The sequence below is a fragment of the Chamaea fasciata genome, unplaced genomic scaffold (genome assembly GCF_029207755.1).
Source record: "Chamaea fasciata isolate MVZ Bird 193981 ecotype frontalis unplaced genomic scaffold, bChaFas1.0.hap1 SCAF_1, whole genome shotgun sequence".
Lineage (NCBI taxonomy): Eukaryota > Metazoa > Chordata > Aves > Passeriformes > Sylviidae > Chamaea > Chamaea fasciata.
The window spans coordinates 86,617,327-86,678,031 of NW_027094086.1; the positions used below are offsets into that span (position 1 = coordinate 86,617,327).

At 43.5% G+C, this 60,705-nt stretch overlaps 1 protein-coding gene across 3 annotated transcripts; it reads left to right on the forward strand.

Annotated features, from left to right (window-relative positions):
* The first annotated feature begins 307 nt into the window (after positions 1-307).
* DSP (desmoplakin) lies at positions 308-39,523 on the forward strand. Of its 3 annotated transcripts, none has more exons than XM_066187800.1 (24): positions 308-788; positions 9,704-9,806; positions 11,464-11,612; positions 11,957-12,131; positions 14,735-14,863; positions 16,016-16,066; positions 17,023-17,184; positions 18,097-18,201; positions 19,407-19,502; positions 19,707-19,832; positions 20,599-20,751; positions 21,787-21,941; positions 22,344-22,470; positions 22,988-23,192; positions 23,702-23,919; positions 24,671-24,837; positions 25,146-25,284; positions 27,288-27,481; positions 28,355-28,517; positions 29,113-29,196; positions 30,096-30,203; positions 30,878-30,976; positions 31,817-34,108; positions 35,632-39,523. In XM_066187800.1, exons 1-24 carry the CDS (start codon positions 580-582, stop codon positions 38,824-38,826), a joined length of 8,604 nt encoding a protein of 2,867 aa, XP_066043897.1. In that variant the 5' UTR covers positions 308-579; the 3' UTR covers positions 38,827-39,523. The 3 variants fall into 3 exon arrangements, with proteins under 3 accessions (XP_066043897.1, XP_066043906.1, XP_066043915.1); XM_066187809.1 differs by having other exon boundaries at positions 31,817-32,782; XM_066187818.1 differs by having other exon boundaries at positions 31,817-32,314.
* The last annotated feature ends 21,182 nt before the right edge of the window (positions 39,524-60,705 follow it).

Sequence of the window (60,705 nt, forward strand, 5' to 3'; positions counted from 1 at the left end):
AGGCAAGGAAGTTTCAGGTGGACTCCAACCTCCGCCGGCGACTCCTGAGGGCAGCACACGCACCGGGAAAAGCGGTGGAAACACCGGTGCGACGGTGACAGAGGCCGTGCGGTGCCCGGGCGGCCACCGGGGAGCGACACCGCGGCCGCCGGGCGCGGCGGGGCGGCGGCCGGGGCCCAGCAGGAACCCGGGGCGGCCGCCGAAGAGGCGCGGAGGAGGCAGGCGAGGCGCGGCTCCACGCCCAGGAGCGCCGCTTAAAACCACCACGGAAAGGTGTGGCCTCGCCTTTCCTCTACCGGCGGGGAGAGGACGGGACGGGACCTCCGCGATTTGCCGCCGCCGCCAGCAGCCCTCGCCGCCCGCCCGGCTCCGCACCGCGCTCCTGCCCTGCCCTCACCTGCGGGCCGCCTCGACCCCCGGCTCCCGGTCTTTCCTCGGCCCTCGGCGGACTGCGAGGGAGCGGCGGCACCGCGGCGGGCGCTGCCGGCCGTGAATGCCTTTCCTGCCGTCGGGTCCGGCTGAGTGTCCCCGTCGCTTTGCCCCTCGCCCCGCGTCGCCCCGGGCGGCTCCCCCGCTGCCATGAGCATCAACGGCGGCTCCCACCCGCGCATCAACACCCTGGGCCGCATGGCGCGGGCAGAGTCCGGCACCGACCTGCGCTACGAGATGAGCTCCCATGTCGTGGGGGGCGGCGGCGGCGGTGGCGGCGGCGGCGGCACCACCCACACCCACAAGACCTACTACTACCAGAAGACTTACGGGGGGGACTACGCCTCCGACGGATACGGGTAGGTTCGGGTCCACCCGGCCCCCCGGCCCCGCTCCCTCGGGGCCTCCTTCGGACAGCTGCCGTGAGCCCGCTCGCGGTGGGATTCCCTAGGTGCGAGCTTGCAAGTTTCTTTCTCCTGTTCTTCCCTGAGGCGTCTTTACTTCTAAAAGGCTTTTAAATGCAAGCGAAGAACTTATTTTCAAAAAGCCGCTTTTGGTGTGACTCTCCTTGAAGAGAGTAGCCGGAATAAAAACAATGTCTCCCATTTGCACTGAGGGCTGTAAATGGGTCTGTGCTGGCTGTATTGACCCAACAGTTCTGTGCTGATAAACACCCGCTTTGCTCAGTGACGCAAAACAAGCTGAAGTGAATTGCTTTATACCCCATACACCCAGGCGCTGCCTTCCCCGACTAGTTGCATAGCTAGGGCTATAAAACCATTTTAACTAGTGGGAAATGTTCTCTTGTTAATTTTTGCGTTTGTTTCTAGCTTGTGGGAGGCCTGGGAGTTTAAGTAATGATCTTTTCTAGAGCGATCCCTGACATTTGGTGGCAGGGGGCAGAGATACATGACAAGCAGCATCGGTCTGCTCTCCTCGCCTCTTATCTTTTTAACTTTCTGCTTACCCTGGTGCTGTGAGCACAGTCAAGATCTTGCAGGCAGGGTGTGAATCCAGCTGTGACTCCTTGTTTGGGGAGTACTTGTTCTGATGGATGCAGCTGTACCAGCAATCTGTGCACATGAAGTCTAACAAGGACCTTCTGCAGAGTGCAGTGATCATGAAGACTTCTCCATTTATCTCCTTGTCTGGGAGTTCACAGGACTGAAAAGGAGTTATGGTCACTGAAGGAAGCAGTGCTGATGTATGGTGTGTGCTACACCATCAAAAAGCACAGCTGATGATGGCTGGTTTGCGTGTGTGGAATGGCTGTATTAAATCTATTGGTCTAATTATGGATGCTACTGACTCAGGAATTGATGCAGAAGCCCTGTCATGTATTTAGTGTTAGAATTTAAGCCCTAATTTTATGGATATGAGAATTAAACATACATAGTAAATAAGCAGCGTACACAGTAAATAAACAGATGAGAAAAGGCAGGCTTTTTTATATCAAGCAGATCTATGAGTGGCCGTAGAGAATGAGGGTTATCCTAGAAAGCACAGTGTGCTTTGCTTAGGTATGTCAGACCAGTTGCTTGAGGACCACTGAATGAATGACTAGACTTGCTTTCTATGGATTTTTTGTTTGTAACTTTTCCCAGTTCTTTGTTTTAGTTCTTTGTTTGACTTTTGGTTTGTTGTGTGCATAGGTAAGTTAGATACAATGAATTGCAGCTAGAACACATCTAGTTGCCAATATAATAGTCTGAGAATATCTATTTATTGCTAAATAATAAGAACAATTCAGTACTGTAGCATTGGGGAGTACACACACTAGGACTCCCAAATGCCATTGCTGCGCTGCCTGTCTGAGGATTTGTCTTGCTAGTGGTGCTTCATTGCAAATACCTTTACTGTTTACAAGAGACAGTCATGAAAAATGAATGGCAGCGCGTGTTACTTCCTGGCCATTCTCTTTTTCCTCACTTTACACCGGTGCAACTCTGTTTGGATTCATTGGAGTGATTTCCATATCATTCCAAACTTTCACTAGAGCACAAATGCTTTCCTTTAATTTAGCATTAGTTACATATTTTAAGCCTGTCTGTAGTTTGTTAGGCTCTTCTTTCTGTAGCATTCAGTGGCGGTGTAGCAAGAGTGGAAAGGACAGACCTGATCAAGAGGTTAACAACCTTATATCAAAATTCTTTCATTTTCTTTTTAGAGTGTAATATTCATATCTCCTTTCTGGGAAGGTATGTCTGGCAAGGAGGTTGCAATGAAAGTTCCTCTTGACTTTATTGTGAGACTTCCGAGTGGAACTAAAGACAATTATTATCAAGATCAAAAAAAAAAATATATATATATATAGCATGAATTTACATATTTTTTTATGTGAAAAAATCTGACCACAACAAATACTTTAAATATTTTTTTTGCTACAGAGCATGTGTGTTTGCCAACTTCCTGAGTTGCATAGGTTTATTTTTAAGCAGTGCTGATAGGAGTTAAAATGTATCTCAAAACAAGTGGTTTATTGTCAGTTAATGAAACAAACAGTTTTGCCTGATTTTGCAGAAAATCCACTAAATGCTCTGCATGTTGTGCTGTTCGGATCAGTGCCATCGTCTGTGGAACTGGTTTTATTAATTGCATTTAGCCTGACATATTCAGTGTCAAAGTTTAGTGGCATCTACTGGACTGAGAAAACTGAGGCTTCTTTTTTCCATGGGGAAGATCACTCTACCCTAATTTTTAAATGCAGCAGGATTCAAGTTAGGGTCTAGTCTTGTAAGGTTTGGGGCGTATTCTGCCGAACAAGTCTGTGCTGAGTATTACATTACTCACAGAGCAATATGAGACGCTCCCTACCCTTAGGGCTCAGCAAGGTGCTTTTACAACATTCCCGGTTTCTTCTGGCTTGGGAACTCAGGATGAGCTTGGCCCGGAGTACAGATACTCAGCTTGACAGTGACTCACACTCTGCTAAACTGCCAATTCATCAGTCAAATATTTTTCAATGTCTTTGCTATGGAGATAGAAAATCTGATAAACCATGAGAGAAAAGAAAAAAAAATGCAAAGATGTGCAGTTTTATTTGTCATTGCTGAGATTAAGGAAAAAAAAATAGCCTAGGATTCACGGTCACGGAGTGACATGAACATTAATTTACACAGTTCTACTTAAGGATTGATATAACTTCTGTGCTTCCAGTTAGAAAATGAGTTAGAAATTTACCTCCCCTGCCCTGACACTTCTTTGAGGAACCAAGAAACAAAGTAAACGTGGAGAAAACCGACTCAAAGCCACACTTTTGCCTTTCCCATCAGTCTCGCAAGGATCTGTAGAGTCCTGGCTAAGCGGAGTGGTGGTAACTTTAAGCTGCTCAGACGGCGAGGGAGGAATGCGAATGGCTGCGGAATACCTGCCCTGCCGGCAGAGCCTGCACCCTGCTCTGGCTGGCGGGGAAATGGTGACGCTGCCACGCCGTGAGAAGGGACTTAGGTTGGCTGTGTCTTTCCAAGCTCTCTGTTCCGTAGGGGCGTGCAGGTGTGAAAGCCTCCGTCAGGAGAAGGGGGTTTGCTGCGTTTTGAGCGGCTGCTCTCCAGCAGAGCTGTGTTTCCATGGTACAGGCTAGAGCCAGTGTTTGGCACCTCCCTCTCCCAGAGGCGGGGGTGGGAGACGCAGCGTGTGAGCAGCCTGCTGCATGGGGCAGGTACGGCCTTTGGGAACAGTTACGGCCTTTGGGAACGGTTCTGTTGCTCCTGGTGATTCATACCAGTGGGAGAAAAGCATGAGGATTCCTGTGAACAGGTGTGGTACGATCCCTTGTGAAACCCTGCATGCTGCGAAGGCACTAAGCCTTGGGGGTCCTAATAATTCAATAATTCAGTAGTGACTACTGGATTTTTGCACATTTTTAATGGTATTTAGAGCGTGATTGTGCCAGATGCAGAGGTCTTTTGAGGTTTCCACCCATCACGGAAACCCTAGTCTATGTGCACACTTGGCAGATAGGACTAGTTTGGTGAGCCTGTGGTGTGCCAAAACTGGTCCTAGTTAGAGCAGCGACATATGGGGAGAACTCCTGATGATTTGACAGTTTGTATTCACCTTCTTTGAGGCGGGAGGGGGAAAACTGGACTACAGCATTTAAACTCCTGGTTATATTCTTATGGATCTCATGATTCATCACCTTCGTGCCGTTGCGTTTTCCAGCATACTCACACCCAGCTGGCAGGTGGTGGCGGATGGGCGGTGGTATGTGCAGGCTCTGTGCTGGGAATGCAGATTCCAGGTCGGGTTTTTCTTCTGACTTGCCTACCCTGGGCATTCCAGGTAATCCCTTTATGAATCTTCTGCTTGTTCAAACAAGTTTGTGTGGAGGGGGGTGGGAATTGTGAAGAAAAAGAAGCGCCTTTTTTTTTTGCTCTTGTTGAGTTATGGGAATCATTCAATATTCTGGATCTGCTAAAAGACTTCCTTTTAAAGCTTCCTCCATTTTTGAAGGAATTAAAAAAATTAAAATGTTTTGAATTTTTAAAAGGCTAGAAGTTTTGTGGAGGGCTTGGAAAATTTAACAAGGGTTATTCTAATTTGTTTTAAATAGTATCTTTGGGACAAGAGCAACCTCTTTGTGCTCCCAAAGCTTTAGGGAGCTGTGAAGCAGTGGGAAGGCTCCTCAGAATTGGTGGATATGTTTCTGTGTTCCCTTTGCCCTGCTTCTCTGGGCACTGATTACACCCTGGATAACCCAGCAGCCTCTGGATGTGCAGTGGCAAAGGTAGACACCAGCGCAGCCCCCACGGTCCAGGTGTTGTGCTGGGGGTGTGCAGGTCTTGTAGTAGCAGGAGGGAAATGGGAAAGCAGAAGGTAGCTGGCTTCCTTGCCCCTTGGGTCCTGCAGTGATGACATCAGCTCCCCCAGTGGGCCTGTGAGGGTGCAAGCTGTGTTTTTAGAGAAGATATTTGGTTTATTCAAAACACATCACTTGGGATAATTTTTTGACTGCTTGAATAAGTCAGTGCCAGCAGTACTCAGCCCTGCTGTGTTCTGGGGATGTGGGCACTGCTGACATGTCTGTCTCTACTCTCATAACTCATCATATAGCATGTTTCTCAGTCCCTTTTAGGAAAAAAACAGGACTAGTTCTGTCTTGTTTCAGTAGAGCTGGGCATCTTGTAAGGATCATGGGTACTGCTCATCAGTTAAGCACAAATCCTAGTTTGGACACTGAGGATTCAGTAGTGAAGTAATGGCTGGATTTAGCTCAGTTGGGGCATATTCCAGCAGGAAGGTGTTGCCTGCGCTGCTATCCTGCCCAAATCCCAGTGGCAGCAGGGGTTGGGCTGTCCTCTCGTTTCTCAGGGAGAGCAGGAGGGTACTGTAGCAAGGGAGCAATGTGTTCTGCCTTGACATGCACTGGAAAGGGTGGCTCCTGTACAGAATGACGACGGGGAGATGCTATGCCTTTCCTAGGGCTCTCCTGACAGTGGAGAGCAACAGGCCTACATTTCAACATCCTAAGTAAAAGCAATTCACCTGTGTTTTGAAGTGTTTTCGTAATTTTAAAACAAAGACGCTGCCCCCTTTTGTTTTCCTTTGTTCCTTTAATAGTTAATGACTGTTAAAATTAAATTATTTTAATAAAGAACTCTGCTTAATAGGACCTTTTTGAAATTAATGAGTTGCCTTCCAAATAAGTGCCATGGTCTAAAATGAGTTGTAGGGACAAATACATAGTTAAGGTCAGAAGCAGTCCAGTCTGTTCACTCAGCAAGGTTCTGCAGGGTTTACAAAACAAAAGCAGCACAGCAAATAGTCAGGTTATTGCAAATATATGTATTTATTAGTAGTAGACCCTGCCCTCTTTTGTTATGAGTCCTGCTAAAGGACCAGCCTCCAGTTCTTTCCATATCTGCTGGAAAAAGATATGTATATATTTATATCTTGCATTTGCAGGGATGCAGTAAAACAAATGAAAAATCTCCCCATATTTTCACTGCATGGTGTGCCTCCAGTGTTGGATACAACAGGATCCTATTCATAGGTTCGAGGTTTAGATCCTGCCAGAGTTAAATCAAATTGTCACAGCAGCAGTAGGTGTTACAATGATCTAACTCATTCTAAACTCGTACAGTTTCATGTAAACAAGGTCAGACAAAACAAGAGACTCACTGACAAAATACTGTGTAAACTAACCCACTTAATCTGTGTTTTCTGAGGGTTGTTGGTATCCTACATTTTTCTAAGGGACATAAATACATTTTTAAGTAGCATGTAGGTTACATGTTTTTACTTTAAATATCCAGCTTTGTTCTTGCCTCCATGCTGTGATACTGTCCAGTATGTTCAGGGTTTGCCTCAGTTTCTTTGGCCCAGTATTTTCTGTGTTGGGCATGATTTTACTTTGGCTGTCTGTTTCCTACTGCCTCAAGGTTGGTTGTTTTATTACTCTGGAGTTTTTTGATCTGCTGATCCCCATTAAAGGCCTGTTGGCTTCATTAAGAGGTAGATAATACTGAGGGACTTTGAAACTGTTAATGAAGTACTTTCCTGTCACATGGGTGAAAAGTATTGAAGATGTGTCCCTGTGAGATTGTGCTAGTGGCATCGTATGTATCAACACTGGTAGATGTCTGCTGAGGTATTGTCTTACTAAGTATTTTTATTTTTTAAGTTCAGAGATTGATTTGTGCCCTTGGGCATGTTTGTACAGCTAAATCCTCTTCAGATTTGAAATTCTTGATTCCTGTTGGCTTGGTGGAGCTATGCCATCAAGCATCAGCTCCTATGCTGGCATCTGCTGTTTCTGATTGTGCCCCAATAACCCCATGTAGCTCTGATTGGTCTTCTGACAGATTTGAAGGCCAGTGCCTCTAACAGGTCATGACCTTTTTATTGTTACATAGGATTGATCTCTGTATTTTTGCTGGCAGAACTGGTTAGATTTTTAACGACAAAGAAAGCATTTATAAAATAGTGTGCCCTTTTCTGCTTTCAGTTTGTATAGCTTCAGCTTCTGCCATTATTTTGGTTATATCTTTATCTATTGCATTGGAGAGCCTTAAATATGTCCCGCTTTCTTATTGTGAAGGTCCCCGTGAACTGTAAACTAGTAATTTGTTGTTACTCTATTTGAAGACCTAGATAGGGTGTACTTAAGCCTCTCATTTCAAGGCCTCTGTTCCTGCTTTTGAAAGAGTTTTGTGCATCTATATTTAGCCATCTTCAGGTTTTCAATTTTTAAAATTATTTGGACAATAATTATGGCTGTGGCATTCAAACATCATTAGAATGAATGCAAAATGCTTGTGTTTCTACTTCTTTATAATTTAATTTAATTGTTTGATTTATTTGAAAACTGCTTTTCTTCACAATTTCTTACCATGTTAACTATAATAGCTATTGTTTAGACCTCTTGTCAGGGTGGAGTAATGTCTTTGAGCTCAGTGAAGTTACCCTGAAGCCAGTGGAGATAGACTGACTGGTTACAGTGTAAATCTGGTCACCATCTATACTTCATTTGGCTTTAATGGATATCTAGCATTTGCCAGAACATGGTGGAAAAGAGTGATTCAAGAAAAAAGTACTCTTCAGTGTTCTAAAAAGAGAAAATTGCTCGGAAGGTTCCTCTCTCTTCTTTATTATGTTTCATTCATGAGAATAATTGTGGGTGTAATTAAATGTAAACTTCAGATGCAGTTAGATATTTCTGTATCTAAACACAGCAGTGATGCCTAAGGAGAAGGAATGATTTAGAGAAGGAAGCTGGCACAAAATCAGACCCATGTGTTATTTTTCATAATTGTTTTCTTTAAGCTGTTTCCAAGATACACAGGGGTGCATTGCACAGTGGGGCGCAGTGTTTGTGCAGCCAAAGGGTCACAGTACAAGCTGGGGGCTGCATGTGTACAGCTTGTTTTATGTCACCAGTGACTCTGCAGTCTTGTCTCTACACCTCTGAGGGTCTGTTTCCTGGTATGAAAAGTTGCTCAAACCTTTTCTAGTTGTTCCAGATGAGCTGACAGAACAGCAGGCTGCTGGTGCATCAAAAGCACATGCTGCAGAAGCGCTCTTAAAAATATTGAATGTTTCTCACCACTCCAGTGATTTTGCCAAGGACAGTTCCGCTTTTTCATTGTCACAGTTCCTTTTGTGCAGATGGTCAGAGTCTGTTCAAGTCAGTGGAAAGATTTCCATTGAATCCAGATTGCTTGCTGGCTGGCTCTGAGTTTGACAGGTTCGCACTGGTACTCTTGTTGGCATTAGTGTTGTAGAGACTGTTTGTCTCTTCAGTGATTTGTAATGGAAAAAGTGACCTACTCTGAGCACAGGAGTTAGAAAACTAGGCAAGGCTCGGAAACATCTTAGCTCTTACTGTCTGTTAGTGGTTTAGTTTCACTGGCAAGTGTTTGGGTTTAGGAGCTGCCTGGGCTTGCTTGGGAGGTCTGATCCCATCACCGAGCAATGGTTCCTCACTTGAAGCACCTCACCCCCATTCAACTACAGTGGCTCACTTTGATGGCTCAATCCTAAATGCTGGAAAAGCAACATTCTGCTGGTATGGATGAAGTAGATTATGTGCAAGACAATAGTAATGACCCTGTTACCTACCTTGTTTTTTTCTCCCACTAGTGATTTTAGTTCTGGGGTTTAATTTGGAGACTCCAAACTCACACTTTATATATTTGTAAGAAAGCACGTCCTCTGACTCCAGGCCCTACATCTATTTTTGTAGTAGCTTGTGTATCTTGCAATTCATTCCTAAGACAGTGCACTAGCTTTGGGTGTTTCTGCTGATAAAAGGGCCCTTCTTACACTTATGTGGACTTGGTGTGCTCCTGTGCTTGCCTAGCTGAGGATCCTGCTTTCCTTGTGTGCCCTGACATTTGATGTCTGGTGTGATAACATGTACAATTACATCACACAAAAGCTATGCTCTGATGTGTTGACTTCAACAAAGACTGTGAGTAATTCGTTCTTGCTGTAACGCTGCCAAAGTTTTGTCTATCATAGCTACAAATACCTATGCTGGAGGAAAAACTTTCTCCTTTATGGCATGCCACTTTCCACGTTCTACCCTATCCCGCAGCAAAATCAGTCCATGCCTGCTGTTGCAGGACTATAAAGTGGTTCTGCCATTGTGGAATTGTCATTAAAATTTCACAATGCAGTTAATGTGTGTGTGTGTGTGTGTGTGTCTGTGAGCCTACATGAGGTGGATTATTCCATGTAACTTCTCTGAACTCTTCTGCATTTGTGTTTCTTGTATTTCTTCAAAATGTGCAATTTCTCTGTATTTACTTCATCTTCTTCTCCCCCACAACAGCCAGAATGGGACCTGTACCATGTCCAGACGCCAGAACACCATCCAGGAGCTTTTGCAAAACTGTTCAGATTGCCTGACGCGAGCTGAGCTCATAGTACAGCCTGTGAGTGCTTCTTGTTCTTCCTATCTAAAGTGATTATGAGTATGACATACATACTCTGTGTTGTTATCTGGGCTCACAGGCTCTGCTTCTTCATCTCCTTTCTTCCTTTTTAGCTGTTCGTGTGAGGCAACTGGGAGTGGAATGACATACCTCCTTCTTAGGTCTTCTTCCCTCTGTATCTGGTTAATAAAAGGGGTCTTCTTGATTTTTTATTCTAAAAAAACAAACCCACCCTCAAGCAGATTCTACAGCGTCTTATTTTTCAGTTTTAGATCAGGACCACTGTCAGTGTTAACACCTGTTACTAATGACTACTTAGTAACAGTAAGTTACTAAGCTCGTAGTGTGTTCTGTAGGATCTTGTCACCATTTTCTGGGCCATAATGAACCTGAACCACCTTAGGAAATACCTTCATTACCTTTATTTTATTTTTCCACATGATTCCTAAAGAAGTAAATGAAGCTAGATTAAAGTCTTCCAGGCTGTTTCGGCTCAAATACATACAGATATATACTCTGCAGAATCTGGTACAAGCCCAGAGTGCCTGGGGGTGGGTTACTCACTGATGCTAAACTAAATTCACTCCTGGCAAATATGGGGTGTCCTCTGTTCCTGCTGAAGTCAGAGGAGGTGCAGGGTGGTGAGTGCATACTCCTGTTGAGGCCACTGAGATGTGAAACGCTTTCACAGTTCTGGCAGTAAATGTGATTTAATGTGCACTTTTAGACCCACTGTGGACAGAAAATTCTTTCAGAACTGAACTCTGTGGTTAGGAGTTCACTTCCTTTTCAGAGATACAGGACGTGTGAGCATGTTTATATAAAAATCAATGCCAGAGTAAATACTGCCTTTTGTTCAGGATTAATATTATTGCAGTGAAGTTGAAAGAAAGAGATGTTTAGTTCCAGCTTGGTGCCACAACATGCATTGCTTGCTTTGTTTCTTTCTTTTCTTTCTAAGGGACAGAGCAATGAGGTCCATAATATTTTACTTGCAAAATCAGGTCACAGCTGCATTATGTTTTGTTCAGCATGGCTGTGTCAGTGTGGGATAAGGTCAAAGAACCATGTCTTCCTAGTTGAAACACTATGACCATGCTGGTCCAACTGCACTGAGAGGGTGCATGGAGAATTTTCTTAGGCTTTGGGTAATAAGGTTGGATGCAAATATGATGGGGCATGGAGCTGGACCCAGGCAAATGGTACTGCTCGTGTTTCTGCTGGAGGGGGAAGTCTTAGAACCTCAGGGAACCTTGTGGAAAATCAGGAGCAATATCTACCATCTCCTACTTAGGACAGTGTTTCCTTCTCATCTTCTGAACACAAATGCATAATGTCTTAAGAAGCACATCATGTGAAGCCTTGGCTCCACTGAAATAAACATCAAGATGTGCTGCTCTTTATGGAAAGTTTTGTTTGATATTACATTTTAATAATTTTCTTCCATATTATATTTCAATAAGGACTTTCCAGTGACTGCGGATCCTTTGCTAGTCAGCCTTCTGCCAGTTAAAACTGGCAGTCAGAGACCTGGAAGTTGAAACGTATCATGCTTCCTAAAGAAAACCCATCCTCACAGCATCTCTTTTAAGACAACCAAAGGAAGCTTAGATGATGAATATTTAATTTAATCTTTCATCCTTTTTTTTTTCATTAGGAATTGAAATATGGGGATGGTGTCCCACTTAGAGGGAACAGGGATTTGGAAGACTGTTTTGCCCAGGCAAATGACCAAATGGACATCTTGGATGGGCTGATCAGAGAGATGAGGCAGATGGGCCAGCCCTGTGACATGTATCAGAAAAGGTATTGTCAGGGAAGGGTTGGGGTCGAGAATGTGACTGATAAAAGTTTGTGGCACCTCAAATGCTCACCTTTGCTTGTGTTGCAGGATGTAATAGAAATCAACAAGGTGGAACTAAATCTGTTCGGTCACCTAACATGGAGAAGGGTCGTGCAGTAATATATTTGTGATAGATATTCACACCTGAGTTGTCTCCATGAAATCTTAGTCAGTATATTTTTTCCATGGTCTTTGCTTTCAATGCTTTGTTTTGAATAATTGATCCCAGTAGGAGAGAGAAATGGTGTTGTTTGTGTGTTTTCTGGGTGTTTTGCTCACAGACACTAAGTGGTTCCTTCCCTTTCAGGCTACTCCAGCTCCAGGAGCAAATGCGTGCACTGTACAAAGCCATCAGTGTTCCCCGTGCCAGGAGGGCCAGCTCCAAAGGTGGTGGCTGCTTCTCCTCTCAGAGTGGCTCTGGCTGGGATGAGTACACGAAACGTGTCACAAGTGAATGTTTAAGCTGGATGAGGCAGCAGAAGGTAAATCTATGCAAAACCCAGGGACAAAGCTAAAACTTGGTGTTGTTTATGAATGTCACCTCATATGTAGTGTTGTTTTGGGTGCCAGTAGTTAAGAAAAGGTACACATGAATGCTCACATGTTATTCCAAGTTCTATTTTTTCCCTCCCAGTGTTGTACATCTAGTGAATTCTCACTGAAATCCAAGCATGGATTGGGGTCTTCTTTTGCAGAGGAAGAGGTGTGGAAGTTAGATTTGAAAGCTAAATGAAACACTGGTGTTAACATAACAAAAGGCATTAGCATATTTGTGTTAGAGACTATTGTGCTCAATATTTCCCTCCTTCCTTCCTTGCACAGATTTCCTTTGATTCATATTTATTTCAACCCTTTACACAGACAGGACCATCTTCACAGATTTTAGCACTGTGCAATATTTTAGAGTTGTTCTCCCCCTGTAGTCTGTCTTTATCACAGAGAAATAGAGCGGATTGCCACAGAACTTCCAGAAGTCAGTGCTGAAGTGCACATGGAAGTGCTGAAGCTACTGTTTGTTGCATTCTGAGAACAAATTTGCCAATTCACAGCTGTTGCTGATGTAACCCAGAGTGGAGAGCACACAGTTTTTGTACTGCTGAGGTGAAAGTTGTGTGTTGAGGTGAAGTTGTAAGTTTGTGGTTGAACAGCCCTTTCTGAGAGACAGGTAGGGAGGATGGAATGAGGTGGCTGAAGTCACACTTTGCAGACTCCTTGTAAATTGAAATTGCATTATTTTTATCTCTCTTTATTAGGTTGTTGCTTTGTGATTCTGTCATCATTATCTGCATATGGCATTTGCCAGGTGGCTCTTACACAAACCAAATGAGGAGGGTAGAGCTCTGTAGAATTGCATATTTTTAAGTGAGTGCTAATTATAGTCTAGTCGTTCAGTGTGGCATGTTTAAGAGGAGGAAGGGGAAGTGGAGATGCCCTCCTTGAGTGGTAATGTGTATAAGCATTGTACCTGGACAGCTGCAGCCAACATTATTGCACTACATATGCTGTGGGAGAGGAAGCTGATTGTGAGACCTGCCATAGCTTGAGGAGTGATGTTCAACAGACTCTGGGCATGCTTCCAGCGATGAAAGATGATGAACAGGCTGCACCTCCCAAAGACACCATGTGACGCCTTGCTCAGACACCCCTCACTAAACACAGGGAGCATAAGCAAGTGCTTTATAGCTGTGTTCCCACACTAAACCTCCTGTGAAAGTAAAAGACTCTCTCTCTTTTCCCCTTCATCTCTACAGCAAAGCTGAGATGGGGCCAGTAAGCCCTTACCTCACTGGGAAAATTTATTTTGAACTTACTATGATGTTGCTTCTTTCCGTCCTGCCTTGCTGTGTCCCATTACTTGCTCACATTGAGACTAGGATAATGTTTCCCCTAGTAATGTGGTGAGATGTGGGAAAAAATTCTGAGCAGCTGCAGTCTTTTGCTGTTCTTCTGTTTTTTGTCTGGATGGTTTGCTGGTAGGAGAATCAGGTGGTAGGGAGGGTTGGTCACATTTTCAGTGCAGAACTGGGGAAAGTGCAGTGAAATCCAGACAGCCTTTGTTCCCATATGGCAGCCAGCCACGACTGCCACTGTTGCTACAGTCTCTTTAGACTGTTTAAATACAACGAGAAGGGTCAAAGTCCTCTAACTTGTAAATGGGTGAATGAAAAATGGTTTCGTTTCTTGGATCATTTTCAGCACTGCCTTTGAACCCCTACTTGAGTTCTGGCTTTGTCATCTGTTGACTCATAGAGGTTTGACTCCAGGCTGGTAATTATCAAATTCAGTCCCAACCCAAGATTAGGATTCCTCTTTCTTTACTGGGCATGTGCACAAAGAGGCATTCAGACAGAGTTGCAGTGTGTCTTTGCAACATAAAGGAGGATTTGGAGTTTGAGGAGCTGAATTTAAAGTTAGGTGGCTTTTCATATTTGAGAAAAATGAAACAAGGAACTGCAGTCAGTTTTTGGGTTAGTAATTAGCAGGTGTATTACTGTTTTTCAAGGCTGTTTCCAAGTATTTTCACTTGGCAACTTACAACAGATATTGCCAAAATGCAAGACAAACAACACATTTTCTAATCATTTCAGTTTATCTTCTGTGGAGTTTTTTTAGTGTGACTGCATTTAACTGAGGTTGTTGAAGTTTACATGAGCAAAATTAAAATGGAAATCTGGTGTACTGGGCTATAGCACTTATCTGGGCATTTTCACATGAATAGCATTGTTTGATAAAGTCATGGTTTGTTTTCAGAGTGATAAGAAAGTAATTTTACTGTAGAATATAAAATAACAGTTTGGTCCAAAGAAAACCAGATGAAAATACACTACTGAGTGAGTGTGCTTCATCTAGTGTAACTGTAAACAACTGAAATATTTTTCCTATTTTGTTTCTCCTACTTTGGGAGATTGTCACACAGTTTAATTGATGGCAATTCAAAGAAACTGTGACTCCCTATCCTGGACTTCTCCTTCTTTCAGTTTTGCCATCTACTACATGGTCTGTTTCCTTCAGTTGAATTCCTTTATGCTCCAATTCAGACAGTAATATTGAAAATGAAAGACCAATCCTTGTTTCTTGTTCCCAGGTTGAAATGGAGCAGGTGAAGTGGGGGTTTGATGCAGCATCCATTGAGCAACAAATTGGTGAGCACAGGAGAACTCACAATGCCATCGGAGACTATCGTTGGCACCTGGACAAAGTCAAAACAGATCTGGTAATTACTGTCCTCCCTGACACATTTCTTGGTCTAGGTGTATAGCATTGGCTTACTGGTGTTCCACCACAAAAAAAGAATGTTGTAAAGTTCATCCTCTTTCCAGAAAGCACTGGTGTCACAATAGCATCTGCTTTCAACTCTTAATTCCTTGATAATTTTGCTTTTCGCGTCTTTCCTCAGAGTTTTAAAATAAAAATTTAGTAGCTATTCAGCTTTTTGTTGTTGTGCACCAAGGCTGGCAAATCAATATTGCCGTAGTATTTGTGAGACAAATGACTAAGAATGATTATTGCCACTTGCTGTCTCAGTATATTAAACAAAAAAGTGAAAGAATAAGGTGGGTGCTCAGATGCAGCCTTGAGTCACCAAGTGTTTTTCTATGAAAAATGCCCAAATTTTGGGCTAAGATTAAAGCTTTTGTTAAGTGTTATTATTTTTCTTTTTTTTTTTCTTTCCTCTGAGACTTCTGTTGCCCTCTGAATTTTTGATTGGAATAAAGGAGTGACTGAAAATGCAGTGTTAACTTCCTCTCCTATCAGCCCAGAAGTTAGGTATAGGGCAGAGGAGGCTTATTTAATTTCCATTTATCTTTTCTCTTATTTGGCAGGAGAGAGTTCAATCTAAAGAAAAAGTAGTCTGTTCTGGAGCCCTGATCTCTCAAACAAGCTGAAGAGTGAAAAGGATTTTGCTCCCTTTTCCCTTCTGCTTCAAATAGGAAAGGTGATAGTCTGCCCTATGGAAATACCAGTTCCAAGGCAGGGCAGGTTCCCAGCCATAGAAATGGGAACTGTGAACTAGTATAAAATACAATATGAGCAGACAGGTCCAATCTCCAAAACTTGCTCTAGAACCAGCTGGTGTAGGAGTTTGGTGCAGAAAGAAATCCAGTTCTGAGTGTTGTTTTGGTATTACAGATTATGTGCAGACTTGGTTATACATCAAGCATCCCCGAGAGTAATAAGTTTGTCCAAGCCTTGATTTTGTACTTCCTGAGTCATCCAATGGAGCAAATCTGCTATTGACAGATGTCTCTTGCAGGCATTTGCAGGTTATCACCTGCAATTATTATGATATTGACACTGTAAAGGAAATACTAGCAAATAGACAACTTGTAAAAGGCTCACTAAGTATTTGCTGTCTCTCTTCCAGCGGGAGAAGGCTGCGGTTCATCAGCTGGAGGAAGAATATGAAGGCCTGCTGGTAAGCATGGGATGTGGTAATTTCTGAGACTCTGTTTGCTTTATTAACACCTATGTGATTGCCAAGGGGCTTTTCAGGTTTTGACAGAGTGACAGATGCACATTTAAATAATTCTATTCAGCAGTAAACTGAAAGTGCTTTGTAGTTTCTGAAAGATTCATTTTGAGTCACGGACTTGAGATTAATGCATTGCCTGCTGTATAATTGACTTATTCCCACAAGGAAGTTTCTAGTTTGCAGGGTGTTGGTCACTAAGCAGGTGAAGAGTAGAACTCTACCTCCTTAGTGGGAGTAAAGGTAGTGATGATATTAGGCTGTATATGGAACTTAAAAAGTTACTCAAAGGTAGGACTAGAACCAAAATCTGTGTAGGGCTGTGCGTCTTGCTTGCTATGGATCTTAGTGTAAAACACAGCGAGAATCTTATGCAAATGGTTTATTTAACACTTGGGATCAGAATCTGATTCCTGGCAACCTGATTTCAAGTAACAAATGTGTATTATGATATGAAGACAAAGAATTTTTTCTTGAAGTGTCAACTGTGCAAAAGATGCTGCTGTAACATCAAGGATATACTGTGAGCAGCAAATGCAAGTAAAAGGATGTAAAATGTTCAGACATTTCTTGTACTTCCCTCCATGCCTTTTTGTTTGCCTGCCTACATGTTTGCTACATGTGTGTTTGAAATAACTTTGAGAAGTTGCTGACATCAGGTTCCCATTGTTCTATAAATCCTGACATGTTGTCCACTGTCCATTGCCAACAGGTTTCATGGTTCAGTAAACCCAGGTACATCTGCTGTCAATTTCCAACAGGTTTTACAGACGTGTGGGTTTTACTGTTATTTTATCAAAAAAAAAAAAAAAAAAAGCCATGCTGTGTTCTTGACTTCCCTTTCTCCACCCAGCTCAGGCATTTGTGTGTTTATGGCTTCTCATTTCTGTACTTCCTTGCAGAAATACTCCTTTGAGAGAATGGATCAGCTTCGTCAATTCCAGAACCTCATCCAGGCCACCAGCAGAGAGATCATGTGGATCAATGACTGTGAGGAAGAGGAGCTCCTCTATGACTGGAGTGACAGGAACACTGATATTGCCAGGAAGCAGGAGTCCTTCTCTGTAAGATACCTCAGCCTCCCCATGCTTACCATTTTCCCTCACTTGGAATAGTCAGGAACAGCCTTTCTCGGGAGAGACTCATCACAGGGTGTTTCTTCACTCTTTTGAAGTCCCTGGGTTTTTTATCAACAGTTTTCAATAAAGTACTATGCAATAACCTTTTGAGTCAGGACAGGACATTTTTTGGAGGATTTTGCTCCTGTTCAGTGAGCTGTCATAGTTTATTTTGACCTTGGAATGTGGCCTTCTTGGTACAGTCCACTACAGACCAGTGATCACCTACAGATTGAGCTCACAGTCATTGTGCTGGCATGCCGAATTAAGACACTTGAATCAAGAAGTTTTAATTCTCCCTGCTGGGACTATGCAGGGGTCAGAGGTCCCTGTACTTGCCCTGATTATCTGTCACCAGGAAGTAGAGCATCTCTTCCTCTGATGGTTCTGCCAGCAGCACACTGTGTGCACAGGCTGCTGTAGTTTGCCCTGCTCGTTGTTGTCTGTGGGTGTGTAGGGAAATTGAGCATGTGTGTTTGTTTAACCAGTATTGGTGCTTATCACCAAATTGGAAAAGGAATTAAAGTTCATGCTATTATGGAGGTGCCTTTTTTTTTGTTGTTCAGTTGTTCTGGATGTTGCAGGATGCAGTCATTTTTGCTTCCATCATTCTTAAAAAAGGCAGAACTTTGTGTGCTTTGCTCTCTGAAACAGCAAGCCTAGAGACAAGAACTGAGATGATTGCACCTTCTTTGATTATACTGGCTTCATAATTAACTTCAGTACACCTAATGGAAGCGCTTTATAGTGTTAGAGGGGATAATTTTACATTGTCACAACTATCTGGGAAATTTTAAGCAGATCATCCTGTGCAATGTACCTTTGGAGTTTGTTTAATGCTGTGTTTTGGTTATTTAGAAACGTATGAGTGAACTGGAGGTTAAAGAAAAAGAACTCAACAAGCTAAAGCAAGAAAGTGACCAGCTAGTACTCAATCAGCACCCTGCTTCAGACAAAATCGAGGTGAGTTAGACTTCGTGTGATTTCACTTGCTCCTTTAGTGAAAATGGGAAAAGTATAGCCAAATGGGAAAAGTTCTCAGTGAAAGTTCACATAAAAAGTGCTGCATTTGGGCTCAAGAAGGGTTTGCTTGCCCAAAATCATGTCCATTTTACCCAGCTGTATGAGCTGCTCTAATGAATGTTACTACCTTCCTCTACAAACCTGGCCATTAACAACTGCATGGTGACAGATGCAAGCAAAAATTAATTCTAATTTTAGGGAGTTATCTGAGTGTGTTGAAATTGCTGAATCTTGTTTGGGCTGACCACAGTGCAGAAGTTATGGTAGGAAGGCATGTCGTTGTTCTGCTGTCTTAGTAGGCATGTTTTGAAAAAAGCCACACCCTTTGTTAAGGGTTTGTGTTTTATCCAGGTGCAAATACTTTCTGCAGCTGAAATCCATAGTGCCTTTCTACAGCTTAGCCAAGACACTTGCTTTCACAGCTTGATGTACACTTACTTTTTAATTAAAAAGGTTGCAACAATTTGCAAGACTTCATTTTATTAGGAAGTGCTGTAGTTGTTGCAGTTTCAAGAGTGTGTAAGAGCTCTGCAACTGAAGAAGCTAAAAGAAAAAAATAATCCTTTTTGCCTTTCAGCCGTTTACTTGGTTAACTGTTATCATATTGTGCAAAATCCTATTTCTCCTGTAGTCAGTTTCTCTCTTAAAGGAAAGATTCTTTTAAGCTCCAGCAGTGAAGTGAAAGTTGTGTTGAGTTTTTTAAAGAATATACATTATGGCTGCTTGAGTATTTTGAATCTAAAAACAACCAGCATAAAATACCATGTTTGGAGGTGTTCCCTGAAAGAAGGAGAACATGGCCATTTGCAGCTGAAATACTTCATTTCTACTACTGTTTGCACATTTCACTCCTTTTTGTTAATGCACCTGGGGCTTTATTTTGATCAAACAAATTCAGGTCATGAACAGGGTTCTCTTTGTGTCTCACAAGCAGGTATTTAACTCATTTCAGTTAGGTGGATGCTTAGAAGTTGCAAAACCATTTGCATGAATTACACTGTTCTGGTGTGCGTGAATTTGTTTTAGCAGATTTTTAATTTGCATTTGTGTAGAGCGTAGATAATTTGCTTGAGTCTAGGTGTGGGAGAGGGATCAGTGTGGTGGCCTGAATTGTGTATATTACAAGTGTGCATGTTTTTTCTTAGGCCTACATGGATACATTGCAAACTCAGTGGAGCTGGATTCTTCAGATCACCAAATGTATTGATGTTCATCTGAAGGAGAACGCGGCTTACTTTCAGGTGAGTAGTGATGTGGAGAATTCACACTACTTTTCAAAAAGTGTGAATCCCATCAAAGATATATTCATTGTGCATAGCACACTGTTGCCATGTTATAAGTTGTGCCAGAAGTGAACTGGGATTTCTCATTAAAGGAGCCCATCAATTTTTAGCAGACATTTTTAAGAGCTATATACAGTCAAATTCACAGCTTTTCTCCCATAGTTCTTTGAAGAGGCCCAGGCCACAGAGTGCTACCTGAAAAACTTACAAGACTCTATCAGAAAGAAGTTCATCTGTGATAAGAGCATGTCACTGCAGACTTTGCTGGAGCAGATCAAAGAGCTGGAGGTACTGTCACACTTGCCTGACAGGTTATGTTCTGCTTTTCTGGGAAATCAGCTGTCCTCTTTAGATACCAAATGTAAACCCAAGTGCACTGCAGTGTTTAAATACAGTACTGTATGAACTTGAGACCATTATATTTTTAAGTCTGGAATGAGTCCAACAAATTCCCAAGTTCCTGACATGCTAACAAATGAGAAAAAAGGAATACTTTTATTCTTAGGTGATGGAATAGATTTTGCCTCAAAGGATGAATGCATTTGATAAATGATTCATTGTGTCACTCTATCACTATGGTCTCTTTGAAAGGATAGAAGTCAGCTTTTTTAGCTGTTTTCTTATCATGAATTTAGCACTTTCTCAAATAGAGAAAAAAATGGTCAGTGGTGTAAAAGACCAATTGATGAAGTCAGGTTTGAAAGTGTAATTGTTCCCTTTTTTTGTTAGCATTCATTTTGTTAGATTCTTTCAATTTATGCCTGTGTTTCTTAAACACCACTTTTAACCACATTGAAGATCTATATGAAAAACCTGCTATGCAAATTTTGCAAACTTTGCGTCTTGCCAGAGCTGCCAAGATACTTCGTTAGATGTTTCTCTGCTCTTTTTAAAAGTGCAGGTTTACACTGTAGGCCAAAGACTCATCCCATTGGAGCTAAAGCAAGCTTTCCCTACTCTAAGCTCCAGATGTATCCCTCTCTTAATGAAACAGCAGGAACTAGATGCCTTTTCTTTTTAGAATAAATTTGTAACATATAAATAATCTTTGCAGAATGAACGAGAGAGAATTCTTGAATACAAGAGGCAAGTGCAGAGTTTGGTGAATAAATCCAGGAAGATTGTGCAGCTGAAGCCACGGAACCCAGACTATCGAAGTAACAAGCCCATTATCCTCAAGGCTTTATGTGACTACAAGCAGGATCTGGTATTGTATCCCTTTTTGGCTGTGAATGAACATCATGTAAACTAGAACATTGCAGATTACTTAGTAAGCAAATGATTGAGCTGATAGGTGTAACCCCTTTATCTGCTTTTGCTCAGCTTGAATTTCTTTGACAGAAGAAGCTCTGCCTTTCTTGCCATTATGAATAAACAAGTAGGTTCTTATTGGTTAATAAATCTGGTCAAAATTACCATTATTAATACTCATATTTCAAATTAGAACTTTAGAGTCTCGTTGATAATAAGACTAAAAGTGTTGTACAGATGCCTCTCAATGTCCACACCTGTTTTTTTGGTGATTGCTCACCTTTCCAGTGCCTCCCTGGATCTTCAGGTGAACAACTCATCTAACAAAAGGGATGAATATACAGTTATGCATTGGTATTCACATTTCTTTTCTGGTTGGGCTGTGAAATGAATGGTGATGTTTTTTCTTCCTCCTCAGTACTGAGGCCGCTAGGGTTTATTTCTGTATTTTTTCCTTAGCAGTAAACTTAGATGTGCTTTCTGTTTATGTGCTTTCTCCTGCACCATGGCCACACCTGTGGCTGCCTGGTATCAGGATTTCTGGCAGTTGGAGCTGGTGAATCTTGCTCTGCCGCACTCACTCCCAGTCACTTTGCATATATGGATGCAGCACTAAATATCCTCATGCCTTCAGCTCACTGGCTTAAAGCCATGCATGGTTGCACAGCTTACCACACCATGTGTCCACATTCAGTCCTTGTGGGGGCAAGCTCCGGGTCTGATGATCTGGTCTGATGATCAGACTGGCGGCTGCTCAGTGTTCCCTGGCTAACTCTTGGGCTTTTTTGGGCTTTTTTTCTTCATGTGGAAACCAGATTCAGGGAGACGGGGCTGATCTGTACTGATCTATTGCCCCAGTAGGAAGCTGAGATGCACACCCAGACCTGGCTGGGAAGCACTCCTACTTCTGTGATCTGGGTGGATCTTCCTTGTCTCTTGGAAGCCCCATCTTGCTTAACTAAGGAAAAACATTGTTCTGCATCCCTTCCAGAAAACGGTGCGCAAGGGAGATGAGTGTATCCTGAAGGACAACAACGAGCGCAGCAAGTGGCTGGTGACTGGCCCTGGAGGAGTGGATATGCTGGTGCCATCTGTCAGTCTTATCATCCCACCCCCCAACCCACTGGCAGTGGATCTTGCTACCAAGTGAGTTGCTGCCTGGGTTTGTATACTTGCCACTGGGATTAGAGTTCACTCAAAAGAGCAACCAGTCATAAAACGTGTTCTGTACCTTGATCGGAGTGCAATCCCCCTGCCCCTAAACATGGGGGATTAAGGGCTAGACCCTTGACTTGAGGAAACTCACTTCAGTGAAACTTGCTGGGGCTAGAAACGTTTAAATGTTAATGTCTACAAGGTTTTTCTCATCTGTACTAATGAAAGTAATGTAAAAATTAAGTTCCAAGATTTTTTCAAGTAGAGAACGAGCCTTAACATACTCCACATCTGGTGGTTGTTTCTTGGGATGTTTTGTAGCTGTGCTACAAGGACAGATACATTTTGATCGTGGGTTTTTTGTTTGTTTTTTTTTTCCCCCCCTCATGCCAGAATTGAGCAATACTATGAAGCTATTTTAGCTTTGTGGAACCAGCTGTATATCAACATGAAGAGCCTGGTGTCCTGGCATTACTGCATGATTGACATTGAGAAAATCAGAGCCATGACTATTGCCAAGGTAAGACACCTTGCCCTCAGGTCAGAGACATCCATGACCTGATATCCCAAGCAGACCCTGTGCAGATGTACGTTCTACAAAACCATGGGCCTTCCTTTTTGCTAGTTTGGTTGCACAAACACTTGCACATATGGAAGTTGTGATTTTATTAAAGGAGAAACAAAATGCTTCCCTACTCAAACACAATACAGATAAGCAGGAAGATTAGCTAAGGGAATTGATTACATACTTGCTGTACTTGTTCCCACTGTACATGGGTATGGATGAACAGAGTAAGAGGTAGAATTTCAAACTGCTCCTAAGGTATAAAAGGATACTAACAAGGATAGATTAACTCAGGTGGTACTCTTAGCACCATACTTTTAGAGACAGTCTAGTTAGGATTTATTCTAAAATGATTACTTTGGGTTTTGTATAGATTAAGTAGTTTGTTCCTTAACGATTAACTAGTCATAAAACTTCCCCAATTGCTTTTCTTTTTTCTTTTATTTAAAAATCCCCTTCTTCCTTATTTCAGCTGAAAACAATGCGTAAGGAAGATTACCAAAAAATAATAACTGACCTGGAGATCCATTATCAAGAATTCCTCAGGAACAGCCAAGGCTCAGAGATGTTTGGTGATGAAGACAAACGAAAGATGCAGAGCCAGTTCACTGATGCTCAGAAGCACTACCAGACACTGATCATACAACTGCCTAATCAACCACGACAGCCACAAACAGGTTTGTTGTCGTCCTGGCTTTTGTAGGGTTTGGATTGCTGGGGTCTCTTTGTTCCAGAGGTAGTGTGAGTGGTGCATTCTTTTTATGTGAACATGTTCTCTTCAACATGTGAATGGGAATATGTTCAAGAGCTCTTCTGCAGTCTCCCAACATAACAAAACTGGCCATGCACAGGGGAAGATTTTGTTCTCCCTTCCTTTGGTGGGAATCTGGGAATAGTGCTCAAAATTCATGGAATTTGCTGGGAGAATGAGAGGAATTTAGTCCATCTGGTACGTTTTCTGTTATTAGGAAGAATAATCTTACTGCTGCATTTTAGGATGCAAGTTTATATTTTTGTGAAGGAGAGTTTTCATTCCCCGAAACAGTTGCCTAAGGGCTCAGATCTCCCACCTGTTCTCAGTTCTACAGATCAACTCAGTGCTTGGATCACTTGGGCACTGCCTTGGCTTCCTACATGTTCCTGTTCTGTACTCTGGCAGTTGATGCCTACCTAATTCATTTTGCAGTGGTCCCAACTGAGACCTGTTCCTTGGGGTCCTCAAACACCATTATTGTTAATGAGAGAAACCGAGAGTATGAGAAACAGGAGGCCTGGCTGCTGATGGAGCTTCAGAAACTTCGGCGTCAGATTGAAGCTTCTGAGATTCAGATGGTTCAAAGAGCTCCTCTTGGAGTGGATCAAGGAGCTATGCACGACTTTTCAGCCAGAATAAAGGATTTAGAGGTAACTGTGGATGTTTTTCTTTGAGGATCTCAAGCTCAGTATGGTTTTGTGCTGCAGTTCTGTTTATGATCAGCTGGGAAAGACACACGTCCTGTGCAGAAAATTCTCAGTTGAAAGCTAACCATAATGATTTGGATTAGAATTTACCTTCCAAGTAGAAAAAGTTGACTCTAGAATTTTAAAAATCAAATTCTTCTGGGCAAGAAATACAGAAAGACCTGATGTCAGGTGGCTGTGGTTTCATGTTAAGCCTCATCCAGAGTAAAGTGCCGTTAAAATCCTTTTCCAAGGACTTCACTTAACCAGCTATCTGTAAATTGCTGTCTATGGGGTACACACTGGATACATGAGACTTACTCTCCCTCTCCTAGCTCTTTAGATTTGTAGGACACCATGAAGAGAAGATTGGTACAAAAAGGTAACAGGTTCAGCATGCGAGAAATTCCCATGGGGCGATGAGGTTGCTACGGTCTCAAGAGCAGAAGGACCTTGGCATGTCAGAGCTGAGTTTTGGAGTGCAGATGGTCAAAAAGACATATGACCAATTGTGGACAAAAAAGAAATTCCTCAACAGTGCTTGCCTTGAAGAAAGCAGGCTCAGCCATTTCTTCAGTCCTCAGTCAAGCTGGTTATGTTAGAGCAGACTGCTTGGATAAGGAGACCAATTCCATATGAATATAGAATAGAATAGAATAGAATGATCATTCAGCCAACCAGAAATGTATAAACCAGGCATTCTCTTTTTCCTTAGGGTGTGCAAAATGATTCTCAAATAATGGCTGAAACTCTCAATAAGCATAAGGACTTGCTGCCTAACTTCAGAGGCTGTGAGAAGTATGTGTACTTGCAATCAGAGATAAATGCCCTCTTTCAAAAACTGGAAAATATTAATGGTGTTTCTGCTGGCTACTTAGACAGGTAAGTAAATTGAGGCTATAGCAATATTTACTTTCTCCCATAATTCTTAGTCCAGAAAGCTGCCTTTTGTTACCAGTAGTGTAAAATTACACCTTCTTGTCTGCGAATTGTGTGCACGTTGATAGAAACAGACACTTGGGAGAATTTCTTCTCTTTTCTGTAGCACTTTAAAAAAGAAAGTGAGAAGCATGGGTATCACAGAAATTTCTTGTTACCTGTTCTCTATAGCAAATCATTTGCGATTAATAAAAAATATCACTGTTCTTTCCTTAGTCCATAATGGATTTGTCTTGTATCATTTATTTTAGCTTGAATGCACTGAGGTGTCTGCTTCAGGTTATTCTGCAAACAGAAGATGTGATCAGAGTTTTTGAAGTCAGACTGTCTGAAGAGGAGACTGTTCCTTTGGATCTTGATAAAGTGGAGGCTTATCGTGCTTGTCTGAAGGTGAGGGTCCAAAACCCAAGGACACAGCTAAACAAAATTTGTAGCTGCCACCACCGATCTATTGAGCTGGGGGAAACCCTCCCAAAACCACAGGAGACAGAGCTGCTGATCTTGTTGTATTTTATATATAGACGTACAGTGTTTTGTAAATCAGGCACAGTGTTGCTGGCTGGTCAAGGGAGGGAATAGTCCTGCTCTGCTCTGGTGCAGCCTCCCCTTCAGTCCTCTGTGCAGTTTTGGGTGCCACAAGACAAAAAAAAAACCCACAAAATGAAGTTATTAGATAGTGTCCAAAGGAGGGCTGTGAGAATAGTGAAGGGCCTTGAGGCAAAGCTGTAGGAGGAGTGGCTACTGTCACTTGGTCTGTTCAGCCTGGAAAAGAGAAGACTGAGGGGGAGACCTCACTGCAGTCTACGGCTCCTTCACAAGGGGAAGCTTTAAAACTCCCAGCTCGGCTCTCTAGCTGTATTCCCACAGAGGGGCAGGCATTGATCTCTTCTCTGTGGTGACCAGTGAGAGGACCCAAGGGAACAGGAAGGAGCTGTGGCAGGGGAAGTTTAGATTGGATATCAGGTAAAGGTTCTTCACCCAGAAGTGGACTGGGCACTGGAACAGGTTCCCCAGGGAAGTGGTCACAGCACCAAGCCTGACAGAGGTCAATAAGTGTTTGGACAGTGCTTTCAGGCATGTAGGGTGACTCTTGGGGTGCCCTGTGCAAGGCCAGGAGGTGGACTCAATGATCCTTGTCAGTCATTTCCAGCTCAGGAAACTGTGCTTCTATGAAATTATTCAAAGTAATATGTAGGTTATTCTTCCCCCCCTTGGTTGTTGCTGCCCCCACAGCAAGGGCAGCTGCACTGGAGGTTTCTGTAACCCATTTCTGTCCACTGTTATGTGTTTATTTATATCACTAGTGAATGTAAATTTGAAGGTAGTATCTCCTTTGTTGCATACAGCCTTGTTAATTGCCCTTGTCCTCTAGGTGTAATAAGGCAATTTGAGTAGCATTTAGTATCCTGGTTTTGCTACAGAGTCTAGGACAAATCTTAGAGTGAGAAGTATCCAGCCTATACAAGGGGAAAAGGGAAATAACTGCTTTGCTGAGCACAAAGTTGTCTTGCAGATCCAGTCTTTCATCCACCTTTATCTGCTGGTCCTTTTGTGCACTGAATACATTTAGGAGAGCAAGAACTCTTTCATTATTTTCTGTTCTTACCTTTAGTAGGGAGAAAATGTATAGGTGGTGCCAATGGAGCACAACCTCATTACCTTTTTATCATGTCAAATGAGAGCTGCAGTTCAGTTGCTGGGAGTTGTTCTTAGCTGGTGTAAATTTGAACTACACAAAAAAAAACCCCACCAAAAAAAGCTTGAGCATATCCCTGAAGGCTATAGCCATCCCTGTGACTGGGTGATGTAAGGCAGACCACTGGCTGTGCTGTATATTCCATTTGGTGATGCCCACAGTATGTGAGTATGTGTACCTAAACAAGAGTGTGTGTGTGTGAAGAAACATCTCCATCGAAGATATTTATAAAAATGTAAATAGGAAAAAAAAATTGTGCAGATTTTTAGGTGTTTAAAAATTGGATATGCCACTTATGAGGCTTGATTCCACAGCTGTTGCAAGTGCAGGAATCTTTTATACTTTACTGAAAATTTTTAGTCAGTTGTTTCTAGGAACAAGCAAGCATCTTGTTCTGCTCTGGTAACTGCTCTGCAGAGTTCTGGGAAACTGAAATGTTTGCTTCAGAATATTATAGCAGAGGGCTTTGGTTTAGCAAATTATTTAGTCTAGCTTTAAACACATTTTGAAGCCAAACTTTACCAAAATAGGTGTTTTACTTTAAATAGGTTAAGTCCAGCTGACATCCCTATACATACCTTACTGAATTAAAAACATCTTTAGATCCCAGCATACTGTGCATGCTGTTAAATTGGTTAAATATCAGTATCTTCTCAAGAACAAATTAAATGACAATATCTTGGGTTTTTTTCCCCAGAAAATGAAAGCAGACCTAAATATGAAGAAGTCATTACTGAATACCTTGGAAAATGAGCTGCAGAGAACACTTCAGATCCACTCACAGTCTTGCCAGTCATACACCCTCTATGACATGGACATTGGAAAGTACTGTGACAAAGTTACCCAGCTAATAGACCGCTGGCAGAGGGCTGATAAGCAGATAGATAACAGGTTTGTTCATGTTTTCATAGCCTTTTCCTTTTTGCTATTGCTACCAAGATGATCTTAACAGTGAAGTCTAAAAGAACTGATGTGCACTAATCTTTGCTTCCAAAGGACAAACGGTGACTTCAGGGCAATAGGACTCGAGCAATTGTGAATAGGCTGAACATACTTCCAAAGGAATTGTGTAAGACCCAGCAGAAGAATGTAGTTAGCAATGCAAATGTCTAATCTACTTGCTAAAGAGTTGTTCTGATTTTTTTTTTTTTTAATTCTTGCTAATGTTCTTGGATCAAGTACTTCAGTCAGCATTTTCCCCTTCAAAAAAGCAACCCTGCTTATTCCTCGACACCCTATATTTAGGAGTTAAAAAACTAATGGTAAGAATTAAATAACAAAATTGAATCTTGAACCTGAATTGTGAACTGAACGCATATTCTGACCATTTGAGGGGGAGAGGTAGAGATTGGGGTACGGTTTGTTTTAGTTTCTTTTTATCTGAGGATGAAATATAGTCCTAACTGATTGCTGGTTCTTCAGTGAAAATAGAGAACAAGAGTACTGAAGTCAGTGAACTTGATTTTTATCACGGCAAGTTTTATTCATCACTCACTTTTGACAGGAAGGCCCAAAATCTGTTTAAAACAGAGTTACTCAGAAGTGAGGTATTGAAACCCCATATTGGGTGACTAACAATCAATACAATTCTCATTTATTTAAAATTTTTGTTTAGAATCTCCTTTTGAGAGCTTCCCATAGTTTAATGTAGGTTTATTTCTGTGTCATATTTCTGGAAACTGTTTTAAGAGAGAGAAAGAGAGGGGACTTTCCATTTTGACAGGTTTTTCCTTTTTTTTTTTTTTTTTTTTTTTTTTTCCCTAGATCATGGGATTTAGAAAGGCAGATCAAACAACTGAAAACATATCGAGATCTCTACCAGGCTCTGTCCAAGTGGATCTGCGATGCCAAGCGCAGGCAGGATTCTATTGAGTCCACAAAGCTGTGTGATTCCAACACTATCATGAGATACCTGCATGATCAGAAGGTAGGCAGCACCTGAATGAGTTGTCTTCAGTTATCTGTATTTTAAATTGTTTCGCTATACAGAAAATACCAGTATCAATGCAGTCTTGCAGTACAGTGGCCTGTTTTGAATTATAAAGTATGCAAGCTACCAAAAAATACCACATATGTAGAAGGCAGGAGGGAGGAAGTATTATTGTCCATATTACTTTCTGTCAGCACTGCAACAGATGATGAACAAGACTGTGTTTGGCTCCTACACATTCACTGACACTTTTACACATCAGCTTTGAATTAAAGGGGCTATAAGATGGTGCAACTTATGGGACAAATTACAGCACAAAAATAAAAATAAAATAAATGCATCTAAGCTAAAGTCGGGGAACTCTGCCTTCCCAGATCTGGGGGTTTTTCAGTTGCTGGGTGTTCTCTCTGAGAAAAAACTCATGCTCAAAGAACTTGCTGTAGTAAAAACTGCCCAGCTACAGGTCATTTCAGGTCTCAGCTTCAGGCAGTAGTCTGCCGCTGGAGGTGCTTTCTGATGGAGGCAGCATGTTCAGGAGGAAATACTGGTAAATGTTACAGGAGTGTTTCATAGCTCACTTTTCTCTTGACAGAACTTGCACAGTGAAATCTGTGGGAAGCGAGACAAAGTTGAGGAGCTTCTCAAGCATGCAGATCAGTGCTCAGCTGCAATTAAGGTACTTGTGGGGCGTGGTTTTTCATGGTCGGGCACATCCCATTGTCTCTGCTCTGCTGACGGGTGAAAAGTCAGCTCCCTGATGTGTGCGTGCAGAAATTGCTCGGGTGAAGTACTTCTGAATACAGAACACAATGAAAGCAATTTGTGTACTTGCCACTTGAAGACTATGGGATCATGCAGCAGATATCAGTGAGAGCTTCTCTTCAGGTGAATCAAAGCCTCCTTCTAGACAGACCAAACTTTCCATTTCACATGTTAAAAACCATAAGGAAGTCAAGAACAGATTGGTACCTAACAAATTAGGTCTGATTAGGATCTGATGTAGGAGGCAAGAAAAATGTAGATTAATGGGAGGAATGGTGTGCAATAGCCATGAAAACCAATAACATATGGATGGAATGGTTTTGTGGTCCTTGCATTTTTGTCACTTTTATATCTGTGCTTTCTCCAGCTCAGTCTTATTCTCTGTGACAAATATTTTGCTATAAATGCGACGTGGCATATGTGGTACAAAGGTGATGCAGAGACTGTTATTTCTGATGAAGTTTTGGTGGATAACAGTACTTAGACCTGTTACTCCCATGAATCTTTTTCATCTCTGTGTAGCCCTCAACTTACAGAAACTGTTGTCTTCTTGTTTTTGTAAACTGTTTTTCCTCTTTTTCCCTTGCATTCTCTTTCATGAATCTCCACAGGGATTCTTGAACTGATGAGCTACTATTTATGACAGAGGGTCATCTGTACATCATCAGAAATATAAACAAGAGAAAAATGTAGCTTTTCATTAAGAAAACAAGACCCCCTCAAAAAACCCCAAACTTGCATTTTTGGAAATAGATTCACAGAGAATTCTTTGGCTGTTTCTAAATGGGTCTTGCTTTTTGTCTTGTTTTTCAGGATTATGAACTACAAGTTGCTTCCTACAGTTCGGGATTGGAAACGTTGCTCAACATACCTATCAAGAAGAGTGTGGTTCAGTCTCCTGCAGTGCTGATTTTACAAGAGGTACCTTTCTTCCCTCCTCTTCAATCTTCTGAGTACATTTTTTTGTCTGTGTGAGCCCTTGTGAGTCATACCCAGCTGTATTCTAACTTAGCACTGTCACTGGTGATGTGCACTAAGCACGTAAGCACAACAAATTAGTGCAGAATGGTCATTGTGCTGTAAAATCAGACCTGGGCTTGTTTAAACATTAGATTAGCCCTCAGGAATTTATCTCATCCCTATGCAGTGTCAGCTGCATGCATAGTGTGAGAAAGGTAGATTTGTGCCCCAGTGGTTTAGTCACTTTCAGCCTGGGAATTAACTGCCATGAGAAATTTGACTTGGGTTACTTGTGACTGTCAGACAGGAAGAGCGTGATGAACCAGGGGATGAAGGCTTGAATTTAATATCACATCAGCAGTGGGGGGCAAACAATCCTGAAAAGCCAAAAAAGGTGTGGGCTTTTCGTAAGGAAGAATTTACACTTTTGGGGTCCTCAGAAAGTCGTGTGAATATGTGAGGTGGAAAATGTGCTTTTTACTTTGTCGAGTGATGTGTTTGCTCAAGTAGATTGGAATCCTTTAAATGGTCTGAACATAGGTATGTTCATGTCTAACTCTAGTACATGGTCTGAACATAGGTATGTTCATGTCTAACTCTAGTACAAGCTGCTAACAGTTCTATTTCTTTTCAAGGCTAATGAGGCTCAGTCCCGCTATATAGAACTTCTTACAAGATCGGGAGATTATTACAGATTTTTGAGTGAAATGTTAAAGAGCATGGAGGATTTGAAGGTATTCTAACTCTTTTATTTTCTGTAGCTTTCATTTTTATCACAGATTAGAAGACCATTACTGATCAGAGCAGAAAGTACAGTGTAAAATAGCTCACAAAACTATATCCAGAACTCAAGAGGTGTCCTATAAAGGAGGCATATTAGCAGTGTCATGCATCTTTTGTGAAAGAGTAGTGTTTTACAAAGTGACCTCTGAGGTGGTGTGTGAAGTGAGGTAGAGAACTGGTCCTCTTAGTAAATAAGGAGCTGCTCATCCAAGCACATGAGCGATCCTTCCCTGCCCATCCCAGCTTTGACCTCAATGACAGCACAGCTACCTCAGTGCTGAAAACTTCCTCCTCATGGTTGAGGGCACTGCATTTTAGACCATATTCCAAAGCGTTTGGAAAGAGGCAACCTCTGATTTGATACAGATCAGTGAAACAGAGGGGACCATTAAAGAAGTTGCATATATAGAATGTGATTTTCATCTGTTTGAAAACTGGGCAGGTTCTAAAGGTGACTATTTCATACTTTGCTGGTGAACTTCTGCTACACCACATTTTACTATCAGTAATGCAGCTCCCTCCCCCTATCTTTTCCCCTTTGAAAATCATTATATGCTGATTTCAGAGTAAAGTTTGACTCTGAATAAATAAGGATTCCAGAATTTGTCTTGATGACATTAAATAAAAAATGGAGATTTAGCTCTCATTGAAGCAGCGAAAAAATGTATTAAAATTTTTTTTTGTCAGTGTTACAAGTGTATATTTTATTGCATGTGATGATTCTGAAACAGTTGTTACAAATATTTATGGGAGTTTTTCTGTTTGTTTGTTTTTCTGCTATCATGTTGCAGATGAAAAACACCAAAATTGAACTCCTGGAAGAGGAACTCAGGCTTGCTAGGGATTCAAATTCAGAGACAAGCAACAAACATAAATTCCTGGAGCAAAATCTGCAGAAGTACCAGATGGACATTTCTCAGCTCAAGGCAAAGCTGATGAGTTTGGAAGAAATGAAAAGACAAGCTGAAATGGATGGAAATTCTGCTAAGCAAAACCTAGACAAATGCTATGCCCAAATAAAGGATCTAAATGACAGAATAACCAGGTTGACTTATGAGACTGAAGATGAGAAAAGGAAAAGGAAGTTGCTGGAGGATAGATATGAGCAGCAGAAGAATGACTATGACCAACTGCAAAAAACAAGGCAAAATGAGAAAGACAGCCTTGGTTGGCAAAAGTTAGAGTCTGAGAAGGTCATCAAGGAGAAGGAGTACGAGATAGAAAGATTAAGGGTTCTTCTTCAGGACGAAGGCACACGGAAGAGGGAGTATGAAAATGAGCTGGCTAAGGTAAGAAACCAGTTTAGCGAGGAGATGAGTAATTTAAAGAACAAGTATGAAACAGAAATTAATATTAAGAAGACAACAATCCAGCAGATAGCTGCACAAAAAGATGACGATGCAAAAGGCCTCAGAGCCCAGGTTGACAGACTGACAAGAGAGAACAGAGACCTTAAGGATGAGATTGTGAGGCTGAACGATGCCATTCTGCAAACAACAGACCAACGGCGGAGGGCAGAAGAAGATGCTCTCCAGCAGAAGGCTTGCAGCTCTGAGGTGTCACAGCAGAAGCATCAGTTAGAGCTGGAGCTGAAACAGATCATTCAGCTTCGTGGGGAGGACAACTCAAGATACAAGCAGGCTCTTGAGGAGGCTGCCTCAACCATTCAGGATAAAACTAAGGAGCTGGAAAGGCTAAAGCTTCAGCTTCAGGAAGAGGCTAAAAGCCGATGGGAACTTGAAAATGAATTGGCTAAGGTAAGAAACAGTTATGATGAGGAAATTATTAGTTTAAAGAACAAATATGAAACTGAGATTAATATCACAAAGAACACAATTCACCAGGTCACCTTGCAAAAGGAAGAGGAGACAAATAATTATAGAACACAGCTTGATAATGCCATGAGAGAAAATAGGAATTTGTGTGAGGAAATTAGGAGACTGAAGAATACAATAAGTCAGACAACAGATAATCTACGGAAAATAGAAGAGAATGCTCAGCAGCAGAAGGCAGCTGGCTCAGAGCTTTCTCAGAAGAAACAGCAGCTGGAGATTGAACTAAAACAAGTTATTCAGAGACACTCTGATGAAAGCATGCGGTACAAACAGTCACTTGATGATGCTTCTAAAACCATTAAGGAAAGAAACAAGGAGATTGAAAGGCTGAGAAAATTGTTGGATGTAGAAACAAGTCAGAGGAAAGAAGTGGAGGATGAGAACAGTCAGTTGAAAAGAGTCCAGTTTGACCTGCAGAAAGCAAACACGAGTGCAACTGAGACAATTAACAAGCTGAGGATTCAAGAGCAGGAACTGGCCAGACTGAAAATTGACTATGAAAGAGTTTCACAAGAGAAAAAAGGCAGGGATCAAGAAAGTGCAAAGTTCCAGAGCACTGTAAAAGACTTGCAGATTCAGAAACATAAGCTGGAGGAGGAACTTTGCAGACAGAACAAAAATCTGATGGAGGAAACATCCAGGAGGAAAAAACTGGAGGAGGAAATAGAAGGCATGAGGAGATCTCTGAGAGACCAGTCGGTTAAAATAACTAATCTCACACAGCAGATAGAGGAAGTGTCTATTGTAAAGAAGAGGAATGAAGATGACCTTAGACACCAAAGAGAAGTATTAGATGGTCATGTGAGAGAGAAGCAAAGATACATGGAGGAGTTAAGAAAATACACATCTGATATTGAGGCTTTACGTCGTCAGTTGGTCCAAGAACAGGAGCAATTAAAGCAGGCTCACCTACGATATGAGCACTTACAGAAAACCTCTGAGGAAAAAAGCAAGGCCTTGAATGAGTGCAAAATAGAGATTGAAAGGCTTCAGTCTCTCACCGAGAACCTTACCAAGGAACACTTGTTACTGGAGGAGGAGCTGCGAAATGTTAGATTGGAGTACGATGACCTAAGAATGGTCAGAAATGAAGTTGATGAGAAAAATACCACCATTGCTGAACTAAAGAATCAGCTTCAGATGAGCAGCAAGCAAACCCTGGAACTTCAGGGGTTGCTTAATGATTTACAGAAAGAAAGGGAAAAATTGAGACAGGAAATTGAAAAATTCCAAAAGCAGGCTCTAGAGGTATTCACACATATTTTGATCCCAGCTTTACTGTTTCTCAAATATATAATTAATTGCAGTGTCAATTTGAGCAAATTAATTTGCCCTTTGCTGTTTGAAGTCACTGTACTTGTGACTGATATCCCCTTTATGACCCTTCCTCTTGGTTAAGTTTTAAACAAAAATGGCAGGATTTGGCCACTTCCCTAGCCTCTTTACTCCCTGGGAACTGTTCTAGGGAGCCGTAAGCTCTCATCACCTAGGAGAGCCTTGTTCTCAGGCCTTGCCCCAGAAAAAATCTGTTCTGAGCCAGTGTCCAGAAAACCATCCTAGGGAAAAATGGGAGCACGTGGAGTACCACTGTGCTTTAACAGTTCCCTGCTGGCTGTGTGCTTCCCAGGCTGTTTCAGCCAGGATGGGTTAAAGCCATCATTTGAGGCTGACTTGAATGCTGTCACAAGCTGAACTGGCTGAAAACCCCAGAACCAACAAGCTGTCAAGGTGCTGATTAGCTGGGTAAGATGTTGACTCCAAGTGAGGATTAGAAGTCATGTTGTCAGCTGTACTTGAGGTACTAAAAGCTTATCTTTCATGGATTGCTTTGGGGATTTATGTTCCTAAGTCACTAAGGGCATTTGCAAATTTTACTACTGGCCCTTATTTCTTAAACTTCAGGTGACAACATAAGCAAGTTAAAGAAAACATTTTTTAATATTTTGTTCTTCTGCCTAGTTTCTTCTACAAAGAGCTACTCTTTAAATCTATATGAGTGAGCACTTGTGAAGTTTTTTTTTTCCTGGACACATCCCTTACATTTCTCTTCTCGTGTATCCTTTATTCTAAAAATCCTAATAGTGATATTAAAAAAATACTAACATTTGGGATTATACAACACCTGTGCATATATATATATATATGTATTATATATATGCATGTATTACAAGTAGATAAACTTGTGTTCAGTTTAATATGGACTGCATATAAACATGCATGCTTGTGGGTGTTTGTGCATATGCATATATAAAGACACTGCATGAATTAAAATGGAAGGCAACGCAGGTAAAATTGTTCGGAGTGACATGTGAAACTAACAGGAAAGCAAAAATTGAGTCATATGTTTCCTTTTTATCCATGTGTCAGTCCTTAGCTGATGCAAATTCCCCTGGATTAGTAGGACTGCCAGGACATCTGCTGAGCATCAGGCTATTTATGAGTCTTAAATGCTCTGTGTATTTGTCAGTGAGAAGTATCAAAAAGTTACGGAGAACTAAATCAGCTGAAGATCGAGGCTGTGGGTAACGGAATGAAGTCTCTTGAGTCTCTGGCAGTACTGGAGACACTGTAATTGAAGGGATAATATGCCTTCTCTGGTTTATGTGTGTCCATAATCTTGCTAAGGCACTGCTGCGACTAGAATGTGTTCCAGTGGGAGCTTGCTGCAGGTTAAATGACAGGCTGGAGAACATTGTAGGCAGAGGGCATAACTCTAACCAGCACAAACTCTAACTATCCTTTCTTCATTTATTTCTCCTTCACAATTGTAGGCATCCAGTAGGATTCAAGAATCCAAAAATCAGTATAGTCACATTATGCAAGAAAGAGAAACCCTGCTGATAAAAATGAGTGCTTTGGAGCAAGACAAAGCCAGACTGCAGAGATTAGAAGAGGAGCTGAACCGTTTGAAAGTTACCCTGGAGTCAGAATCACGTTTGAAGCAACGCCTGGAAAGTGAGAAGCAACAAATTCTGAATGACCTCAATCAGTGGAAGAGCCAGCACTCCCGAACAGAGGAATCTATAAGGAAGATCCAGTGTGAGAGGGAGAAGAGTGAGAGGGAGAAGAGCAGCCTGAGGAGTGAGATTGAAAGGCTGCAGATGGAAATCAAACGGATTGAGGAGAGATACCGGTGCAGATTAGAAGAGACTGCTGTCAAAAACCAGTCAGAGCTGGAGTCAGAGCGTCTCAGGCTGCAAAGAGAGATTGAGAAACTCAAGCAACGTCCATATGGGGCTCACAGATCTACGCAGACCGAGGAAGACTTCTGTATTGATGCCTCCAAGCTGGTGTTCAGCGGGCTGCGGAAGAAGATCACAGCCATGCAGTTGTATGAGTGTCAGCTGATTGACAAACTCACACTGGATAAACTGCTGAAGGGGCAGAGGTCAGTGGAAGAGGTCGCAGCTGACATTGAGCCTTACCTCAAAGGGGCAGGTGCTATTGCAGGGGTGTCCCTTTCACCCAGACAGAAGTACTCCTTTGTTGAGGCCAAACGGAATCAGCTGCTAACAGCAGAAAATGCAGTCCTGCTCCTAGAAGCCCAGGCAGCAACTGGAGGTGTGATAGACCCACATCGAAATGAGATATTAACAGTGGACAGTGCTATCGCCAGAGATCTGATTGACTTTGATGATCGAGAGCAGATCTATACAGCAGAAAAGGCTATTACAGGATTTAAGGATCCTTTCTCAGGCAAAACTGTGCCGGTATCTGAAGCCATCAAGAAAAACTTGGTTGACAGAGAAACCGGAATTCGTCTACTTGAAGCCCAGCTGGCTGTAGGAGGGATTGTTGATCCTGTCAACAGTGTTTTCCTACCCAAAGAGATAGCTTTGTCCCGTGGGTTGATTGACAAAGACCTGTACAGGATGCTAAACAACTGTCAAGGCAATACAAAGAACTTCATTGATCCCACCACCAAAAAGGCAGTCACTTACATGCAGCTGAAGGAAAAATGCAGGATTGAACCACACACTGGTCTGCTCCTCCTTCCAGTGCAGAAGAGGAGTATGTCGTTCCAAGGGATCAGGCAGCCTGTCTCAGCAGATGCACTGCTTGAGGCTGGAATCATTAAGGAATCAACAAGGAATGACTTGGAAAGAGGTGCAATTACAGTGGAAGAAGTGAGTGAGAGAATTATTGATTTCCTGCAAGGCTCTAGCTGTATTGCTGGTATCTACAATGAGGCTACTAAAGAGAAACTTGGCATTTACCAGGCTATGAAAATAGGTTTGGTTAGGCCAGGGACAGCCCTTGAACTCCTAGAAGCCCAGGCAGCTACAGGCTTCATAGTGGATCCTGTCAGCAATGTGAGGCTGCCTGTTGAGGAAGCTTACAAAAGAGGCCTTGTTGGAATTGAATTTAAAGAGAAACTTCTCTCTGCTGAAAGAGCTGTCACTGGGTACAAAGACCCAGAAACTGGAAACATCATTTCTCTGTTCCAAGCAATGAACAAAGAGCTCATAGAGAGAGGCCACGGCATTCGTCTGCTGGAGGCCCAGATTGCTACTGGAGGGATCATCGACCCAAAAGAGAGCTACCGCTTGCCGGTAGAGACGGCCTACAAGCGTGGCTACTTCAATGAGGAGCTCAACCAGATCCTCAGTGATCCCAGTGATGACACCAAAGGGTTCTTTGATCCCAACACAGAGGAAAACTTGACCTACTTGCAGCTGAAAGAAAGATGCATAAAGGATGATGCAACGGGGCTCTGCCTTCTGCCCCTGAGGGAGAAGAAAAAGGTGGTGCACACCTCGCAGAAGAACACCCTTAGGAAACGCAGGGTGGTCATTGTAGATCCAGAAACAAACCGGGAGATGTCCGTTCAGGAGGCATACAGCAAAGGCCTCATAGATTATGACACCTACACAGAACTAGCTGAACAGGAGTGTGAGTGGGAAGAAATCACTATCACAGGATCAGATGGCAGCAGTAGAGTAGTCCTTGTTGACAGAAAAACTGGTAGCCAGTATGACATCCAAGACGCCATTGATAAAGGCCTGGTGGAGAGGAAGTTTTTTGACCAGTACCGTTCTGGCAGCTTGAGCCTGACCCAGTTTGCAGACATGATTTCCTGCCGTAATGGCACTGACGAGGTATTCCGACATGAGTCCGTGACTCGGTCTCCCACGGTGCTGAGTGTCAGGAGTTCTTCTTCAGTGATCAGGAGCGGTTCTTTCTCAGAGACCCCAGATGAGTGCAGTCCCATTGCAGCCATATTTGACACGGAAAACTTGGAGAAAATCTCCATTTCAGAAGCTATACAGCGCGGTATCGTGGATAGCATCACTGGGCAGCGGTTACTTGAAGCCCAGGCCTGCACTGGTGGCATTATTTGCCCTACCACTGGCCAGAGGCTTTCTCTCCAGGAAGCCACTAGCCAAGGCATCATCGATCAGGATATGGCCACACGTCTCAAGCCAGCCCAGAAGGCCTTCTTAGGGTTTGAAGGCATAAAGGGCGGGCGCAAGAGGATGTCAGCAGCTGAAGCAGTGAAGGAGAAATGGCTGCCTTATGAGGCTGGGCAGCGGTTCCTTGAATTCCAGTACCTCACTGGAGGTCTCGTGGACCCGGAAGTTCGTGGAAGAATAACTACTGAAGAGGCCATTAGGAATGGATTGATTGATGGCCGTGCTGCCCAGAAATTACAAGACACCAGTAGCTATCCCAAAATTCTGACCTGCCCCAAGACCAAGCTGAAAATATCCTACAAAGATGCAATGAACCGGTCAATGGTGGAAGACATCACCGGGCTTAAACTGTTGGAAGCAGCCTCTGTTTCCTCTAAAGGCATATCCAGTCCCTACAATGTCTCCTCGGCACCTGGCTCTCGCTCTGGCTCTCGCTCTGGCTCGCGTTCAGGCTCTCGCAGCGGGTCTAGGAGAGGAAGCTTTGATGCCTCAGCAAGCTCTTCATATTCCTACTCATACTCAGCCTTCAGCAGTGGGTCTATTGGGCGCTAGGAACAAGTGAGGGAATGCATCTGCATTTTATTATCATTTAGATTATCCTATATTCCATTACTAAAAGAAAAAAAACCCCAAAATACCAACAAAGTAACTCAAAGCAAAGCCTTGAAGTCTTTTCTGGGTGTGTTGCACTTTCCTTCTGAAAAAGCTGTAAAATGCTTCAATGCAAACCTATAGAATATAGATTAGGGAATGCAAAAGTAATATCTGTGAATTTTGAGTTTCAGTTCCCATTTCCTTTTAGTCTTTGGATTTTAATAGGTCTCTGTATATTTTAAATACTATGTCACGTGCCTTCTCCTGTTATCTGTAACTATCAACCTATAAGGTGATAACTAAGGTTTGAAAGTCTTGCAGTAGTTAACTTTTTATCCACATAGACCTTTTTCAATTTCCTATTATGAAAAGAAAAGATATTAACAATATGGACAGAAAATGCCCTTAATAGTGATTTAGAATCTATACCATAAACATGAAACTGTCTTTCAGACGCTCTACTTCTTTCTTTGGCTAGCCATTTTCTGAAGTATAACTTGGTGGATGTAAAGGGCTATTATTTTAGGCTGGGCTTTTGTTTTACTATATACATTTCTACTGTTTTGCTTGATTGCCCTGTAACAAAGAAAAAAAAAAAAGTCTAACTGTACCATGTGCGGTATTCTGGACAATAAACTTCTGAAATTTTAAAGTATTTGGTGTGTACTTAATAATTTTATCTGTGGACTTTCTTGGAAGTGCAAGTTAGAGAAAGAAACATTTTTAAAAGAAGCAGACATTAGCTTTGTTATAAAAAGTGTGCAGGCACATTACATTTCATGATGCTGAGCCATCACTTTTTTTAATAAGGACTTCTGATTCTGATTTTTCAGTAGGAAAATGAAGATAGCACCAATAATGGAAGCTATGCCCCAGAAGCAGAATGCCTGTTTGCAGGTTTGTTTATAGAATTGATGATGATAATAGGAAGCATATTTCTTCTGCTTGTGATCCAGCTCATTGTCTCTGCAGCTACAAGGGACTGAGTCAGATTCTTCCTCACACATCCATGCAACTTTGGACAGTGAGCAGAAGAAAAAACCAGCTGGTTTAGCTCGCCAACTGTGGCACAGGAACATCTTTCAAAACCTGAACAATTGCCTCTTGTAACATCCTTCTTCCTCTTCTGTTTGCTCCTGGAAGCCTTGGTTGAGAAAACCACGGTAGTGTTTCAGTGCTTGCATATCTTGCTGTCATCAATTTTATGTAGGCTGCTGGCATCCTGCTGATTCCTTTTATCTGAGCTGAAAAACCAGGGCAGGACTAAATGACCACAGTATTAGAGGACACAAGAGTGTTTTGAAACCACTTCAGCCAGCACAGAAAATGACTTGTGTACATGGAGGCTGTTCTGTCCTCTCCCCTGTGGGACACAGTGCAGATACCTCCGGGTAGGCACAATGTTCTCAGCAGAATGATTGAGCAGCTACAAGAATTTAGTATGGTTTTATACAGTGCTTCAGTGACAAAACTGTTAGTATAATTTGCCACTAGCTGAAATAATTTCTTTAAGTTGTTCAAAGCACATACCTCCTTTTAGTCGTGAACTGTGTAGGAACCCTGCTCCTCTATGAATTTTAGTTGCTATAGATAGAAAGAAGATGATGGGCATAAACATTAATCACTTTTAATTATGCTGCCTAATTTTTTTGTAGAATATTTCTTTTCTGCAGTAAGGAATAGCACATGTTCTGATCCTGCTGTCTCTGGATAAAGTTTACCCTCTAGTCTGAGAAATATTTCTAGTGTTTCCTGAAGATGAGGACTGTGTATAAAATCTCTGCAATATATAAAGTATCTTCAGTTACTGGACTAAGAAATTATTGGGACTCTTACACGTCAATGTTGGAGACCTCCACAGAAAGTAGGTGAGAAAGTGCATCTTGTCTTCCAGGGAATCTTCACAGCTTTTGGAGATTTCTCTCTACAGCTGAGTTTATTAGCTTACCAGAGGAAGAGTCAATCTTTGAAAGATTTGAAAGAGTCAGTCTGAAAGACTTTGAATGCCTGAAAGGCTTTCTGACTGCTAGGGAGAAACAACCCTTTAAAAAAAAAAAAAATCACCGCTTAATTGAATCCCAGACTGATTCTGCAGGTTTAAATGACTGTGGGGTTCCTAGGGTCTACAGTAAGAGTAAAGTTGGTCATTACTAAAGGAAAGTTCACTGTTGGGTGCACACCTCCCTGCAGTTTGCATGGGCTGAGAAATCCTGCACACTCCGTAGCACAGTGGGCTTACCTTATTTATTCAAGGCATTATTGGCATCTCTGTTGTATTGTTCAAAGCTCCATCTTTGCATACTACCTTTCTTACTGCTCAGTCAACCTTTTGTCCTCTCATAGTGACTGAAATAGGGGATGATATCACAGAAATTATGGTGACAGTGCTTTCTCCTTGCACACATTCCAGCAGCAGCTGCTAGTGTGGTATTAGTGGTGGCTTTGTATGTGAGGCCCAGGGTCCAAGTAGCAGCTGAGCCAGAGTAGGCAGCAGGTGGGGCAGGACTCTGCTAATGTGGGATGCTAAAGAGAGAAGTGGAGAATTTTCCTCCACCATCAAAAGGTGCTGAAGAAGGAAGTTTGGAAGAATCCCTTTTTTCCATTTGCAGCCCTGTGGGGAGGTCAGCTGGCAGAGGGAGGTGTGACAGGTGAGCACATCCAGCGGGGCAGTGCAGAGACTCTGCAGCAGTGCTCAGCATTCCTGGGCTAGGAGATCCGTGCGCGGGGATTGAAGAGTAGGAGGGCTGTGGTTTGTTGTAGTGGGATGTAGCAGGAGCACGGGCATGAGTTGGGGGCTGCTGCTGTGTATTTGGAGCAGGATGTTCATAAGATCTGTAGTTCTTTTGCACCAAAGGTGGCATGAACACCATTCAGGCATTTTAAAAAGAAAGACTGGCAACTTTGGATGATCTCTGCTGCTGAGACAGTAACTCCAGGACATTGAAAAGCCTGAGTGTCCGTGTTCGTTCAGCCTATATCTGTGAGCACTTCCCTGTTCAGGAGGAGTGCTGAGCTGGGCGTACTTATTGGCAGCCTCATACTTTCCAGCCACTCCTCTGAATTTGCTGCCTCTTGCTTCCTCCCTGTGCCCCAAGGTAGGTGATTCTCACCCTGTTCAATTCTCACCCTGACTCGGCCGCGGTGGCTGGGGAAGGTTCTCATTTGCAGGCTCAGCTCTTTAGAGAATTGGTCTTTGCTCTGAGCAGGATAGCAATTCATTCATGAGAGTTTTACTGACTGTTTTGATGACCTCGATGTTGTGAATTTGCTGTCCTTCGTTTTGAGGCTGGGACATGACTGCTGGTTAGGGCCCGAAGTGTGTAATGCACCACGAGGTTTGCACAACACAGCAATGCTCAAGACATAGTTTTGTCTGTCTCAGGAAATGTGCACTGCCGTGGTTAATAGTCCAGCCTTATGAATATGGAAGAGGGGTGGGGAGATTTACAGAGTAGCAGCAATACGACTTAGGATAACAATGTTTAAATGTTATCCTAAGTCGTATTGTTTAAATGTTTAAATAACTAGCAAATTTTAAGTATTTAGGCAGAAGGTACCCACCTTTGGTCAGTTTTTGGATTGAGTTTGTTCCAGTTTTTATACATTTTTATAATATAAATCTGGAAGACTCACTTTGCTGGTGTTTCTTTGATCCTCAGCTGTTCTGAGATGAGCAGAATTTACATGCTGTGTAATGCTCTCAGAATAATGCTACGCTCAAAAGTACTGTTTCTGCATGGCCAAAAATATGAGACTAATTCCTGCTGCTTTGAGCAGGAGTGACTCTGTGAGACAGGGTGAAGCTGTACTGGTGTAAAATTTGAGGAGGTCTAGCACATGCACATGAGAAATACCAGTGAGGATTAGGAGGTCAGTAGAAATTGAACAGCAAAGCACTGGTTAAGGGCATGCCTTCTCTTAGATTCTCCAGTATGTGCAGCACCCTCCTCATGCAAGTTACAGAATCACTGAGGACGGTAAAGATCTCCGAGATCTTTGAGTCCAACTGTTAACCTAATACTGTCAAGTCCACCACCAAACTATGTCCCTAAGTGCCACATTTAGGGCTTTGGGGTCATTATCACTTAATCGCCATGCGGCAGATGCTTAAGGGAGAGTGGCTGGGTTCCCTGGCTCTGAAAAGGCTGCTGGCAGACAAAGCATGTTTCTCTCCCTTTCCTTCAACAGGCATGCTTGTGCCATTTCTCTCACCAAGGCCCAGGCACACATCCCATTATCTGCCTACGTGGTGGGAACTGTTGGATAAACTCAGTTTCTTACAGAGCTTAAATGAGTACTGATATTCCAGCACAGCTACAAGAGTAAATACATGGAAGCTGCTGCTGCTGAGTACTATTTCTCGATTACAAATAAGCCCCATACTGTATACAAGGCTTTCCACTCTTAAAACATTTCATTTAATGGTTGAATTGATGGTAAATAGAGGATGAAAGTATTCCATAAGAGGTGGCTGTCATCCAGTGTGAATAATTACCTCCAAGACCATGACATCTGTCTAAGTCAGAGAGATCTCTACCTAAATTGCCTTTTTACCTCTTACAGCCTTTGTTTCTTGCAGGACACAAAATAAGAGGAGAAGCATATCTGGCCACAACTCTTCTTTGTGAACTGACCCTCGGGGCTTTTGGATTCCTACCTGCTTTCCCAGCTGTTTCTTTCACTCCAAAAAATCCCTTAGGTCCTCTGGGGCCAGGCTCAACATTAAGTCTAGGCAGATTAGGTTTCTCTTTTTTAAAATATTGCAGATTTTAAAACTTATTTTTTAATTAGACCAAGAGTTGTGTGGTTGTTATCTTTTTTTCTCCTATAAAGGCAAAGTACTGGAAAGTTTTTTACAAGCAGCCAAGAGTAGAACTGGGATAGTGCTTGTTTTCTTGGCTGAGCTAAGGAGTTTAAAACATAATCCAACATTTCTTTTTCATATGGTTTTATTTTTAAAACTTTATTATTAAATTCAGTTCAATTTTAAAACGTTGCTATAAATACTTACATTTAGGAAATAGCAGGAAAATCTTTAAAACTCATTAACTCTTTTTTCATCTGTAAATCTGTTCACAGCTTTTGGCATGTTACAAAATAGTTTTTATTGATCTAGCATTGTCAGTATTTCTGGAAAATTTTTTGAGAGGTGTGTATGGAGGAGAGTAGGAGGAGCACTTATCTATAGCTTGGAAACTTTAGAGCTGCACCAAATTGCTCAGTTGTCAGATGACATCACAGGACTGGTCATCTGGTGGGTATCGGGGAAGAGTTTGAACAGCTATGACCTGTGGCAGGTGGCGATTAAGAGAAAATTCTTTCTATTTGGGACCCCAGAGCAATCACGGTGATCTTGGCATTTGTGGGTGGTGAGGAGTTAGTCTTGAGACATGGGAGATATCTTTGCCAAAGCTCATCTTTTCAAGGCCTTGAGACTAACAAATGTAGGAATTTTTGAATGGGACCAAGTTGCTTGTGTGGCTCACATGTGGGGCTGTGTGAGTTTGAGCTTTGGAAAGGATAAAATTAGTGACAACTGGATTGAACATCATTGGGACATTTCTCTCAAAAAGCTCATCACTGTTGCAAGCTACACCATGTTTCTGGCAAGGGGTAGGGAGGACACTCAAGAGCTGTTGGTGTTTTTGAGCAGAGGATAAAACTTGCTCACATATTATTATTATATATATTACATTATTAATACCCACATAATATTGTGGGTATTGCCCTTCAGTTCAAGATGGAAGGGTGAAGAGGCACAACCAGTTATGTGAACTATTGGCTGAAGAAGTTAAAGAATGGCTAATATTTCAGGGGTTGCTTTTAAAAGGCCATAAAAATTAATTATGTAAACATAAAAATTAGTTACATCAACATAACCTGCCAAGGCAGATCAGGCTTTCTGGTGGACATAACTGTTGGACATGAGAGGAAACCACCACCACTTCCTGATGCAGCGATGGATGGCTGAGAATTCTACATCTGGAGGAGCAAGTTCAGGAGGTGGCAAATGCCAATAATATAAAACTCTTCATTTCTTATAGGTACGTGTGGGAAGTGCCATGAGGGCAATTACAGGCTGCTAGCTGAATTAGTACTCTCAAGCTCCCAGCAAGCAAAGATTTCCCACTGCTGTTTGAATTGGGCTCTATTTACATCTGTGGACATTTTACTTATATTCACAAGTCAAGCAAGAACTATTTTCAGTTCTCTGTTAACCAGAAATTAGACCTGTTTCACAGGTCTAATTCACATATAAAATAGCAGGCAGTGTCTTGAGTTCTCTACTAATGTGCACAGAGGCTGCATAAAAGGTCAGTTATACATTTGCTTGATTTTACTTGACATTAATAATGAATTAATTTTCTTTAATTATTTTTATATATACTTAGTGAGAGGTTTGTAAGTTTGCCTTCCACCCCTACCACCTACTCCCCTCCGCGTGACACTTTGCTTATTCTTCTTCTAAGGGTCATTTCTTGAGCAGATTTTCTGAGATATGCCTGCTTTACAGTTCTTTAATTTTAGTATTTGAAATATCTTTATCTAAGTCAAATTCAGACTTGGGTCTTGAACTCTTTCTAAGTTTTAGTGAGCAGTCTCCAGAAATATATATGAAGATCTTTCTTCCCTCCACCCCACTTCTGGAAACGAAAGTGTTTCTTGAAAGCAAGGCTTTCCCCTTCTGCTAGAAAGCTTGGAAACACCTTCTGTTAGCAATTCTCATCCCACCTGGTTGAGTTCTGAATGTTGCACAGTGCCATGTGAATCTGTTCCAGGGGTAAGCAGGACTCTGCTTGTAGCAGGGACATGATGCTTCCCTTTGGCCTGGCCACATCCCAGATATGCACATAATTTGCTGGAAGACTGTAGTTATGTGTTTCCCTAGAGAAGGTGCTGTTAGGCCTTAGCACCAGGGTGTCGTCCTGCCATATGCCAGCTTTCCTCCAGATGTGGATTTACTGCTGGGCTTTACAGCAGACTGGAGATGGTATTTGAAGAAGTAAAAAAAAAAAAAAATTTAAAAATGCTGCTTCCTACTATGTTGGCACATGACAGATGCACTGTCACGTGTATAGGTTCCTGAAACTGGTACCCAAGTTCCACTAGTGAAGATGCAGGCTGTGTGTGCTGTGTAATACAATAAAGCCCAGTCTTCTTGGGGAGTGTCCTTGTCCCTGCTCACTCTTACCTCCTGCTGAGGCAGTTGAAAACATCTGGGATCATTCACTTCCAGAAAAGGGCAGTAAATTGCAGTAGACTTTGATACAAGCTCACTGTGCAGTTAATGCGAATCTTAAGAGAGTTTTAAAGCCAGAATTATCATGAATTATCATGAAATTTCTGTTTATTTTTTAATTCTGGGGGAACAAAAAAATATCTATTTCTAGTTCATTTTTACAGCAGCCCTGACTAACAGGAAGGGAGAAGCTTAGAAAGCAGCAGTCAAGGATATTACTGAATTGCATGGCAAGCCTCTTGGTGTAATCATAGTAAAAAACTAGGCTGTGAAATCATCTGGAGCTCTTTAGCCACTATCAGATTTCTGGCAAGGATGTTTGCAGTAAAGTCAGTTGCGTAGTATTGGAAGGTAAAGTTTTGGAAGATGTTACTTTCTGCTATCATTTCATTTCTATTTGTTCTTAATCCCAGTTATTTTGAGTACTAAAACCAATTTAATGCACCAGCAACACTGTTTGTCTTTGGGGCCCAGAAATCCTTTCTTACCTCCTAGTGTTGTGGTCCCTGGGGGACCCTGAGCAAACCATGAAATCTTTGCCAGGATAAGAATTTTGCCTGAAAACTGGTTTCTTTAGCATTTTGCAGCAAACCTTAACTCACTTCCCTGAACTGCCATCTGCTCCTGAGATCCTGCACACCTTTCATCACTATGAAAATGAAAAAGCACTCGAAATAAAGCTCCTCATCTTCCTCAATATTTATTGGTGTTTCAGATGATCTTTTTGCTATTATTTTTTATATACAAGTGAATTTAATCTTCTCCAATAATCTTGTTTCATACCACTAGATAGTTATTTCCAATGCAAATCAGGAACTGCTCCAAAGCTGGAGGTTTGCCCACAGTGTTCCACTTGCATGCTTTTTGTTAGACTTCTTCAGGAACAAGCGTATAACTTTGATTTCAGACCTGAATAACTGAATAATATATCAAACAGTTTTGTGCTTCTCCAGTTCATGGTCACCCAAGAAAAGATTCTGATAGGCTTTCAGGGAAAGGCATTTTCTGCATATCATGATGCAGTGGAGTCCAAGTATTGTAGTTCCAGGAGTAACAATAAGGTGCTGTTTCACAGCAAGGATGTTGGCTTTTTCCAAAAAGGGAAAAGATAGGGTTAAATGTTTTCATTGTGCATCCCTAAAAATCACTGTAAAAAAAAATATGTTTGCTTTACAGAAATTTCTGGCACCATTGATATCAATGATGTAGGCCCAAACTCAAAATTACCTGGTTTAATATTATATGCTCACCTTCTAGGTCTCTCCCATGCCTCCTATAATCTTGACTAAAGCAAAATTAAAGGATTGGTGCTGTAAATGAGTTGCCTGCAACTTCATGCGGTACAGGGTATACGATATCAGAAAGATTGTGATCCTCTGAAGAACAAGCATTAGAAAATGTTTTGCAAAGACCATAGTCAGGACTAATCAGCCTGCACAGTAATAATTTCCTTAATTTTTAGAGCAATGAGTCAAATTATCTCAAGGCTGCAGTGTTTCTGCCCATCATGTAGCTGTGCATTTGAATCCTGTCCTTTGGCCGATAAAGAGAGATTGACCAAGTGCTCTGTGTTCTTCCTAAGTAATCTGTGCAAAACCAGCAACCTTAGGAGTAGGAAGATTTTGGTCGTCCTAGTCATTCAGGTAAGCCTGCTGAAAATCACTGAACATTCCTTAAGCCTGGTTTTTGCAGTCTTCTCAGTGCTTGAATGCTCAGTCCTGCTGGAACCAGGAGGACTCATTTTTAGGAAAGGTATTTTCATGAGTGAGCAGGAATAGGAATTTTTAAAGACATTTTTGTTACAGAATGTGTTGGGCCTGTTGGGACCTCTTGGGAGCACCAACACTGGGATAAATCCTGCATTCATCCAGCTTCAGCTGACTTCCCTTGTACAGCCTGGACAGAGAAGAGATGCAGCACGAAACCAAGGAATTAAAACCTGCCCCCTCCCCTCCCCCCCCCCCCCCCCCCCCAAACCCCCCAATAACAACTGTAAGAAAAACACATACACAAAAAAAAAGAGATACAGAAAAAGTGTATCTGCTCAGGAGTGGTGTGGATTTAGGACTGGCTGCTGCTGACTGTAAGCCACACCTGAAGAGAATATGTAGGAGCTGTAGTGGGTCCCAGTGGCTGTTGAACACCTGAACAAGGGTGCAATGGTTATTAATTAAATAGCTGATATTTAGTATTAAAGTTGAGATATGAGGCAATGCAAAATATTGGCTTTCCCACCTTGATGACCAACTTTACCTTTTTCTTCAGGCAAAGAGTTAGTCATGTGGACTTTTTAAATATGATTAAGAACTTTCAAACCTGTGTAAAATGTGTTAAAACTTCTCTCTCTCTCTCTTTTGGAACCCATGAACCCAAAACTCTTGAAGTCCAACTAACTAGTCTGCCTAATCCCTGGTACCTGGTATCTGATAAAGAAAAAGGATAACATTTAATGAAGGCAACAAAAGAATATGACAACTGGTATATGCTTTGTAATTATGTGTGTTGTTCAAGGATTCTGATTATTTGCCATATGTCTGAGAAGCCAGAGGATCTTTCAAAGTCTACTGGGTCTGAGACAACCTGTAAACTACAAAGCAAGTACTGATTGGTAACTCTGGAGCAGGGGCATCACTGATGAGATGAAATAACTTTCCAGCTGATATTCTGGTACCTGAAAGATGGGAAAAAGATCAAAAGTGCTTCTGTGAAAGGTAGTTCTACAGCAGTTGTTGCCCAGCAGTAGTATGCTCTGCAATAACTCATACGCACTATAGATGCCTTATGATTTTATGTACGTGCAAGTACTAGGCTGGTCTAAAAGCAGGTTGATGGGGAGGGAAATAAATAGAGAAAGAAAGCACCTGTCTTTAAACCACAATCATCTTCTAATGTTTCAAAGAGAGGCTGTGTAAGAAACATACCTGACACATTGGTTGTGGATGTTCTTGGTGCTCAGTCAAGCCACCAGACTTTCCTTTTTAGTACTAGCAGTCAGAAGATAAGGATTACAGTCTGATTGAGAAAAAACTCACTACCTAAACACAGAAGGAATTTTGGATTAAAAGCTGTCCAGGAAAAGTCGATGAATGTGTTGAAGGGATCTGTGGGTCATGGGGTGGAGAAGGGGGCAGCTGTGTTGAAAATGTCATTCTCACTGCAATCACTGATTTATTGTAGTATCTGTTTTTTTATAGCCATTCTTAGCATTTTATATATTTCACATTATTAACGGGCACTATCACTTTCAGTTAGATGCTGTTCAGATGCAAGATACTGTTTTTTGTATCTGACATAAATTTAGAGCATGAAAAAAAATTCATTTTTAAACATCTGACAGATAAGTATTATTTGCTATTCCTAGGTGTGACCACATGGTTGTCCTTCCTACAATTGTAGAAATACAGAATAATAGATAATATACTAACATTTTGCTGTCTTTGATATGTATGACAACGTCTCCCAGCCCAGTGTATTATTACTCTTGGTAAAAACGAATGTGCCCATGAAGAGTTTAGGAAAAAATATTCAGAGACTAGGAAAAGCCTATCTTCTGAAAATTTAAATTTGCAGTGGCTCTAGAGCTGAAATTTACACTTGGATTCAAACACAGATCCCAATCTGGGTAACTACAGCTCTTTGTAATCTTAGGTAAATTAAGAGGAATTAGAAGTACTTTGATTTACAGCGATAAAGAGAGAGGCTTTGCCTCCTAGAGATCTAGGATGAAGTTCTGGCCCTACAGAAAGAACAGGGAACAGACTGCTGATTCCAGTGAGACCAGTTTCCCCCCTTAGTTCTTTAATATTTTCAAACAAACTCAAATTTTTAAGCAAATGAGTATTACAGTCTTGCAACCCCCTAATGTTTCATGTATTGTTGGATGCTTGCTCTGCTTTATAATGTAAATGTCTGTCCTTCTTACCAGGCAAACTGGCATAACCTGGCTCTCTGAAAAGCACTGCTCCAATCTTGGGGGAGTTTCCATATGTCCCAAACTAGCACTTTCTCCCATTCTTTTCTAGTGGTAAAGGGAAGAAACATGCAACAAGGAAAGCAAACAAACAATAGATAGGCTAAACTTAGTTCATTTAAGCATTACTTGATACACTTTCCCTGTGTGTACAAAGTTGTTAAAAAAACAAAAAAAGATATATATATGTCTAATTTCCATATTTACAAATTGATAAAGTAAGAAAGTTGCCTGCTCATCTTCTTGTAAGGAAGACGTGAAGGAAAAAACAACAGTGAAAACTAGGCAAATTAATTTGTTAAAAACCTCAGGGAAAAGAAACCACAAAGACGTCTTGCTGTCAGTCAGCTTGCCACTCCAGGAACTTCATAGTAGGTTTCCTCTGCTTGTGTTAAACTTTCTGAACAGCAGCAATCTAGGTCCAGTGTGTCTCCTTATCCATACAGATACTTTCTCTAGGTCCAGTCTGCCTGCTTATCCACATAGATGCCTTCACTAGCATAGCGAGCATTTCCCAAATATAGGAGTAAACTAATTCCCAGTTTGTGGGAGAAGGACTTCTGTAGGTTTGTGAACTTGTCTGCATGGGATAGAGAGGATTTCTGGTGTGGTGGTGGTGCTTTCATCATAGGAACTAATTGTGGAAAAATTAAACATCAAGGAAGTACCTTGTGCATTTAGTTTGGACTGTGGTATGGTCTGAAGTATCTCAGCTCAAAGTGAGTTTCTAGAAATTTTTTTTTTTGTTTGTTTGAAATCCTATCTTGCTTTTGCCAGGTTGGTAGCCCTGTGTTGTTTCAGTGGTGGCTTTTCATAGCAAGTCAGGGCCACACAGGGAGTACAAATGCTGTGACTGCCAGTTTCAGTCTCCAGAGTTATTTTGACCATGGAACAGAGACTTGTTCTGTATTTTGGAGGAACCAAAGCAAAAGGCAGAATGCATTAATCAGTCTCTTTTTTAAAAACAAAGGTTTAAAGTCTTCTGAGCCAGTCACTTCCAGTTGCTGTGGGCACATCCTTTGCACCTGAAGTAAAACAAATGCTGTTCTTAGATCACTAACTACAGCTCTGTTACTATCACAGTAATCCCAAATTGAAGTAATCCCTTCAATCCCAAGGGTGATGAAGTAAAAATTCCTGCTACTACAGCACAAAACCAAAGTCATGCGTAGGCTAACACTTGGCAGCCGAGATCCAGTGGATTTCTACATCCACAGTGAGGCCCTGATGATCACCCAGCAGTAATATTTTCCTGGGCTTACCTTGCCCGAGCACAGTCTCCTTCTGCCCTCCTTGTTCTATCGGGACTGATGGGGTACACACACACAGTGAGCAGGCTTCCCCTTGCAAGCTTGTGCCAGGCTCCATCCAAAACCTTTCCCATGTTCTGGAAGACGGGTCTCTCTCCACCAGACCCATCTTCAGCTGCACTGTAGATGCTAATGGCCTTGCTCTCCCCATGGAGAAGCAGCTTGAACTGGTCAGCCCCAACTCTGTCCTTTGTCTCCCGTGTTATCCTACAAGGGCTCCCTTTCCTTCTGAAAGGCAAAGACAATGGAGTATCCCTCAGGAAGAACAAATCTAGAAATAAACTACAGGACAATTTAAAAAGTATTTCTTCTTTTTGTCACTGCAACATTATGAAGTCCTCTTGAATTTTTTTTTCCATTAATGATAGCTGTCACGGGGAATTATGGCTGTCAGTGGAAGGGCAATAAATGTACCAAAGAGGGCTTTAAATATATTGTAAAACTTTTGAGGAAGGAGAAATATCTAGGTAAATGAGTAAAATAAAATAAAGTATTTCTCATACATTATTTTAGATCTGGGAAACCTACTGAAAATATCAATAAACAAACTGGAAAGAATAAAAATAGAGGTACTCTCTATTTACTTTTGCCTTTTGTCAAACTAAGTTAATTGATTTAATATCATGTAACTGAACTGTGTCCAGACAGCTCTTCTCCTTTGCTGTGGAATGGTTTCACAGCAAGGCAGACTAGAGTCCAAGCCCCCACTGTTATCCATGTCACAGGGACAACCTGCTGGTACAGCCAAAGACCATCAGAACCTGTGTAATCACAGAAAGACAAACTTTTTCAGCTCACGTGTCTTTGTGGACTCTTGAGGATTTTTAAAATTCTGAGTGAGTTGGATTAGATGACCTCTCCAACTGGAATGATTCAATGGTCCTGTGATGATACCCTAAGCCAATGCAACATAATCTGCAGAGAAGAACCGTTATCCTTCAGGGAGACTTAGCACCTTCATTAATGCATATTGTTTGTCATTTTTTCTTAGGTAAAATACTGCAGTATTTTTGGTATACATGCAATAAATTGCTGCATTTTATGTATTTGACGCTGAAAAAAAACCCCAAAAAACTTTCGCAGAAAGCTTTTTTTCCTAGGGAGAAATTAATCTTTTTCTCTTTTACAAAAACGCTTCTAGCACCAGGAGTTGCAGCCCTTAGGAGGAACTTAAAATGATCACCTACAGTACAAGAACATGTTCATCTCAGGGAAACCTTTTTACTGTCTTAGTTATATCTGGAATATGCAAAGCTTGAGTGCATGCCAATGGGAAATTCTAATCTTGGGCATTTACTTAAATTGCAATTATTTTAAAATTAGTAGTAAGACCTGATTATTGTTTACAAAAAGTATAACAGTTCAGTAAACTACTGTGAATTTAAAAAAAGTAAATCTCAGAGACTCAAGGATTTTTGTGACTGAATAAGCTTAGGAAGAAACCCCCAAAGTTATCCCTATGTGCTATTTTTTAACAATAGAATAACAAAATTTTGTGGGTTTTTGCTTTACTGTTTTATGTTTTTTAAAATGAGGTGAACTTGAAAATATATTATGTAAAAACACATAGCATGGTTTTCTTCCTTGCCTGCACCCACAGCTAGGAGCTTGTTCCATGTCTACAAACACTGCAACAGTGCTAGGGGCTGGTGGTGGGTCACACAGGGGGGCCCTTTGTGACACCCCACTACAGCACGTGTGTTCAGTACAGCTCACGTGTCCAGCAGGATGATGGGATAGGATGAGATCATGGAGCTGGTGAGGAGCATCCGAGCACAGCCCAACTTTTCCTTCTGTCTCAGCAGCCCTGTCGTGCTGAGGTCTTTCCCCAGAGCTTCTCACTTGTCCCTTTCCTGCTTTTCATTTTTACTCCTGCAGAATGGAGGAGACACACCCTAGCCAGCCTAGGATAGCCTGGGTGGAGGACGGTGCCCTGGCAGATGACTGTGGTGGATCCACTGCCGAGGGGTGAGCGAGGGGGCCCTGTTGGACCGGGCAGGGCTGGGGCTGCCAGCACATCCTGCACAATGCCAGGATCATGTTTCCCAAGCACGCTGGTAGCCAAGGTCCTGGAGGCTGGGTGTGACGAAGGAGGGGCCCCAGCTCCTGCTCCAGGGTGCGGGCAGTAAAGGGCAGCTGGCTGGCGGGAGGCAGGGGTGCTGTGGAATGCTGGACTTTTCCTGTCTGTCTGCCGGCACATTCTTCAGCCTGGGGTACTGGCACTTTCCCCACCACACCGTGTCCCACCAGGACAACTCCTCTGCTGGGCAGCCTTCAGCTGGGGGCTGCACAGGAAGCCCATGTCAGGGGAGCACGTGTGGGGCTGGGCAGTGAGCAGATCTTCCTCTGCTCTCTCCTGTTGCCAGACTTTCAGTAGCCCTCCCTGCTCTGCCCTTCTGTTAGATGCCAGCTGGTTACAAATGTCTAGAGAGGAAGAGGAAGTTGTGAACTCCATCCAGATCCTTGCTAGCAACCTCAGTGAGGTAGCTGTGGCCAACTGGACTGTGACTGTTCCAGCATCTGCTGGCAGAGGCTTGGTTGCTGGGCTGCTGGAGGTGTCCTGGCTGGACAGGGCTGCTGCTTCCACATGGTGCTGCCCTCAGAACTCTGGCCCTGCTGGCCATCTGTCCCCACTTCTCATGCTCTCTGTCTGTCTATCTGTCCCCTGGCTGCCAGGACATGAGATGCAAGAATACCCTTCTTTACAAAATCATGAATCTGTGCATAAACACAGTGTTCTTTGGCTAGTCACAGTACCTGATTGACTTCTGCCGCAGATATGACCTGGTAGAGAGAATCCAGGTGAGGGAGCACCCAGTGCTCAGGGGAAGAGGGCAAGGCCCACTGACACCCTGTGAGAGCAGCTCTTGGGCAGAGCTAGGGCTGGTGGCACTGGGTGCTGGCAGCTGCCAGGTGGCAGCTCTGTTGTGCTCTGCAGGGGATGCTGGAAGATGAGACCTGGTACCAGCTGTGCACAGACTTGAGGCAGGTTGCCATGCTCACCTTTAAAACGTTGAGGTACCTGCCCATCCCTCTGAGGGACCCTTCTCCAGAGGACAGCATCCCTCTGCACAAGGCCTCAAGGCACTGCTTCTGGTGTCCAGATGGGCTCTCTCTTTCAGCAAGACAGTGGAAGTGGTGCTGGAAGACAAAAAGAGAAGCCTCCTAGAGACGTGCTTCAGAACTGTCTTCTGGCTTCCTCCACGCTCTCATTTAAACAGAGATCAACAACTCCTCTTAAAGAATGTAAGTTCTCTGTGAGCTGTGGAAGCTCCCAATCCCTCTGGGCTGCTTTCACCCCGTGCTGCCCCATGACCAGAGGTCTAAGGCAGGGTAGGGTCTCAGCTTTGCTTTCCTGCTCTAGTCTTTTCATCCCCATCTCAGGGTCCAGCCACGGCCAGTGCTGCAGGCTGCTCTGTCCACAGAAGACTGCCCGCTCCGAGGTCTCTCCTGGGAAGCATGGGCATCTTCCCCTGACACTGGCAGCTAAGATCAGCCTCAGATCAGGTGAAGAATCACTGCCACCACTCTCTGACCTCCTTGCAGACCCTGAGAAGCATGGACTCCATGCTGAGGGCAATAGCCCTCAGCTCTCCTCCCTCCAGAATCAGCGAGGAGCTGCAGAACATCTTGCAGGTATGGCCTGTGCAAAGAGTGGGGGTCCCAGGGCTGCTCCTCACCCTGAGGGGGAGGTGTTGCTCTCTTATGGGTGAGTGATCCCCCCCAGACCAGTGCCTTGCAGGACAGTGCCCACCTCCTGTGGGGGAGCAGGGGATGTGACCAGGCAGTTACCAAACTCCTTCAGGAGCACAGAGGGTGGCACCTGCCTTCCTGCATGGCCACGTGGTTGGCCCAGCGCCTTCATCTTTCACAAGGGAGCCCAGGGGCAGGAGCCTTGCTATAGGCTTTGCTCGAGGTCAGAGAAAGCCTTGAGGGATAGTGCAAGTCCCATGCAGGACTGGAGCTGCCCTGCTGCTGCTGAAGTGGGTGTTTGCTCCAGGGCTCACCAGCAGCTTCTCTCTGCCCAGGTGCCGCTGGACTTCACCAGTTCCAGGATATAGGAAGTGTGGTCAAGAGCCTTGGGGAGGATTGAAATGCTGAGACATTTTCTGTACAACTATTCCACACAGAAGGTAAAGCCAAAGCACTGTCTAGACAGGCTCTGCTGTTCTCCCTTGCTGGGGCTACTGCCCAGCTGACTGCTCTGGGATGTGGGCTCTGTAAATCCTGGACTCATCAGGGATCCAGCCCTGCACACACTCTCAGGTGCGGGGCTTCGGCACCAGCTGCCTGCTGTCAGCCCTGCTGCTCTACTGCTTCCCTTATACAGGACTGGGACCCCATTAGAAAAAAAGACTGCACTGCCTGCTATGAAGACATCCAGATCTCAGTCCTCGGACAGCTGCTGGGACATCGTCTCCTTTTACAAACTTCGTCCAGAGAAAAAGAAACAGCTTTGAGCACTCTTCATCACCTCAGTGAATTCATCTGTAAGCAAAATGATAAGGGACATTGTGATGGACTTCATTCCCCTCCACACAGACATCTCCTCAAAGTTCTGTGTCTCTGCTTTGCCATCTTTGCCCCTCTTGTTGCTTCCTGTATCATCCAGCTGTCATTTGCTGCTGAAGCCAAGTGCTCTCCTCACATCCAGGAACTTTTCTCTGCTGCTCTCCTTCCTCTCTCCTTTCACCATCTTCAGCCCTGCTGATCTGTGGATTCCAATATGACACCCTTCAGAATCTCCCTGACTGCTTCTCTCCTTCCATCTCACAAGCAGATCTCAGAGTAGTTTGGACAGCTTGCTGGCAAAGGTACTCTGTCTTACTGATTTCTGCATCTGCTCTGCTCTGTAGGCAGGTCAAGGCTAAAGGATAATACACAACTCCATGGAGAAGGTGACTCCCCCTCCTTGCTGCATTGTGTCAACCTGCCCTATACCAAGGTTAGGAGCTCCTCCCTTGTTGGCACTCTGTTGGCATGTTGTCTGTGCCATGGGCCGGGCCCTTGTGTGAGCAAAAGGACCCAGAATCAGAGGGGCTGATGTGGCCTCATTGTCTGATGAGACGGCTCCTGCTGTCCCCCAGGCTGAGACTATCTGAGGGTGGCACTCTGGTGTCCCAACAGCAGCTCCAGCCCTCCTGCACACCAGTGAGCCCTGGTTCTCTGTAGGGCCAGCACCCTGTGACAGCTCACTCTATCCAGCTAAGCAGCATCATCAGGGTCCTTGGTGTGACATGTCTTTGCTCCTTTCCTTCCTGGTACAGCCCTTCGAAAGGCACCTCATACCTTCTGAGAGGGCACACATCATCCTTGCAGCCATGGAGGTAATGACAGAAACCACTGTATTTGACAAGATGGTGGCAGAACACATTCTGGAAGTAGTCATGGAAGACCTGGACTTCCATGATGGATGTAAGTGGCCGGTGGCTGGATTGCCCTGCCCTTCAGCCCTGTCAGGCCTTGTTTCTCTGTCCATTCCCTCTTCCCAAACTCAGGTGTCTCAGGTACCTGAAGCCACCTTAAGGCAGCTGAGAGGGATGGAAAGAGCAGATGAGGATGTAGCTGCGCTCCAGTGGCAGCACCACTCTCACCTATGTCCCCTCCAGGTACAGAAGATTGTGAGCTGCATCTATGACAGCCTGCAAGACTTCCAGAAACTAGCAGTTCGTCACTGCTTTGACTCCCTGCTTATGAAGATGGCTGACAAGTACCCTGAGGAGGTCGCAACACTGTTGAATGCCACTTCACAAGGAGACAAGGTACTGGCCCTGACAATCTGGAGGGCTTGTTTGCTGCGGAGAGAGAGACCTCGAAACTCTCTGACTTCCAGACCTAATGAGTGCTGCAGGACACCTCCAAGGAGTGGGGTTCTCCATCCCACCAAGATTTCCAGCCCTGATATGCTGTCTCGGCTTGCAGGAGGCATAGATGGCCAAGCCAGCCCAGAGCCACCACGCTGCTTCTGGGGAACACCCCCTCAGTCCCCTCCTGCCTGCCTGGACAGGGCCCCCAGACACGCCAAGCCCCGTGGGGCTGGCCCAGGCCATGCTGCAGCCAAGGCAACCCTGCTGACAGAGTGCTCTGCCTTGCAGCACAGCCCTGCAGCTATGGGGTCAGATCTTCTACAAGCCCCAGATTCAGGAGAAGATATTAACTGTATTCCTTAGCTTGCTTTGGCTCCTCTGGATGACCAATACTCCCAGCTCTACTGCAGATGGCACCTGCATCCCTCACTTGGCTGTGAGTTACCAGAAAAGGCCTTGATCCCCTGCCACGAGCCTGCAGGCTCTGCCAGTAAATCTCACTGCTGTGCTTACTTCTGCAGCTGTCTTCTAGACAGTTTCCATCCATGGATTTGGGTGACAAGCCTGACACTGAGAGCAGTCAGCAGCATCCAAGACTGGTGACAGCCTCCCTGTTGGTTGGAGGCCTCCTCATGCTGTCAGAAATGCCTGGCATGGTGAGTAGGGTGGTGTTGGGGACAGCCACATTGGCAGCTGGAGTCTGGGGTTGTGGGTAAGGTGGTGGCTTGGCTTGGTCTGATCTGGGAGTCAGGCAGGGACATGACAGCTCCAAACACCCTCCCTGCCATGGTGGGTCTTGGTGGCTGCCTGAGGAGTTTTCCAGGTGTGAATTTTCTCACAAAAAAGAAAGTGTCTTTCATACAGGCAAGAAAAATGCATGTCTTCCTGCCAGATATGATGGGGATCCTGCAGGCTGGCAGTGCAGACCTCAAGATAAAGGTCCTAATGTTCATTAAAAATGTGATGGGCAAAACCACCACATTTCAAAACCTGGAGAAGACTGTGGGCAGCCCCATCATTGGGCAGCTGATGGAAAATCTTCTGCTCCTCTTTGACTCAATAAGGCTGATGTGGCACCCTGAGCCCTGGGACAGGCACTGGGCAGTGACAACTGCCCTGTGCGCAGTACTCGGAGCAGGCTCTGCTCCTCTGGGCTCTTGTGGCTTCTGGGCCTTGCAGCCCAGCAGAACTTCTCCCTACTCTGGAATCTTACCCTAGAGCATATCCCCTCACTTCAGCCATGATCACCCCCCATCACAGTGGACAGGGAGCTGCTGTTTCCAAAGCTTATCTTCCTTCCTTCCTACCAGGAGTGCAGCCAGCTGCGAGAGCTCTCCATCTGCCTCTTCAAAGACCAGCTGGAGCCAGTGGTGGGGAGCAACAAGAGGAGGAACAGCTACATAAGGAGAGTACTGATCCCACTCCTCTTCCGCTTGAGTGACCAGAGCCCCAGTGTGGCCAAGGTACAGGTTTCAAGGCTGAGCAGTGACACAGACAAAGGTGGGCTGTTGGCAGTGAGCAGTGCTCCTCCAGCACAACCCGTGGGAAAGGTCCCTGCAGAACCAGTGTGATAAGGGGTGGAGAAGCTGGCATGGCCATTTCCAGCACCTGCCCTACCTGCTACAGCAGGGCTTGGCAGCACCCCATGGCCACCAAAGCCTGAATAGGTGTGTCCCCACATGTTTCTTTGCTGTTCCTGGCATGTGTTGGAGGCCAGGGCTTTGAGCCTCATTCCCTGTACCCCAGGGCTGTCCTCAAGAGACCCCTAGATGCTTTGGCAAGGGCATATCCCAGCTTCCTAAAGGTAGGATCACTCCAGGAGCAAAGCCAAGAGGTCTTCTTTGCCAGACATGGTGCTATCTCACAGCTTTGCTGTTGTGCAGGCCTCTGGGGAAGCCCTCCTTGCTGCTGCCAAGCTCCTCAAGTGGAAGAAGCTCAAGCACCTGCTGGAGACAGAGCAGACATGTAGGATTGGCAAGTGGTTGGTAAGGACAAGCCCCAAGGTGCAGCCTGGGTAAGAGTTGCCCTGCACACAAAGCCCCCACCAGCCCTGCTGCAGCCCTGAGCCCACAGCCTGGAGCTGGACCCTTGTTCCTGTCCGGAAGGACAGAGCCCCAAGGAGTCTTTCCCTTCCTTGCACCCAGTGAGAGGGCGGGCTCTCAGTAATGACGAGTGCTGGCAGGAGGGACTGGCCCAGCCAACTAAGGGACTGCGTGGCATGCCCCTCCCCTTGTCTTCTCTCCAGCTGGTGAAGGACAAGAGCAGGGCTGAAGAGTACCTGCATCAGAGCCTGCTGTACCTCAGGGACCCTCAGGCCACTGTGAGAGAGGTGGCTGTCAGGTTCCTTGTTGAGCCCCAGCCCCTTTGGGCAGCCTGGCCCCCGTTCCTGCTGCTGCACTGCCCTGTCCCTACTGACCCTGTGTGCAAGGTTTCAGCCCTCCCTGTGCCACCACTGTAGGTCCATGTAGGTGGGCTTGGTGGCCCCGTGGCCACTTGGCCCAGTTCCACTCCCCTGGACTATTGGTGATTCCTGGGGCCACCCCTGTTAAGGGAGAAGGCAGGGCCAGGGGCCAGGCTGCTGGAAGCATGCTAGGGAGCAGGAGCTGATGGAGCTTTGTGTCTAGGCCTGGCTGCACAGCATGGAGAAGCTGGATGAGATCGGCAGTGGTGAGTGGGGGGTGTGGATGGGAGGGATGTCTGGGGATCTCTGCAAACACAGGAGTTCAACTCGGTTCTGTTTCTTTTGGTCAAAGCCCTTCAGCCCCTGCAGACAGACAGTGATCCCTTTGTTTCTAGCCTGGCAGTTCAGACCACCTGCATCCTGAGGAGTCCAAGGGCTCAGCAACAAAAGGGATTCATTCTGCGAGCATTGTGCTGCTGGTGCCCGGAACCAGGAAGAGGATAGCTGTGATTTCATACAATTGGAACAATAGACCCCAAACCAATGGTGCCCTTCAGATATGCAGCATCCTGAGCAGACTGTCCTTGGCCCGGCCTGTGGGATGAGTTTCCCTTCAGCACACATTGGCCCCAGGCTTATTTGAGAAACTGACCCCTGGATGAGGCTTCTCCCAGGAGAAGCTGCATTTGTCCCCACCTGAAAAAAGACCCCCCACCACCCAATGAAAATAGGGCACTAAAAGAATGGCCCCAGCTCCAGTGTCCCCACAGGTCTCCAGGTATTCAACGAGGTGTCTGCTGTTGCTGCATTGCCACTTTCCTTCACCACGATGATTTTGTAAGGGTTTCCAAGCAGAGTATCATGGTGTTAAGGGGACCAGAGGTAAGCCTCAGGGGTTCTAGAGGGACTGGATGACAGAGAGTTTGTCACTGCCACCACAACACCCTAATATTTGCTGATCACAGAGCAGAATATGATAGCTGAGCTTTGCCTGGGCAAAGCAAGGAAAGAAAATAAAGAATGTTACCAGTCCTTAGATCCCAGTGGCTGGTCTTGTCACATGGATGGTCAGGAGCTGGGGTTGCAAGACAATGAGAGAGAGAGGAGAG

Bases quoted from the DNA above. Each gene is read 5' to 3' on its own strand.
- DSP (XM_066187800.1), top strand. From the start codon at position 580: ATGAGCATCAACGGCGGCTCCCACCCGCGCATCAACACCCTGGGCCGC. The intron at 16,067-17,022 runs GTAAGCATGGGA...ACTTCCTTGCAG, and splicing joins AAGAATATGAAGGCCTGCTG to AAATACTCCTTTGAGAGAAT. The intron at 25,285-27,287 runs GTGAGGGTCCAA...TTTTTTCCCCAG, and splicing joins CTTATCGTGCTTGTCTGAAG to AAAATGAAAGCAGACCTAAA.